This window comes from Saccostrea cucullata, unplaced genomic scaffold (genome assembly GCF_032062105.1).
Source record: "Saccostrea cucullata isolate Sc308-1 unplaced genomic scaffold, CSIRO_AGI_Scuc_v1 ctg2376, whole genome shotgun sequence".
NCBI classification, from domain to species: domain Eukaryota; kingdom Metazoa; phylum Mollusca; class Bivalvia; order Ostreida; family Ostreidae; genus Saccostrea; species Saccostrea cuccullata.
The window spans coordinates 18373-88397 of NW_026922236.1; the positions used below are offsets into that span (position 1 = coordinate 18373).

The following is a 70025-nucleotide window of genomic DNA, read 5'->3' on the forward strand; positions in this document are numbered from 1 at the left end:
ACCCAATTACTAAGCTAAATAATTGCGAAACCTCTTGTCGACAGATGATATAAAAGAAGCATTTTAACTTACAAAGAGTTAAAATGATCCTCAGATACAAAAAGGGATTAATATTGTATTACTTTTTTCGCATCTAAAAGTATATATGGCGGCGTATATTCATTTAATTAAAAGAAGAGCTTTATCATTATCCCCAGGCAAACAAAAACGTCCCAGTCTATTATGCCCATTTGTACAGGCTTTATTTTCCCCCCTTTTTTATTAATTGAAAGGGTTTATAATTATAAATGTCAAAAAGGTCCAAAAAATTTAAAATCTTGTTTATCTCAGTCAGATATTTGAATTTATAGAGTACTGTAGTTTCTCATTTAATTTTAGAGGTGATTTACAAATCTGATAAGGGAGTGTGTTTACAGTGCATGTACATGAAGTATAAAAAGAAAATCTATAGGAGTATTGACAAAGTTTCAGTAAATTCGTAAAAAAAGAAATACCATACAATTTAAAATGGAGATAGTATTTTAAATAATAATAATATATCAATAAAAATGACAATGATGTACACTATAATCCATCTCATGAACCTTCTTAACGATATGATGCAAAATCAAGGGACTTAGTAGCACTAGAGGTGGAATCGGGTGCAAAGGACGAGTATGTATCCTCTATCAAAGGTTCCACGGCTGTGTCATTAGGTGCATGGCCATTTTAGTATATGTTAAGGCCACACCAATTTAATTTCTTGTTCTTCGGATTTTCGACAGAAAAAATTGGGGCGAGCGAGCGATTTGAAAATTTTAAAATTAAAAGGCTGAAATTTAAAAACGGAGGAGCGGTATAGAATTAAATGAGGCGAGCGATAATATTTTATTTTTTAAAAACCTGTTTATTTCAATTCATAGTGATTCAAGTAGGAATCACACATCATGTAAATGTACAATTCATAACATTTTATCTTTTACACCTTTTGGGCAGAATATTTTTCCCCCAACTTCTATGGTCTCTGTGAATATTTTCACAAAGTTGAAATAAAGCTTGACTAAATGAATATTGTTCATAAAGATCAGAAATATGAGAGTCTGTATCATCCAGAAGATGTTCAGTACTTCAGCAATGGACACACACAGGTGGGAGGTAGTGCTTTAAAGTAGTTGAAAAATAACTGTGCAGTTTGTGACCTCCTTGACTACTGTTCCTGTATCCTCTATGTCCTCTGATACCAGGTATACTAATGATCCTCTTTGAAACGAATTAATAGCTCCTCCTGCAATAACTTTCCATTATGAAAAAGCAGTCTCACAATATATCAATCTAAAATAAATTTAAGCTTGTAGGTATCTGAAACTGCAATTCAAACCATAAACAGGTAATAAAACATCCCTTCTACTTACCTTTTTTTCACTAAAGTGTGGACACATCTGTGTTTTGACCACTCTCCACATACAATAATATCTCGAACTTTCTGGGTCGTCAACATTTCCCTGTTTTTCTATCATCTGTGACTTGTCCATACACCTATTAAATGTTTTACGAAAAGTTAGATTCAAATAAGTTTTTACAAAGTTATGCCCTTACAGGACAATTGTAAAAAGGAACGCAATTGACATTTCATTTGACATAATATCTCTGCTTCTTAATTTTTTAGAATATCTATTTCATTAAGCTTGTAAAAAACACTTCTGTATGGTACACATGGCAGTTTAATGCATTATTTCATATACATAAGATGTTTTAAACAAAGATACAAAGTTAATGTAAGTTTTTGAGTACTGATTAATTGCACAAACTTACATGAAAGTGTAGTAGATATTTTAGAAACATCGATATCAGCATTGACTGCAAGAATGAATTGGCCTTGTTGGTTTTCACGTAAACGCATTTAAACGATCGAATCAGTGTCTTTTAAAAAAAACAGTAAACACATTTTTCAAACAGTTCGAAGAACGTTGACTTCCCCTTGTAAAATTTGTAACAGTTTTTCATAATAACTCCTCCTTCCTGATCACTAATTTTTACCTAGCTGCAGATCTGTAGCTCTCCGAAAAAAAATTATTGATAGACCGGAGAGCTACAGTGCCACCCATTGAAAAAACTGTATATTTATTGCGCACAAAAAAGTGCGCACGATTCTTGATAAATTTTTCCAAATTCTTACCTCAATTGCAAAAAATGGAAGATTTAAAAAATTACCCTCTCCTCTATCAAGTTCTCTCGTAGTTGACATCTTAACGAAGCATATTGGACCGAATTATCTTTGAAACCAAAACATGCAAAATGGCAGTATAATTAAGCGAAATGTCCGATGATTGCAAAGTCAGAGCCACAGGAACTATTAACAACAATTATGAGGAATGTTTTGTTGTGGAAAGAGTCAAAGAATATGTTAGGAACACACGGTTAGTAATATTTTGAGATTACAGATTTGAAAACGCGGAGAAATAAATCGAGAACCGAGCGCATTTTTTTGTGCGCAATAAATATGTACAGTTTATTCAATGGGTGGCTCTGTAGCTCTCCGGTCTATCAATATATATTTTTTCGGAGAGCTACAGATCTGCAGCTAATTTTTACCACGAGCACAGGCATTCTTGATATATTTCTATGTTAAACTCCTTACTAGAATACTGACAATCCAGCGCCAAAGATTTGTGATACGGTCAGCGTAATTCAGAAAAAGACTCGTGCGTTTTTGAAAGCCTTGATTTAAAACGCAACCGGACTTGGAATGAAAAAAATAAAAGTAAAGAGTCGAAAATGATGCGGAAAACGGAACAAAAAATTCCGGATGCGGGAAATCTTTTTTAATATTATTTTTTGGAAAGTTATAAATTACGTGCGCGCGGGTCCGGCGACCAAGATATTGGATTGGTGTGGCCTAAGTTTGACATTTTAATTTGAAATAGACATAGCGGATTCTAAGGTTTTTTTAACTTACGTTTTGAAACATTAAACGAAAAACCGAAATGTTTTTAAATGTTTGTATTAAAATCCCGTCCATGGATGAAGTATTTAACATATAAATGGGTTATTCCTGCTGTAAGTAAGAGGAAAATACAGAGTTACTTTTTTATTGCGGTATTCAGTATTAGTGAAAAAAATTATAATGCAAAGGGGAGTAATAAATTCTTATTTTTAGAATAGACAAAAACAAATTTTTTGAAACAGTAAACAAACCAGAGATACTCAACATGAAAAATTAAACATCAATAACCGTTCCAAAGAAGCCAAAGATTACAAAAAGAATATGAATTGATTAAAATAGAAAGAAATTCAGTGAAATAATACTTACACATCTTATAATAAACAACATTCAAAATAATTGATCATGGAAGAAGTACAGTTACTTGAATAAAACTTTGTTAAACTTATTTTTTTCAAAACTTAATTTTGTCGTAGAATTTCTAAAAACTGTTATGTTTTGTCATTATGTGGAATGTCTCCCACGTACGTTGCTTTATAAACCTATATAATAAAGCATTCCGCGATTTCATTTACAGATTACGGTGCATATCGTCATCTTTTGATAATCAATGTCTAATGTATTTTACAGTAATATTTTTTTTAATCTAAGTGATATTGATGCGATAGTACATTTTTTTTGTATATGCATCCATTAATAAACTTTCTTCAGAATATATAAAGCCAATACCTAAAGAATTTTTACACTGAGATTAAATAGTCAGTAAATTAATCTTCTGTAAAGTGTTAATGTGCAAACATATTCAGTATGTTCATTGAGTAAAATTAAACAGTCTCTCAGATATTATTTACTCGAATTAAAATTACTTTATTTACAAAGATTTTAACGAATGAAATATGTGATATTCAATACTTAACAGATAACCGAATCTAAAATTCATTTATGTGTGATTCCATTAACATCTATAAGTTCTTTAATTGCTAACAATGTAAAGACAGTGTAAGTAGATTTATAAAATTCAATTCAGACCGGAATTTTCCTAAATTCTAAATGCAACTTTCAAAAATTAAAATGAATATTGAGTTCTTAACCTGTATGACTAGTGGCTAGTCTATATTGTATTTTTTGTTTATTTCTTTAATTTATCGATTGATATTTTCCTATACACGTATTGCAAAATCTTCAACTCAATACTACAGAACTTTGTAAAATCTGTCTATCTCTGAAATATTGTTTTAACGTTCGTACTGCTGTTCATACATAAACTTATATAATGATTATTGATTAGTATGAAAAACGGTCCGCATTTGACTTATTGATAGAATGTATTTACTGACAAGGTTACTGTATCGACCATTGAAATTACGAAAATGATTACTTTAAACAAACCTATTGATATTCTTGTTACATCAGCTTGTTGGTCAGTAACTTACCTCGTTAAGAAATTGTTCATACGTATACTGAGCATACTCTTGGCTGCGTATCCAATTAATTGGAAGAATATTCCCGTATGCAGGTGACAATAGACTATTCTTGCATAAGTAAGGGGGGTTGACGATTGAAAAGTTTGACATTCTCCACACCCTTTTTAATTTTTTTCCCCACAAAAGTGTGTCCTCGTTACAGTTTGACATAACAACAGTCAATGCTTATTTTTACATAAAACTTATTCCGAATGTTCTGTTTTCGACATTTTAATAAGAAATAATAATAATGAACACTTTTTTTGAAATTTAATTTCAAAGATACATGTAGTTAAATTAAACATATCACAATAAAACATTAATATCATTAAGATAACACAAGGAATGAGAAAAAAGTAGAGAACTTGATTGAAAATACGCAAGATTTCGTGGCACAGAGAATGTTTAGGGTGTGACATATCCTACAAAAACACATAAATACATGTATATGTCTTAAACTTTAAATTGTATGATATGATCTAATATATAATTTCAGTAAATATTCGTCTTACAATTAAGTTTGGTATATATAAAACAATAATTTGCAAAAAAAATACATCTTATGATTAAACAAGTTCTACATATGATGTAGTAATTTCTCCAAGTTGCACATTTACTGTTTTTGTTTTTAGTTCAGTAACATTGATAGTTTAACAAAATATACCCCAAATTGTGACTAAATATCAAAATTGAATAATTAAGGAGAAGGTAAAGTTAAGATTACATCATGTTTAAATGGGATATAATGAATGCACACTGTAGTACACTTCAGTGTCTGAATTTTACAATTACAGTATGGTATGTTCTGCATCTATTATGCAAACAATATAAATACTGATATATAGGTACAAATACATATTTTGGCAGTCATCAGGAACCATTTGGTTCATTTGTGGGTTCCCATAATAAATATACGCACCAATAAGCAATGTTAAATACAAGAAATGCAACCGGAAACAATATGCGTGAAATACGGTCAATATTGCGAGCCTTTTCCCGCTCTTTTGAATACAAACTTTCAAGAAGTCCAGCTTTTTTCTGTTTACTTGCATTTGGTTGATTGTGGTTTTGATTTCGCCGCGTCTGAAATATAAATGTATATTCTACAACAATGAATGTTCATATTAGGTTCCATGAATGAATGGATAACAAATGGGTAACAAAAAACAAAACAAATGGATAACAATGAATGAATGCATAACAAATCTTTCACACAATTATTTTTTGCATTCGACAGTAACTTGATAGCATATTGGGTAATGCATTAAAACATGTTTGTTACTTGGAAGATTTTCAGGAAAATTACACTCAATTTGCTTATCACTTGAGAAAGCAAGGTTAACTATAAAATATATATCATTAGATGGGGAAAATGGTTTTGTCTCTGATCTTAAATCAGCTAGAGCATTTTATTAGGCCTTTAAATTATTTGTGAAGTAATCCAAAAAAAAAAAAAAATGAAAAAAAAGAAAGAAAGAAAGAAAGAAAAAAAAAACGGGAGATGACATTGGAATTATTTTTACAACATTTCTTTACCTGGGCTGATTGATTGTGCTTGTTATAAAGAGACCGCTTATAAGGAAATCTCCCGATAGTGTTGAATGAGTCCTAAGTAAAAAGTTATTTCATTCTTAACATTCATTCAAATAAACCTTAAAGTGCTGTTAAATGTATGTTTATTAGAAGCAGTTTCCTGAAGATACAGCTTTCTTCAAAAGGATATTGATTCTAATATGGAAATAAAAATTCTTAATAGCTCTGACTGTATAAATATTATAATTTACAAGACAGATCAGTCACATATGGAGTATTTTCCATTATTGAAATATTTTTCTACGGAGAAATATCGCCTACATTGCACACTTGTAAAAAACATTTGATTAAGAGTCTTAGGCTCAAGTGTTGATTCTCACGTCACGGGTTCGAATCCCACAGTGGGATACAGAAACTGGTCTTTCGGAAAAGACAGGTTATAAACTGAAGTCGCACGCCGCAGAAGGTGCCAGCACGAAAAAGGTCACTGACTATTCAAAGCATTTATATAGTGCAAAAATAATCGTCTAAATTTTCAGCCCTTTTCCCGCAAATGAGTCTCAATATGTGTAAAAATTCTCAAAAAAAACGTAAAACAAACAATCAACCAAAACAATAAGGACTTGATAACCTAAGGAATGCTTTAAAGTGTACTTACAACGTCGTTTTCAACTCCACCTAAAGAAAACACGGAATCTGGTTTACAGTCGCCATTTGTATGCACGAACATTGGCAGATCCTGTATAGACTTCCTTCTGTTGGTTACTCGAAACGTTACATTCACATAAGCAAATTCTAATAATGCTGAAAACACAAACATCATACAAACAGCCAACCACACGTCTAAGGCCTTAATATAAGACACTTTTTGTAAATTTGAGAAAAATGACGTGCTTTGTGTTGTCATAGTGAGCACAGTTAAAAGACCGAGGGAAATTCGGGCTGGAACTGCATCCACTGTTAGCCAGAAGTTGACCCACGATAGGACCACTACTAAAGCGCTGGGGACGTAGATCTGAGTGACGTAGTACCCATGATTCCGTTTCAGGTGAATGTCAAGTGCAACACAAGAGTAATTAACTGAAATGAAACAAACATTTCTATATTGAATATTGACTACTGATAATATCTTAACTCTATATTTTTAGTATAGTCTTAAAATGGTCAAATCTATTGGGTTTTTAGAATGGTTACTCTTACGTATACAGGTATGGTATAAACAACGTTTAAAAATATTGATTCTTTATCGTTTGCAGAAATTTGTGTTTGTTCTGTGATTTATATCATTCACAGAATTTGAAATTAAAATTTCTCCTCTTGAAATATAATATATAGCTGACTATTTTAAAAGATACAAAATTTTAAAATAACTTTCTGGAATAAGATTACATTGTACTCACTTCCCATATACAACGTATCGCAAATTGAAGGGTGATTTTTTTCAATTTCAAACTGTGGAAGAAGAAGAGAGGGAGAGAACTCAACAGCTGGTGTCTTCCATCGAACAACGATAGTTTTTGCACTGTGTGCATCTGAAACAATTCGTAATTGGTACGTTATAGCAATTTATATCATATTCATGTTAGGCCATCTTAAAAAAATATTTGGTCGCCCTCTCCCGACCGACCGACTAAAAGTTACCCGACTTTTTTCATTCCAGGTCAGGATTTTGTTTCCTTTTTCTTCTTATCTCATTAATAAATGAGATTGTTTAAATTCTCTGGAAAAAAATATTTTTCTCACCTAGCTACCCAACCAATTGTTTTACTTGATTCGAGCAAGGGCAATCAAACAACGATGCAGGTCTAAAAATATTGAAAATGTCTTGAAATAATGTTTTGTACATTGAATAAATTATGAATAGTGTGCTTACAGCTTTCTAATCTAAGGCTACATATTTGTCGATCGAGAGGATATTTCTGAAGATTCATCATACAGGAAAAGACACCTGTTATTCTGTAAAAGAAAAAGAAAACAAATTGTAAAATAAAGAAAAATACAAACAAAAAAAAAATTATACAAGACAAGAATTAGAGCAGAAAATTGTTGATCCTACGAAGGTAGACATAAAAGAAATTGACATATAAATAATTAATGACAAAATTACAACTGAATTGAACAAAAACAGTTGTTAATTTCTCTTCAATAGAGATTGCAACATCACAGAGCATGGCTGTTGAAAATTTGATGCAAGCAACCCTTTTATCTTATATTTTTAGATATGAAAAAACGATTTGTATTTGCAATTGTTTGGATGGAATATATACTGCTTATGCTATAGTAATATGCATCTTAAAGGAACAGTATTAGAAATTCCATAAGGATCGACAATACTCCTGACTGTCTGTATATTTTTATGAAATGTTATTTTGTAATACATGTAGTGTTTGATTTGTTATGATTTAATATTTTATGTAATTTTGTTGATTTTGAAAAACAAGTAACATTTCTGTGGCCAAAATGGTTATGAGTAACACTTTTTAGCAGACTTAAAAAAAATGAAATCTGGCCTAGGGGCCATAAACCTTTTGATCTCGGTCTCACTTTTACATAAGGAATGTATAGTGGAAAAGTGAGATTGAGATCAAAAGTGAGCTCGTCTAAGTTTTATGGCCCCCAGGTCTTGTTCTATGTAGAAAATGAGTCGTGTCCGAAGCTTTTTTTCTCGATTGAGGAAAAATCATAAGAAACTTTCGTCCATGTTTTAGTTATAGGCCCTATCTATGACATTTGCCTTGTATATAAATGTATGAAATATACGGACAGCAAACATTAAACATGCTTATAAATTATACCTTGTACTATAGAGAACTAGTCCACTGGGATAAAGATACATCATTTTATTAGGCACAGTCACATCATGCATTGTTGCTTGTTTTTCGTTGACAAAATAAATATCAGGAACCCATATTCGCTCCATAAGCTTTGTGTCGAGCTCGATGACCTCGATTCCGTAAGAGGCGTTGTATATAAGTCGTGGGTCAATCCATCGTTGGCGAAAATAGAATGACATTGTGTAGTCCTACAAAATATTAATCAAAAATATAATAATGCAATTAAAGAGAAAGATTGAAGCTTTGAAATATGAAAAGAATTAGGTTATAACTTCAATTAAACTTTATTTTTCCATTCCATATCACATGTAAATTCTTCGTTGAATACTAATTTTCCCTACCTTTGTGCTCTGACAAATAGATTTTAAATGTCTTGAAAACATTTTTTTCCGATTAAAAATCAATCTAATGTATCTGCAACCATCTTTTAACTCCACAAAAGAATAAAAGAATGGAAAACCCCAGTAACGCTTCATATTTCGATATTGCCAAATCTGGACTTTCCACTGTATTTAAGGGCAATACATTTTAATACATCATTAGCTTATACTTGTCTTCAAATAAAATTACTCTGTACATGTATATTTCACGATAATCAATGGAATCCAGGACCAAGAACTGTCTTTATTGACAATAGAACGGATTTTTTTCTTACTTAGAAAGATGTCTTCGCTAAATATGAGAAATATTGTTGTGTGAAAACAGATGAATTATTTGGCTTGCTATTTATGAGTTGTACTGACATTTATTTCTTATCCTACTGATCATAGAGAAGGTAAAATTAATATATTTCACATTTTTTATTACTTTTATCGGCTCGAACTATCAATTGTATGACAGATCCAATAATCTTAGACAGATTAATATCGTGGTTCTGATGCTTATTTTAATATAAAGTCTTTAGTATTGACAGCAAATATCTTTTGTAAAAACAGAAAAAATATATTTTCATCATGGAAGATCATTAGTACAAAGAGTCACGAAAGAGCATTCTCACAAAGAGAAATTATTTACACGTTTCATTTTAAAGGTTTCTCTTGAACAATTCAATATCACGACAAAAAGATCAGTAATACGAACATTTATGATTGATGTCCAAATTTTTTTTTCAAACAATACAAATGTTAAAAGGGTTTATAACCCGAACTTCTGAAAATACCAGAGCTGGAATCACATGGCTAGATTAAGTAAGCCTCCCATCAACCCAATTGACCCAAATAAATCAATCATACAAAAAACAAACAAACAAAAAAAAAACAACAAAAAAACAGAGATATTATTTTCTGTAGAAACTTACACATGATATACAAGAAACATATAGTAAAATCTTTCTCACAATTGATTCGATACGCGAGAGCACGTTCCATACATGTATAAACAATACTTACAACGAGACAAGCTATTAACAGACAAGTTAATGAAACAGGAATATCAATATTATTTTTAAAATTAGCATTTTGAAATGTCTATGGTCGATACCATGACCTTGTCAGCAAATATAATATCTTATATTAAGTTAAATATTGACGTTGTCCATACTAACTGATAGAGATATTTTTCCGGTATTTCTTTATCATGTCAAGCACACATGACCGATGTGGCGGGTTGAAAGAGGATGCTCATTCTACCATGGCTCCCTAATCCCACATCTGAAGTTTTATAGCTTTGCTCCTGATTTGTATTGTTCGGACTTGGATACTGTTTTTTTCTCCATATTTACATGTACGAGCTTTACACATTTCGTGTTTGTTTTTGTTCGTTCTTGAGAGGGACGTTAAATAACATACGACAATCAATCAATCGTCCGTCAACGTTTGTTTCCTGTGGAATAAGTGTATGTGTGTAGTGTAAAATTGCAAGCCAGTTAATATGATATGTTTTTTAAAGATTTCTCCCTTTGACCTCTCGTTTATCTAGTTCTTAAAAGCATTATCGTATAAATTCAAATAACTTTTGAGAAAGTCTTACATGTAAATACATGTTATTAACAACGTTAGGTCATTTCGATTAGAGGGTGAAAATACCCAATTTCTCTATTCTTTCATTCGCCAAAAATGTCTCTTGAGATGTGCTGCAATGCAAGGCTCTAGCTTGGGAGTAATTCTTTCACTTACCATATTAGCGTCTCGTATAGAATCAATGCTAAGAACATAGAGCTGAACAATGTCAATGATAGGACGACCTATAAAACAAAAGCACTATATTTAGTTACAGATAAAAGATTAAGAATAAAAAACTACGGAAAGGTCTCAATAGATTTCATGAAATGTATCAGCTATGAATCTTTGCTTCTCAATGGGGTCTTTTTGAGGAGTTGATCGAGATCGCAAAAACAAATACGGGATTAAAAATTTGCAAACAGAAGCATTCTATTACACAGCAACAGAAAGTGGTATTTGTGATTCATCTCATGTACATGTCATGAAAAATTTGACATATGTGAATCGAAAAATCTGGTGCAGTGTTTTATTATTTCGAAATGGAAAAAAAAATCTGCTCTGCGTTAATCACTAATGAGGCACTTGAACTGTAATATAGCACGCGTGTATGCATAAGAATTTGCAAATTTTGTTTTTATACTGATAGGTAAATTCAATATTTACATTTTATTATTAGTCAGGAACAAGTCACTTCTTTAAATCGTCCCAAATTAGTTATTTGTAGTTTTATTTCTTCTAATAATCATGACAATAGCAAATCTTTCAGTCAATACGTTTGAGTAACCAATACCAAGTATTCAATAGATTCACATCATATTTAATACTCTGAATGTGAAATATAAAACTTTTCCTTTTCCCTTTCAATCGTCTTTTAATTTTTAGTTCACTGTACTGAGTTTGTGTTTGGAGGTATCCGCATAGAATTTAATTACGAAATATAAATACTTCCATCGAAACATATTTGAATGAAGTTTGACATTGTTAAGAATTTTCCCCTCTCTTTTAATGGTCTGCATTTAACTAAAAATTTAAAATAAAATTGTTAGACTATTTAATAACTTATGTAAGCATGTAAGGAGTAAGAAAAAGAACATTAAAACGACTGTGAAATAACTAATATTCGCGGGGATTTAATTTTCTTTTTTTTTTTTAGGTATGTAGAGACCTATGAATTCACGACCACCACGAAATGTAAAATTTAATAAGCATTACGATACAATACTTCTCTAACCACGAAATAAAATTCCAGAAATCAATATTTTTCCCCCCCTCAAATTTGAAAATTTGTCCCCAGGAAATATGTAATTTTACAGTATTTGATAGCACAAAGCATTTTAAGAATGCTTTCTTCTGCTTCACATGGATATCACCGAAATATAGATTACATAACCCCTATACAAAACTTTCAAACATATACAATTAACGCTTGATTGTCTAGGCAGCCTAATATTTATACATAATCAATAGATTCTGTGCTCACTACACAGGCATGACACTGGTCAAAGATACATAACATCAGAAACAACGATAGTTCAAGGCACTTTATAGTGAGCATATAAAATATACTTAGACTTAAGCATTAATCCTTTCTATATCATATCCCAAAAACAAATATTTGCTCCTGCTTTTCAAAATAACAGTATTGGTCCAGAAATGAAAATTGACAATTCCAAAAATTAAAATATTGAAATATTTTTCAGACAGGAGCATATATCAAACTTTTGTGGTTGGTCAAGGAATTGAGCAAAGAATTCCCTGCAAGTCTCGCCGTTTTGAAGATCCCTTAGGCTATTTTCCATGTTAAGTACTAGGGACGAACCTATCTTCTGATATTGTGATTTCCCATTACATAGTTATCTGATAAATATATGCTATTTATATTGTCTCCTCTTAGATGAATATGAGTTTGAAAACTTAGAGTACAAGCAAACAATCAAAGAAAATATAAAGCAATAGATGATATGAAAATAAGGACATTGATACCTGTCTGAAAGTAATTAAATAGATAGAAAAGATTGTACTGACAATATCAATGATAAAGCGGGACATAATTAGATAAATTAGCCTATTTTGGGTTTGTTGTCTGGTTTCTTTTGTTTTAAATCACTAAAAACTAATAATGCATCTTAAATTTATCTATTAAACATGCCAGTTGCTCATTAGAATTAAACTGATTTAATTGATCGTTCTTTTAATTGTCACGATTTGTAAAATAAGACGCTTAATGCATGTAATTTAGTATACCATACAATTACAAAATTTTATGAAGCCTTTGTCTAAGCATTAATAAGATTAATGTCAGGTAATGCAAGACTTTAAGTATATTTTGAAACTCTTCTTCCATTATTTAAAAAAATAATTTCCTTTGTATTTTGAATATTTATTTACATCAAATGAAAAAGCTTAAAAAACTTTGCTAATTTTGATAAGAAACCCTTATGCGTTTAACTTATAAAAATAGGACTTGAAACAAAGAGAAAGAATATATAAATAAATTAGGTATTTCTTTAGCATTGTAACAAGCCTTTGCTGATTAAATATAGCTTTCTTTTACAAAATACTTTCATTAGAGCTAAAAAGTACTATTTTTCCTTCTAGTGAAGTTTACCTGATAAAAACTCCTTTCAGTCATTCGATTGATACGCTCTGCTATACTGACACGCAAAAGAAACGCAACACCCTACTTTAGGGGGCAATAATTATGTAAAATAAAGAATTCTGTGTCTTAAAATTATGAATATCTTCAATTTGGTAAACATCGGTGATTTAATGGTTGAACGATTTCCGTACCATAACCGGAAGTCAAGTTTGAGTCTGCTTAACAGAAATCAAAAATTGCATGTTTAACAAAACATTTGGCAATATTGTGGAGTTTTAAGGGTTTTTACTGTTCATCATAAGTAATGCAGCAATATTTCATAAAATAAACTCTCCTTTCGTTTCCCGTAACGATGCTAAGGCTACTTGAAAGTGGCTTATGTACGCATTTCCATAGCTCTAGCTGGAAAATTTTGATGTAAAGGTGATGGAGAGCTGCTGATGCGAAATTTCACTACATTATGCCTCAAAAGGGTCTTACGTATCATGTGCATTAAGGACATTCCTTGTACCAGAAGTCCAAGGGTGGCTACACTGCTTTAAGTTAGAGAAAATTCGACCTAATCATCTGAAAAATGGGCATTTAAAAATGCCAAAGAATAATTCCTTCGCTCAGATCTCGATATTAATGAACCTGTTGTATCGTAGAAATTAAGCTGCAATTGTTGTTTAGTGCAGTCTTGCACGTTTTACTTGAATGGCTGGGAGGGGGGTGTTTAAACAGTCATATTTTACTTAGTAAAATAAACAGATAAACATTTTACATTTTTATCAAATCTTTGATGTTCTGAAAAATGATTTTAGCCTTACTTTATTCGCTTTTGAAAATCATAAGATATAAAAATCAACATTTGTAGATGACAGCTTGTTGCGTTTCTTTTGCGTGTCAGTATATTATAGGAAGTATATATACTTATGCAATTCAGAGTAATGAGCAGTTAGTAATATTCATAGAAACTTTCAAAAAATTTAAATTCTCTAAGCATTAGTTTCTACTTCAGGCGTTATAAGTGTTTTTTTGTGTTTGAATCTAAATGCCTGACTTCTACTTGTACCTGACTAAGTTTTACATTTTCTCTATACTAACCTGTATATCCTAGAGTTTCTGTGAAATAAAATAAAGTACGAGGGTTGTCCCAATAAATCGTAGAAAGGAAAAGAAATCTAATTTATCTATGTCAAATTAAATTTCTTTTCCTGTCAAAGTAAAAAGCAACATTTCATGATCTTCATGATTATAAAACATTTGATAAGAAGAAGTGCATAAATGAACATAACCTAAATGTGTAAGAACGTACGAAGCAAGCGTTATTTACGTTTCCCATAACGTCAAGATCATTTAAAAAAATACTGCCTCGCTAGTGCAACATGCGCCTTTTAAACATCTGCATCTTGTGCATAATTTAGGCCTTACATTGTAGGAAGCAGTTTGGTACCCCGTGAGGTACACAAAGTTTGACGTTGAATGAAACTCTTAATTTTTCTTCACCATCGAAGTCTATGTTTAGCAAAGAATTCTCTATTATAGGCCTAAAGGTATTTAAGAAACAAAAGTGAAAACTGTCCTTAAGTCTCATATTCCATTTTTGACAACTTCTCTACTGGAGTTCTAGTTTTGAATTCCCCCACCGATTTTTTCCATCGTAGAGGTGGATAAAAGGCATTGGAAACAATTTCGTTACCTCCTCATGTGCGGTCGTACAGTGAATTCTGTAATTTTTATAAATTACTTCAATTTCATTTTATTATCCATTCTTGCTCATTCATATTCATTAATTTCTGTCTTTTTTGATCCATACATTTGTAAATTTAACAACCTTCCATAGTGGAAGTTGATAATTGTAATCAGAATAAAAAAATGCAATCTCTATGGTCATACTACCCTATTTACCCATTAATTGAAAGTGAACGTTTTCTTAAAGAGTAACATTTCTTCCGTATTGGTGTTGCATGTCTTGAACTTGCTTTACAGCAATGTGGTTCTTTGATCTCCGTTCATAAATTGTAATAACAAAGGTCATAAATTTTTAACCATTGCATTTATTTTGTCAATTACAAGAATCTGAATGGATGATTTGTGAAGATTTTTACAATTTATATTCATCCGTGGTCTTGTAATCTTTTGCAGCTGATCAAAAGAAAATTTAGACCAAGTTTGAAAGAAGCAACTCAATGACATATTAATTTTTGTTTTGTTTTAGCAATGTCCTACAGAACGGTGAACCCATATAAATAACTCGCCATTATTATTTTTTATATGACACGTGCAAAATTAATGCATAAAAACAAAATATATATGAAGACAATAAATACAGAAAAAAAATCCAAAACTGTATTTTCCTCTTTGATAAAAAAAATGATAGTGTACCATTAACCATTGCATTTACTTATTTTGTCAATAGCAGGTACATGTAGTTGAATGAATGATGCAATTTTTTTTTATATATAATTTTTATTCATTGGTGGTTTTGTAATCTGTTGTAGCAGATGAAAAGAAAATTCAGATTGAGTTAAAAGAAACAACTCATATTAATTTTTGTTTTGCAAAACGTCCTACAGTGAGATTAACCGCATATACATTGCTTTCCATTGATTTTCGTAATATGCATGTGCATAATTAATGTTTAAAAACAGATAAAATTAAACAAAGAAAAAATCCAAAATTGTATTTTTCTCTCTGATAACAAATAGATAGTGTACAGATTTAAAGAAATTACAAAAAAATATAAGAAGAATAACCTGCAGTCATAAAAAACACCATGCTTAAAAGTACATTTTCTGCCTTTGGAATAAAATGTAGTCCTTTTAAGTTCAAAGACTGCACTTACACAACTGCCAAAAAATTTGCAATTTCCTTAGAGGAGTATTAAACTAATAGATTAAGAAAACAAGCAGATCATGATCAATACGTAAAGCTTAACTCCTAAGAGAAAAGTATCTTATTAAATAGACTCCTTAATCCCCTTAACTGAACTAAACTTAATTAGGATAACTATATTAAATCTCTTTAAATCTCAGTCATATAATCACAAATTAATGACTTTTAATTAAACGTGTGGTATATATTCACGTGTAAGATTACAATATGAAGATTTAAGGATCATAATATATTGGTCATTACTGGACGTTTTTCAGAGCATTATCTCTCTCTAGAACTATTAAACACTGCCCTCGTGATGATTGATAAAGTACAGAAAGTAACCTTTAAGATTTTTGTTAGTTGTTTATCGACCTTTAAACAGTATTTCAGCATTAATGTTTTTTTTCATTTGACCAAAACATTCATTTACTTTTTTTGGAAATTTTTATCTATGTTTCTCTGGTACAGTGTATAGCGCTTGCTCGGTAATCGGAAGGCAGTGAGTTGGAAACCCAACTGCGACTGTCTTTAATAAAGACCGGTATAGCAACCGTCCCTTCCCCAAACGCTTGAAACTGCAAAAAAGAAAAGTTGCGATCCTTCGAGAGAGACCTTAAAACCGAGATCCCGTGTCAAGGAAGGCAACAGCACGATAAAGAAACTTCACTGCTTCATGGCCATGCATGAGTGCCAGAGTAGAGGTATAAATTTCAAGCCCTTCACCGGGATTTGGTGATGTCTCTTGATGAGTGAAAAAATTCTCGTAAAGAACGTAAACAATATGCAATCAATCAATTCTTTTATTGTAACTTCGAATTTATGTATAACGAAACGAGAAACTATGTATCATTAAAGTTTTCATATATATATTGTCATTCGTACAAATAAGACTTTCATTCTGATTTTCTTCATTTATTTTGCTTTTTACAAATCAATGTGACATCTCCCTCACAAGATCCCATTTCCTACACAACTGAGATTATTGCCGAAGATTTGTAATGACAGTTTCTGTTTACTAAAATTACAAACCTAAACAAAAACGATAAATTAGGTTGATTTTTAAATGGTTGAAACAGGTTGATATATTAAATTCAGTGTCAGAGAGACTGTTGTTGATTTCGTTTGAATTGTTTTGCATAGGCTAAAACCTTAACACAGGGTGGGGGTGCAAACTGAAGTACAACTTCTATTATGCCTTCAATGATATTAATATTATTTTACCTTTTTCTTTATGTAAAAGCTAACTAACCTATCAGATATCAAGATAACACACAATGCAACCTCGGATTCTTCAAGAGTACCAGGTTTTTAAATGAAAGCTTGCTTTTTGTTCTACAGTGAGGTTGCCAATAACGAATTGCACCCGTTAACGAATCACTTTCAAATGAAGATTCTGTATTTTTCTTATCAAAGTCCAATACTTAGCTTAACCTACCCTGTCATGCTGAATAATTCTTGCTTTTATCATATATCATGAAATTATTAAATTCAACTCGTTTAATGTCCTAATTTCTAAATAAACATGAACAAGCTTTTTTGTGACGCTGACCAGAAGCGTACATGCAAGCAGACTACTTTCACTTTTCGGTACCGCTCCAATGTGAATCGTACAGTCTAGGTAAACAAATTTGGTGCAGATGTTTAATAAAATTATATGTCTAAAAGCACTGAAAGTGTCATACAATTTCTAAATCAGAAATTAATAGTATTGGCTTTAAAGTTGGGGGTATTTAGGTTTCCAATAACGAATCAGTATGAGATGCAGGGATCCTGTCCAAATTATAATTTTTCGTATGCGGTTTTTTGCACACCAGTTACAGTAAAAAAACAACAACAGAATATATATACCAAAAGCGTACAATAAAGGTGGTTAAAATACACATAAACAAAATCAGCAGTCAAAATCAGTAAGAAGTCAGAGCATGCATGTGGATTCGAGAATGTCTCCCGGTGGTATAGGCTATGTGCATGTAAGCTAATGTGAAGACATCGACGATAGCCAAATAAAAATCGTCATGATTACCAAACAAAATTAAGATTTAGAAATTTATTTATTTATCCCTTTGCAATTTAAACTTCCCTACTAAATCATTATTTCCAACAATACCCCGTTTGCAGTTTTCCTATTCCCTAAAAAATTATTTCCAATAATAAATTTTTATTTCTTGTCATGATCAAGATCAAGCTCGTATAATATAAAATGCATATTGCTAACAATACTTTTTCAATTCAACATCAAGCTAAATAAATTATAAACAGAGTATTATGATACCCCCCTTTTTTTCAACATATACTAGTTAGTAAACATATGATTTAAATTACATATTGAGAAAATGATATGCAGACTGCAGCCTTTTGCCTATATGGAATATATGTTATCACTGTCTTCACGTAAAAGGGAGAAAGAGCACTATGAAAGCAGCTAGAGGAGAATGAGCTGTCTTAGTCATTTCTATAGAGACGATGGACAGTTGAAGTAGACCCATATAAAGTGAAAGGACAACCTCCAGTATTTAATAAATCGGAATACTGGTATTTAGTCAACTGTGGATATTGGAATGGAGAAATCCAGCAAATGAATCCCAACATCATTATTTGTAAAGTTGTCTCTGCTCATTAAAGGAAATTTAGTTGTTGGGTCTCGACATTTTGAAAATATAATTGTTCCTCTCAGCTTTAGGTATCTCTGAAGCCAGGCTCGTAGGAAGCAATTTCAGTTGGTAGGTAGGGGGGGGGGGTGCAGAGCCATACATTTTCAGTTGAGGAGGCACTATCAACCACCAAAATTCCTTGACAATTAATTAATCAAGCATAAAAAGGTCATCTGACGTTGTTTTTTTTTTGAGGGGGCACAATCATATATCTAGCGATATATTTTCTATCTAAATAGCGACAAAATTATGGGGAGGGGGTGTGGTAGCTCAATGAGTACAATTTTTGAATCAAAAATTAATTCTTCGGCTGTTTGCAGTTCATCATGCACATATAAGTTTTTACGTCCTCTTATATCAACTAGGCTAGTCATTTGTTTTCCGTATGATTTTATTGCTGTTGTTTTTACATTAATTGTCGGATGCAAACAACTCAAAAAATTCCTAGCTTTTCTACTTTTTTGGGGAGTGGGTGGGGATTGAAATATTTTAAGGCATAGTAAAACGTTACGTAGTAAGGGTATTCTTAAATTTACACGGTCCCGAACATTTATGTTACGTGATTCGGTAATGGAGAAAATGATCCGGTAAAGGAGAAAACATCATTAGTACAAGTACAGCGATAATTTTTTATTTAATCAGTGGCTATTGGGGAAATATATATGATGTTATAAGTAAAACATAGTACCACCAAACAATGTTGTAAAATGAATTTAACTCAAACTCAGGTACGAAATATCCAAGCAAATTTACTAAGTGATTCGATAACGGCAACCTCACTGTATATGTCTTTTAGCTCACCATTTGGAGAGATTCATTCTTTGTGTTTTGTTTTCATTTAACAATCATATAGATCTATAATCGTCTAGTTTACTTTAAACTTCGTAAATTTTATCAATTGTAGAAAACGTAGAGCCTTTCTGCATTTAAATTCATTCATGTGTTTCTAGTCCTATATTTTGAACTCTATATTATTTAATACTATATATATTAGCTTTCTTTAATAAAAACTAATAATTTTAGAAAGATTTATTTCACTTACAACAGCTTTATTAATTATATTTGCATTTATTATTTTATGTTTAGAAGTTCTTTTCTTTTTAAGTAATTAAATAAGTAGATTTTGTAATCTTATAGGAAGGAAAAAAGTACCAAAAACTGTGAATTACCCGACATGATTGTAAGTCGAATTTTGACAAACTGGTGTAAAACGCATAAAATTATTTGTCAAATGGAATGAAAATCAAAGTCGAAATTTACGGTGAAATAAATTGAACAAGTCTCGGTTTAGACAGGATTTTTCTTCACTTAATGTAGAGAATATATGTTGCATACAAATATATTATAAATTATTTTTTCTTATGCTCAATTTTTGTTTAATTTTCATATGGACAATATTTTTTTTAGGGCACCTCGATTGCACTCTCGTTTTGAGAGGGAAGATGCAAGTTCATTTCCAGATAATGGAATTTTATTGATTTGGTGAACTTCATTTTAAAGAATTGCGTTTATGAGTTATTAAAGGGACATCTGTTATATTTACTTTACATCTAATTTTTTTTAATGTACAAGTATACATATATATATATTCTTCTACTGGACTTTGAACTCTCTGGGACATAAGTCATGACTAAAAGACATAAATGTACTTTCCCTCTAATATTTGATTAAAGGATTTTTTAATCCTCTTAGTTTTAATGAGAAGTTTGAGAGTAATCTTAAAGGTATTATCTTCCTATATGGAAAAGTACATAACACAAGCAACATTTAAAAGTTAAATCGGATATTTTCAAATCATTGAAAACAAATTTTATCGATGAAAATATAAAAAAAATCCTGGGTACCATTTCAATGTATTGCCTAGTTTTAAAAGACAATTAAACATATTGATATGAATGCTTTCATAACTTGAATGGCCAGCGAATTAAAATCGTAATACCGATTTTTTGCCACGAAGCTCTTATTGAGTTTCTGGAAACATTTCTGAAAAAGGTAAATATCCTTACCTTTATCATAGTTAGGGGAAATCCAGGCCTCGTAACCATCCAAAATCGAATTTAGAATTTCTTTCCTACAAAGAAGATACAAGTGTCTTTAAATTCACAAATGAACTAAATTTTTATGAAGAATACTTGCCTACAGTTCTTTAAATATCATTTTTAAAAAATGAAAAAAATATATTTATGAAATACATGCTTGACACCAATTAGTATTTTTCGCATAACAACGGTAAAGTTTAAAAAAAATCATACAAGGCTGTTTTTAACTGCCGAACTGTTTTGTTATAAGAAAGTATATTATTGTACCAAAAATAACAGGGTCGCTCGAAAATGATAGCTAAACTGTTAACATACCTAGTGATGTTGACATTCGAAGAATTAAGTGATTTACATCCACAAGTTAGGAAGCAGTTTAAAATCATAATATAGCACAGTTTATCTCCAGTTGATAGATACGGCATCCGAAAATCCATAATTCATAGGTCACTCTTTTTCTGACATATCCTTAATAACGTTTACTTTAGTCTAGCTAATTGGTTGCACTTCAGTTGCAAGTATGCTACATTGTGTTAATCCCACTGTTTGCTCCGAAGTAGCAAACTGTTTACACAGGTAAACTTTATTATCAAATTCATTTTTAAGGACACAGAATTTAAATTCCCATCTTTAAAGTTTAGTGTACATTCGTTTCTAAATTTACTTTTGAGTTATTTAAATAATCTCTCATTGCACTCAGTTAATACGTGTATACCTGATTTCGTCAGAGTGAGGAGATCATGTGATTTTCCATTTCCGTTTTTTGTATGATATATAATCGCTGAATAAAACAAGGGAGTGATGAAACTATTGTACATTCTGTTAGTACCTAAACGAAACAATGCTAGAGAAACAGAAATTGATTTCTTACTCTCAGTAATTTGACGCCACGCTATCACTCTTTTGTAACAGAGACTTACTTGATATACTTGTTGTTCTTAATGAAATAAGATTGATATATTACCAGAACTTACTATAAAAGAAAACAAGAAGCAATTAAAACAAGAGGCCTATGGGCCACATCGCTCACCTGAAAAGCTTTGACCATTCTGTTCTTTAACAGATTCACCCCTTGTAATACATATTGTGACCCCATCCTACCCAACTGATCATAATTTAAACAATTTGAAATCTACACTACCATAGGATGCTTTGATTCAACATTGTAAAACTTTGATTCCCTATTGTGGCCCCGCCCTACCCACGGGGGTCATGATTTGAAGAATTTAGAATCTACACTACCCCAGGATGTTTTCACATAAGTTTCAGCTTTTCTGGCCCAGTGGTTCTTGAGTAGAAGATTTTCAAAGATTTTTCCCATATATTTCTATGTAAAACTTTGATTCCCCATTGTGGCCCCACCCAACCCCCGGGGGTCATGATTTGAACAATTTAGAATCTACACTACCCCAGGATGCTTCCACATAAGTTTCAGTTTTTCTGGCACAGCGGTTCTTGAGTAGAAATTTTCAAAGATTTTTCCCATATATTTCTATGTAAAACTTTGATTCCCCATTGTGGCCCTGCCCTATCCCCGGGGGTCATGATTTAGCAATTTAGAATCTACACTACCCCAGGATGCTTCCACATAAGTTTCAGCTTTGCCGGCCTAGTGGTTCTTGAGTAGAAGATTTTCAGAGATTTTTCCCATATATTTCTATGTAAAACTTTGATTCCCCATTGTGGCCCCGCCCTATCCCCGGGAGTCATGATTTGAACAATTTAGAATGCACACTACCCCAGGGTGCATCCACATAAGTTTCAGTTCCAGTGGTTCTTGAGAAGAAGATTTTCAAAGATTTTTCCTATATATTTCTATGTAAAACTTTGATTCCCCACTGTGGCCCCGCCCTATCCCCGGGGGTCATGAATTTAACAATTTAAAATCTACACTACCCTAAGATGCTTCAACATAAGTTTCAGCTTTTCTAGCCCAGTGGTTCTTGAGAAGAAGCTTTTTTAATAACCCCACCCTATTTTTGTCTTTTCTTGATTATATCCCCTTGTGAGGGACTTGGCCCTTCATTTTAACAATTTAAATTTCCCTTCACCCAAGGATGTTTTGTACTAAGTTTGGTCAAATTGGCCCAGTGGTTCTTGAGAAGAAGTCGAAAATGTGAAAAGTTTACAGACGGACGGACGGACAGACAGACGGACGGACGGACGACGGTCAAAATGTGATCAGAAAAGCTCACTTGAGCCTCCGGCTCAGGTGAGCTAAAAAAAAGGAATGGTAAAACTATAAAAATAAGTTCTTCCCAAGAATATGAACAGATAGTGTAGACTTTTAATTTAAAGTAAATATTCAGAATAGTCGTTAAAAAGTCCTTATTGCAGCCCGGAGGACCGGGCTGCTCTATACATATAAGTTTAAGTGTTGGTGTATGGGGATGGGGATGGGAGTAGTTATTTAGAATTGAAGGTTTTCTCAACATTGAAAAGATTGTTAATCAAATGTTCTTTACGTTTAAAAATTACGAGATATATAATTTATTTACTTCCATAAAGTGAATCTGTAAATATATATGTTTTTCATATTTAATATATCAAGTTGCTTATCATTTACTATCGAAAAAATGACAGGTCCCTTTTTTTAGAACATCGAGTTTTACTTCTCGGATAAAAACGTACTCTGCACAGTTCGTATTCTATATTCTAAAATTGAAAATTAATACATTTTTAAATATAGGTGATGCGTGTGTTTAACTTTAATTTATATTTTATACAGCCAACATTTACTTGAGGAATTGATCAAGTTTAAAATGGTATCTTTTTAAATTTACTTTTATCTGACTACAAGTTTTCAAAATATTCGAGACTATCGTCTCCATCAATTAGACGCATGCCTTTTCACACACATCGAAGCGGTTTGATGATCAAGACTCATTTTCCTTTTTTACTTTATATATTTCCCGGGCGACAATTGATGGTAACGTCAATGTTTTCTTGTTCATTTACATATATAATATTCCATCTCAGAAACAAACAAAACCTGACATAATTTAAGACAGATATGTGACAACTGATTTCATTTGAGGAAGAAAATGTTTTAAAATTAGATTAAAATTAAATATCGACTAATTTTCATTTAGAATATGACTAAAAATTTTAAAGTATATTTAAAAAGTCTACAAAATACAACATATAAACAAAATTGTCTTTTATATCTAACATACCTATCTAGCATACCTTTAAAAGATTATTTTTTGGCTTTGATTTGACTTCGTCGCTCATAACTTCTTGAGGGTACAAAAAGATATTCTGTGTTATTCATTTTAAAAAATATATGCAATAAGTAATTAAGTTTTAGATTCGATAAAAAAGGTCTTGAATACGGAAACAAATTAAATTCTAATGAATCATACATGTATTAATACAACACCTTCCCTAGTGTCAGGGATATTAAGATGAATATCAATAGTACGTGTTGATACAGTATCTTAGAGCTAAGATCTGACAAGTTGATATTTTTGCACGAAGTGTTTCAGATATTCTTAATTTCAGCGAGGAAAAGCAAAATCGGGATAAATCAATTGTAGTGTTCGATATAACATGACAAACACTAATTTAACACATATGTTTACTAAGTAGCACATAAACAAACTGAGAGCAATCGGGACAGCTACATGTATATTTGCAACACTGGGGACCATCAAATAATAAAGAGAAAAGAAATTATCGTGAAAAAATAATTTATTAACTCCGATAAATAACTAAATGTACTCCCGTTGGTGTATTTATAAAAGAAAGTGTTTAAGTGCCTTGTCGATAAACCCATATTTTTGCCATATTTAGGATTTAAAAAAAAAGAAGTGAATAAGTATATCACGTTGAGTACTAATCTAACACAGCTTGACAGTATATCAATTTAAAATATTATTCTTACAGTGTATATGAAGAAATAATTTTACCAAGAAAACATTGCTGAGTTAAGATCAGGTGCTATGGAGGAGTGAGAATCCCCTCACGACCGGTCACACCTGCCGTGTGCTCCTTGACATGATCGGAAAATAACGGAAAACCGTCGACAATTCCGTGTGTATAATGGACTGAAACGCTGGATAGGATTCTATTTTCATACGAAAATGATAGTGTTTAGTACAATCAGCCATGGGAATAATTTAAAATAATAAATCGGACTGCTTATCATTGCCTGCTTATCATTGAGTAGTAAAGTAACGCCTAAATGCCATTCCAAAATCAAAAATTTCGGATATTACCATTTGAGTTGGGTTGTTCTTTCGTTATTTCATTCCAAGGAAGAATCTTCATCTATTGTTATCGATTCTAAATGGTGTCCAAAACAACTGATTAAATGATCAGGTTTGAATTTTGCAGATCGGGTCGACCTTACACAAAACAAAAGATGCAATTAAAGTTATTTTGTATTTGGTTGTAGTGTGTAAATACTAATCTCATTGCATTTTAATGGATCGCCATGAGAAATGGGTCATCTAAGAAATTATCTGGCTCATATTGATTACACTGTACATCCCTTTAATTGTTTCCTTCAACGTGACAAACTTGTGGCAGAAAATTCCATTGATTGATACTTCTATTCTCTGTGAAGTTTAAAGTGCTGAGAGTTCAGGAGAAAATTAATAAAAATGTACAAATTGAAATCAAAGCATTTATTTTCGATGCCAGATAAGAGCTATGAAATTTAGGACAATATGAAACAGAGAAATTCTATACCACACGAAACAATATAGGATTCAAGCAGTGACATTCATTTTTTATGCTCTTAAAAGAACCATTTATTATTAACTTCAAAAATAGTTTCTGCAATAAAAGGTAAACCTGAAAAAAGCCTATCCTGAAATATCATCAATATTTAAAACATGAAGTCTATTTCGTTTTTGTCTCTCGATATGATATTGTACGTACCAGAAATATCCTATGCACAGGTAAATTTGCAGATATTCGAAATATGTTGAACATACGTTTAACTTATATGTTCCAAAACATATTTGTTCGCCATAAAAAAAACGAGCAACATATGATCAACATATGTTTCTAAATATATATTGATTATATGTTTAACATACGTTATTCATATATTTTGTATGATTATATGATCAACATATGTTTATGTTCATATGTTTTTCATATGCTTTATACATGTTAATTTTATTTCTTTACATTTCTACAGTGGCTGGAACGTTATTGTTGACAACTTACACGCACGATCACGTTACACGAACGATTCCGCACGATTAACGCACGATTAAACCTGTTACACGAACGATCTTTCACGTTCACGATTCTACACGTTACACGATCTTACACGATTGTTAACGCAAACGCACGATTCTTCACTCAAAATAGTTCAAAATATTTAGGAATCAATATTTTCAAAACGAAATACAGCTTAATACTTATTTAAAATTTCAAAGAATTATCAATATTATTTCATAGACTTTGAAGAAAAAAATGGAAAATGATATTTCTGTAACTAAATATATGCAAGACTTAACATTTTAGATTTAAAATAATTATTTCTAAGCTAATTCTCCGATCAAACAAACGGATTTTGTTCGTTCTATTAGACGATGTACATGTATGTGGGTCGTATAATTTGATTGAATTGAATATCATGATATGCAGAAAGGGGGATACGATTGAACAAAAATGACAGCATAGAATGACTTAAATTATAATTACAATTTTTTCCTCTTGTTTCCAATGATTAAGTGTATGAAAAACTTGCCAATTATTCAACTTTTTTATTTGCAGAAATTTAAAATTAATTAATTACAAATAGGCTAAAGAGATAAACACAGATAATCAAAACTCCCGAAAATCATGCCGTGTCCATGTATATTTGTCGACTAACTAGTTATGTAAGCATTGAGAAATGTTTATTTCTTTGTAAAAAAAAATATTTATTTTCAATGAATTGATTTCAAGATTATTTTCACCACAATAAGAAGTAAATAATAATTATAATCAGATTTTTAAACAGGCGTTTGATATTTAAGTACGGTTTATCACAATATTGATCGCGCTATTTGACGAGAACTTAATATTGTACGACTTACTATATTGCTTGTTTACGTGCGATAATTAGTTCGTTCTGCATTCTATTATGTAAATTGCGCTTTTTCATTTTATTTGGATTTTAATTAATAAATTAAGAAAAACAAACAAGGGTAATGCTTATTTTACAAATAACATTCCGATAAAAACTTACAAAACGAAATTTACACGATTCTAAACGCACGATCTCGCACGATTAAAAACGCACACGATTGAGTCTGATACACGAACGATCTTGCACGTTAAACGAACGATCACTCACGATACACGAACGATTCTACACGATTGGTTTGTCAACAATAACGTTCCAGCCACTGTATATATATTATTAATTTCCTTGGAAATGTGAACTAAATATGAAACTTGGCTTTAAATAGCTTGTCCTTTAAACACTTTACAATAAGAATTTAGACGAAAAAAATTCTAAGCACAAATCCTGCATTTATTTGTTAACATATTACACAATTCTGGCTTCATTTCCCTGACTGCGTTGCTTCTGAAATGATGCAGAAAAAAATGGGGAAAAACTTGTTAATGAAAATCATGATTTCTTTTGTAGATACGCACCTTTGTTCAACATAATTTTCAACTGAGTTTTTTGCTAAGGACAGAGAAGAAAATTTTCAAAGAAAAATTGGATATTGGTATGTGAATTTAATATGTCCTGTGTACATTTTTTTCTTGTTACGTTTGGAACTTTGGATAATAGGTAAATTAAGTAACTGGACATTTTATGATGCGGAGGAATACATCTTCAAATATTATGAAATCTCTGGTCATGGATCAAGGCTTCATGATGACCCTTTTCCAAGAATATCTGACCCAGGGGCCATAGAGTTCTCAATTTCGGTACAGTGCTTAATAAATATTACAAACGTATAAACACATTGACTGCTTTAGAATTAAAGAAGATGAAAAATTACATTTATTTTACTAGTTGTCAGTTTCATCTTTCCTTCCAATCTTGGTTCAGTTCAGTTCTTGGACAGTTAAGCATAGCACACTTAGTGCAAAATGGGTTTACTAGAACCATAAAAATGAATTTTGAAATCAGTATGAATAGGTCAAGACTCCATTTTTCGTTAACGCTTAAATGACGAAAACATAAACCTGAAATCTATTTCATTTGTCAAAAAAAAAAAAAAAAAGGATTCTGAACCCATTCTATATGAAATTCCAGGATTTCTGAAAAACGTGCGCTTCAACAAACCCATATAATTAAATCACACTGACAGACATGCATCGATTACAAAAATACCACTATATTCATAGTTTAGTGGTTAACGCTTTCGGTCTTGCGCCAAACCCTGCTCTATGGAGTGAGTTCATATCATACGTGAGGCTTTCTTTCATTTTTTGCAAATATCTTACAAACATTAGTAGACAATAGATTAAAAATAAATTAATAAAACAATAAAATAGAGAATTTAATGTTTACGAAGATGATATGATTCTGAAAAATATAACTTTTCATGAACTTTCACGATTGATAAATGCCTTTTCTCAGAGCGGGGAATTGTTCTCGCCTTGTACGCCTCCATTTTTTATAAAGAAATGATAATATTAAGTTTTTGACATGCAGTTAATGAGATTCAATTTTTTTTTATTTTTAAATCTGAACTTTAGTACATTTCAGATCATAGTACAAGTGTACCAATGAATGATCTACATGTGATAATGAAAGTTTATGCGTGATATAGAATAATACCTTTTAGAAAAGAGGATTTAAGCTTTTTCGGAAACAAACATCAAATACATATATGAACATCTAATTATCGAATACTTGTTAATACATTAAAGGTACAGTCAAATGACAGTATGCAATGCACATACTTCTAAAAACACAATATTATTCGTGTAGTTAATGGTTAATACATTATACTCCACCTTTTGGCATTTTGAAGGCATTGTACCTCATAAAATTGTTGATTTAAATAAACTACAAATATTAGCACAGATTTGCAATCCAAAAAAAAATAATTCATCGGCGATTTGTGGGCATGTGTTCATTCCTTATAAAGGGGCTTGGACACAGATTGCAACAATTATTCTCCAAACTGTTCGCTCTTCTTCTATAATGGTCAGTTCTAAACAATAGGCATCTAATATACAAATGTCTTTTATTTGATTTTTTTAAAACCAAGAATTTAAGCTAGCCTGTGATTGGCATATACCCTTGCACTTTTAAGAAACATGCATTATTCTTAATTTTTAAGGGGGTCGACTGCAAACTCCATACAGTGTCAATTCTCCGGGTCTACTTTCGTGCCCTACGATATAGAGTTGTAGCGTAACGTAATACTGAGCTGTCTGGCGCTTGGGTCGACTGTGGTTTCCATTGCGCAATATTTCGTGCATCATAGTAAAATGAAGCGTATTTACTGTTTTAAAGCTTAATTATTTGAATTAAACAAAATTAAGAAATTAAAGGTATAAAATTGTAATTACAATTTTATATAACTGATTTTTAACCGATTTTGCAATTCATAGATAGGTTGACATCGTTGCAGTGTGTTTTTGACGTTATGATAAACTCTTTAAGAAAGGGGTAATAAAATGTTATTAAAGAATAAGTAATAAACATACGCTCTTGAAATTTAAGATATAGAAATTTGAGACTATGTCCATTATTTTTATTATGTTTTCATATGAATCCCCTTTGCCCGTCATATTTTATAGAACTCTATAAAAACAGGAATATTCGTTAATGTTTGGCATTTTGATTCTAGTAACAAGGTAACATTCTGGTAACATTCTGGTAACAGGACGGTAGAATTTTGTGTTTCTTACATATATTGTATAATATAGTATTATTCATAAAATATAATAGTTTGAACAAAAAGTCTATTGTAGTATTTGTATAATTTGCTTTAAAGTGCCATAAATTGGCACTTTCCTATATAATCCTATAGTAAATGTACCTGTATTTTGAGACGGTCCCTCAAAAATACCTGGACGGTAGATTTCCCCCAAACTTTGCATGTACACTAAAGTTAAAGTAAGTCATATATGGTATAAAAATGAAGATCTAGAGTTTCGCTATTGTAGTTTTCACACAATAAAACCCCAGTTGGCCCCCTTAAATAGGAAAGAGGGTTCATATGTGTATGTTAAAAAGATAATATTCGAATTTTAGGAATGTTCAAGCAATATTGATGCATTAAATTGAAGATATTTCTACTTTTTAACTGCTACAGTTTTTACAGACGAAGGAAAAATAAATCCTACAATGTATAACACTTCTGAGAATATTTTTGGAAAGGGTTGGGTTGGGACAGAACTATTAATATAGTATTTGTAAAGATTCTTCTTACAGAGATAAATGTAACAATAACATTATTGATGACTTTACATGTAAATTAAATCCATTTTCTAATCTACAATCTACATCTATTATGAGTTCTTCCTTAAACTGTAAGCAAAATATTGAGAATATACCAGTATTTCGACATTAAATTATGCATAATTTGAAAGTACAATACACTAGCTACTATACATGTTGCTTCAGTCCATGTCTGATTACTTCTCAGAAAATTTAATATATATTCTCATTGGAACTCATTTTCAATACAGTTTATCATCTCACAGTTCAAGGTCGAGTTAATGAATATATAGCAGACGATCACATGTAATTCTACCCACTATCCCCACTGCGGCCCGTTTCACACAAAAAATGTCGTAATTATTTACAAAACAATCCCAATGTCAATAACAAGTATATTGTAGAAAATTAACTGTATGCTTTATGGATGTAGGAGCAAGTTATCGATTTCATTATGTGAGAGTTTTACATTCCAAAGATGTACGTAAATGGCGCTAATTGACCACTAATCCATGTCAATTTACAGGTCTTTGTTTCCTCCACTGAACCCGATTTTCATAAAAAGCTGCTGCATAATTCATTCAATAATTACAGAAAAATTCTTTTACAACTTTAACATCTTTGATTCTTTAGTTCGTGTGTGAATACTCAAAACAATAAGTATTCTTACATTTATTTTTAAAAAGCTTAACTATATAAATTCTAATACAATGTACATGTATATGACATCAACACTCTCGTCTAACTTAGAGTCAGACAAGTGTCATCTTGTAAATTTAGAATATACAGCCAACCGGTAAACTCAAAATTTACAACAATTCATGACTCAAGAGTGTGAATATACATGTATGAGAAGTATGATTTCATCAGTAAACCCCCATCATCTTTATTTTGAAATTTTCCACCTTGAGCAATGGAAATACGTACTAAAGTCATTTGCAGGAAGCTTTTGCATCCCTATGGGAAACGAAATGAGAATCTATTTTTCGTAATATTGCTGCTTTGCTTATGATGAAGTTACAAACCCTTGAACCTCCATAATATTTCCAAATGTTTTGTTAAGGTGTAATATCCCTTAACAAATAGATAGATAACTCTCTGAAGACATTTTTGCCGTGAAATTCAATGGATTGACTTGTCAGAAGGTGCAGAGTTCTTTAGTGAGGAACATTTTTGTAGTCAACTCAAATAAATCTAATCTATGGAACAGATGTTGATTTCTAGCTTTTACGGCCAATATTTTCATTAATTATCTATAATATTTTACCTTAAACATTTATAATACTAAATTCCTTTAAGCTGTGAAAATTGAAATCTTTCTATAGATCTTTAAACGTATGTGTTTTAATTGTGTCAGAAATTTCAGATGCAGAATTGTTCAGTAACATTTAATTAATATTTTGTTTCATTAATATATTTTCAAAGGCGAAAATGGAAAGATAATTCTTGTTGATGAATGCATAAATTATTTTACAACCACAGAAAACAATTTGATCTTCTGATTTAAAAGGCAACGCTTCAATACTTTTTCTGATCAGAATTAGATAGGTATGACATTAAACATTTTTTCTAAATATACCTCATACTTTTGATTTTATTGCCAGATAAAAAATTATTGCTTTTTCTAATTACCATATCAATTTTTCTTCACAGCATGATTAGACATAATACCGGTATTCATTTATGAAAAAGTAAGCAACGCTTCTTACTTCGAACTATTTTCCGTCTGAATCTAATGCTATTGTTCTTGATGAAAATCAATGTTCGGAGTTTAAAAATAGGTGAAATTTGGAGCAGAGGCATTTAAGACATGCAATTTTTGTTAAGCAGTCTCCAACTTAACTTCTGGAATGGTATGAAACCATTTAATAACCGATATTTACAAAACGGAAAACACACATACTTTTTAGATACTTTTTTTTAACTATATATAATCATTTCCCCCCTAAAATAAGATGTTGCGTTTCTTTTGCGTTTCAGTGGATAATGAATGGCGAGCGTACAGATCTACAGAATTTTGTTAATACAATGTATATTTAGATCCATTAACTTCGAATTCAAATCAGCAAACTTTAGATATACAAGGGTAACACCATTATTCAATATTTTACTTCAATATTCATCACTATCAATTTCGTGGCTTGAAATTCGCCCGTGATAAACAGTTATATAGCTAGATTAACTTTTCTCACATTAATAAATGATAACGATAATATTTTGTACTTTTATAGTTAATGTGAGCGTTTTTCTTATTATAGCATCCTTATTTGACATTAATATCACATAATGTAATAATCTGCATCATTAGAGTGCCTGTAGTAATATCATCGGTGATTGAAAATTTGACGATTAACACCAAATTTATCGTTAATAGATTTTAATGGGTAGTAAACATCACACAACATCCATCACTTTACCACATACAATGAGCTATATTTTCCTTCAAAGCCATGTTTTGTATTTAGTTACAGAATTCGAAGATGAACTGAGAATGATATATACGTTTTAATACGTTGGTGATATTCTTTACTTCTTTTATCCCGACAGCAGGTGCGGTCGCATGCGGTACAGAAACGTAGTATTTTTATTTTAATTAGGGAGATAACGAACAGTGTGCAAGATTAAGGTCCGTTTAAACAATATAAATCAAAAGCAAACCTTCAAAAGCACAGAAGTGGGATCAGGTGTAGTGGATAAGTAAGCATCCCCTGCTGATCAGTCACACCTGTCGTATTCTCCTTGTAATGATCGATAGTAAAATTCTTAGACAATTTAGTTTGTAAATATTGGTCTAACATTTAGTATGAAAAACGTCAGTCAGTATTTGACTAAAGTGTAGCTGACTGTACTTGCTGACGAGGTCATTGTATCAACCATAAAACTTGCCAATTGATTTGCAACTCATATCAAACAAGACTGTGAATATCCCTGTTTAATCAAACTTATTTGTCACTAGCTTACGTTATTTTAGAATTTATTGTGCTACAAGAATTCTTACTATCTTGGGATAATGTATTAATTCTTTAGCGCGATTATTTTAGAACATTTGTAAAAAGCGCTAGTCCTTGATATAAATCTATGCAGAGACAAAACGTGGCTGTTATATATAGGCACCACGCTGGGATTCAGCAATAAATGTGATAACCAGGTGCTTTCCTTTAGAAATGAGGACACTTCTTTCTCAAATGCAAAAGACATCTGACTATAAGGCCACAATCACTGACGATTTTCTATGTTGGTGGCCCCGAAGCCTGATCATTAGTAAGTTTATTATAAGTAAGGGTATAACTTTTTCTTTTTACTGTGTACGGGTTGAAATGTCTGTATTCTTTTGGCCCTACAATATCCAAGCTTGTCTCAGAGAAAAAAAAATTGACTATAAAAATTCATTCAAGAGCTTTCTCTAAGATTGGTCAAAGATAAAAAACTATTAATATAAGTCTATGATATATATTCATTTATTAAATTTCATTTACAAATACAATAGATATTGATTTTGAAAAAAATTCTAAAAATACAAGGACATGGAGAGCTCAGAAAATTAATATTTCTCAAACTGTATTGACTATTTTAAACTTAGATTTCAAAGTTAATAAATCTTTCAAAGTTTCAAAGTATAAAAAATGTTTTTGTGAATATGTTTAAATGAAACATTATCTTTCAGCCTTGTACAAAAAAAAATCTTAGAAAAATTTCAAAGTATAAAAAATGTTTTTGTGAATATGTTTAAATGAAACATTATCTTTCAGCCTTGTACAAAATTATAACAAAATACAAGAATGACATTCAACGAAAACATTGTGTAAAAACAAGTTGTGAATATCAAGTGAAAATATTGTATCTGAAAATGATCATCATGAAGCATTAATCTATGATCGTACATACTGCACCTTCAACTTGCTTGAAATTTGAAGTCTCTACGTAAAGAAAAAAAATGCTGCCAGAGGAAATATTTACACGTACATGTAGGAAGAGTGTGAACCTCTGTCAATGTAACACAATCTGAATATATTGTATTCATGGAGAATTTGGCACTGTAAATTTTTCAACCTTATATAGAGAGAATATCATGTCTGTTGGTTTTCTGTTTCTTCCTCAGATGAAGAATCTTCTTGCTGCTGTTGTCTCTGTTTTTTAAAAAAAAAAAACAAGAAAGTTTAAATTATGAACATTTTTGTTTATAATACTATGGAGGAAAGGAAGCATAGCGACATCTGTTTGACTACTTTGTTCACAAATCGTGTTTATATAATTAAGGTGCACTTCTACGTTTCATGTAATACTCATTTAAACCAACATTAATGTATTTAAGCTCTGATCCTGTACATTGCAACTACATTTAGTTTGGCATGGGTGGTGTTAACAAGGATCAACTCATTTTGCGATTCATATCAAATTTTTTTTTTCGTAGGTTAACTCACAAGTTTCAGGAGGTCTACAAGTTTGCTGGCATCTGTTCCTGTGGCCAAGTCTAGAATGTCTCTGGGGACCCCGAATGTTGAAAGAGGGTTAGGCTGAATACCCCCGGAGTTTTTGTACCTGAACACTGGATGCTAGAAATTAAAAGGAATTTCAGGGTTGTTAGCATGTTGACACCAATTCTCTGTAAGGAGCAAAAATGCTTGGTCACCCAGTACATGTGTACCATGGAATTTTATTTGATCACTATAATATCAAACAGTGTTCTGTATAGAGACTATTGGTTTGTAAATTTTAGACGGCATTCCCTTGGTTTCCATAGCAATGATTTTGAAATAATTTTCTATGATCGAAATGACCCGATTGTCATCACCATGCAAAATAATCCCATGCTTTCTAAATAAACGAGAGTTAAGAAAATAACATGGGTTAAAAGAGTACAGTTTTTCTTGTTTTCACATTGGTAGATGAATTTAAGACGAAAATCCATTATGGTAGGAAAAAAAATTATGAAAAAGTAAAACAAATTCATCAGAATTTTTTAAAGAGTGAAGATAAATCCCAAACGCAGATATCCTCATATTTTGTTTAAGCGATCTCTAGAACATTGGTACAAATGCCAAAATTAAATCCTCGCTAACGTTAGAATATATGCTTATATAACGATACTTAAAACATTCGGATATGAAAAATTTAGAGTGCATGATTATGATTATTAATTTTGTATTTTGTTTTACTTCCTTTTCTAGTCTTTTTTACTCACATAGCTACGTCACATATAACGTCGATGTATTTTTTCTCTAGCAATGAAACATATGAAGATAAAGAACAGTATACAAGATCAAAAGTCCATAAAACAATACAAAATAGGAGCTTGAAAATAAGTGTCGATCCATTGCAATTGCTAACAATAGAAAAGACTCATGAATTTTAAGACGATAATAATTATGTACAATAACAAGGGAGTGATGCTTCCTAATATGGGAAGTAACGTCGTGTGAATTTATTTGTTAAATGCACAAATTCACGACATTCTTTGTAAAATGATATATATAGAATAAAATCTATAGAAATTTCTTTATTTTCTTTTTTATTTCATAATTTCATTAAATCTAGCTTTTTAAATTATTCATTAGTTATTTATTTTTGCTCATTTTAGACAATTATTAATCTTTTTTTTTTTTTACTTTGAAATGATTCTATTTATTTTTTAATTTATGTAGTCTTTTTCTTTCTTTCTTTCTCTCTTTATGAATTAATTTTATACATGTATATTCTTTTATTTATTGTAAAATAGAAATTTAAAATGAATTGAATTGCCATCCCTTTAAACTATTTTTTTTAAATGTGTGTTTTTTTAAAAGATATATAATAATCAAATGTTAAAAAGAGATGTTAAAAAAAACACGTGCAATTCTTTATCAAATGAAGTATATTAATGACAATATAAACAGATAATTTTCAATTTTCTTAGAAATTTTGTTATAATAATGAATTCTAATAATGAATTTTAATAAGTGTCATGGTGTCTCCAGAACGTCACGTAATGACAACTTTTAAGCACTAAAGTTTCACATTTACTTAGAAAAGATAATTAATATCTTTTGGGGTCATCATTTGTAAAAGGTGTGGGTTTTTTTTCTTAAGGAACATTTCCTTAAATTCATGTCATCTTATTCATTGGTGGTGGTGGAAAATTGCTATAAAAACAGAATCATTTTATTAAAAAATCACAAATTGAAGAAATTGTCTTCACGAGTAAGTACCTATGCTTTTTTTCCCCATCATTAAATAATATTTAAACCAATTTTTTTTATTATCTATATAAATGCTTATATTATATACGAGTAATTGAAAAAGTCAATCACCCTATCAAATCTTTCATTACGAGAAGAAAATATTTCAGAAATCAGTCTTTTTCTTTGCTTTATTTGATAAATTCATTACTGAAATTATGGTTTTTACCAGCAGTGACAGAGAGCTTTTAAAAGAAATAATTTTTTAATTAAAATCTATTTAATGGGACATGGACATAGTTTCAACTGAAGTTTTTAATGCTTACTATTCCTAACCAAGGCATCATCTAATGATCAGCAAAAATTTGAACATCATTTATTGATTAACTAACAAGATACAGAACTTAAAGTTCTTCAAAATGTAAATAAGTCTCGTGCCTTGTTTTTTGTTTACATATAGAAAATATCATATTTATAACAAAACGACATTTGGCTAAAAACTAAAAACTATCTAACTGTATTAATAATGAACTTCTTTATTGATATTATCTGCTTTGAACGAACATACAGCTCAACGCACGTTTTAAACTCACATGGTTTTTCGCACAAATTAAGGTCACATTTTTGATGCAAAATTGTGTAACGTGAAAACAATATATGTTTTAAAAGTAATTAAGACTTCATTTTGATCTTATTCTTATGCTTTTAACATAATTCACACATAATATCGGTAGGATTTTTATATGTTCTTGGATGATAGATTGTGACAGTTCCCAGATGATTTTTTCATAGTTTCTCGTCAAATGCAGCCGTCTTTGCATCCGTTCATTTTAAAGCATACCCTTGCCTTGCATAGACACAGAAACACTGCAGTTCATGTTACTTCTGCATTTTCCGTACCTTTATATGACACTAAGGCGCAAGATGATATAATTATTTTTCATCTGTTCGACTGCTTTCCATGTTAAAAAGACGGCATTTTTCTTATTAACTTTCTGAAATCTAGCATCATCAAAGATACCTTTCAACGAAAACTTTCAAAGTTTCAGACCATAAATGTAAAAGAATTTTCTTTTCAATAGTTACAATTTACTATGTTGAAAGACAAACAATACTTTATTATTCTATCCTTTGACATGATTTCTTTATGCAGTTTTGTCATTTTTTAGAGATGCATTTCGACAAAACCAAAACAAATATGGAAAATGTGCATTGATTTAGTAAAATACTAATCTGTAAGACGTCAATTTGAGCATTTCAACTAAATAGTATCAAGAAAAGCCCGAATGATTAATTTGTGAATACCTATGGTAGAAACATACACATGTAACATCATGCATGTGTACAAACAAATTCCCTTTAAAATCATCGAGTTTTAACGCTTAAGATAATGATTTTAGAGAATATGCACCAGTATCATGAAATAATTATTAATATGAGTGTTATGTCTAGTAGTGAAGCTCGATAATCTTACGTTTTATTGCAAGAAAAATGTGACCTTAATTTGTGCAAAAAACCCATGTGAGTTTAAAAAGTACGTTGAGCTGTATATTAGTATATTAATCCATGTAAACAAAATATGACACGGACCCTGTTTACAAAAACAAAGGTTTAGAGCTCTAAATCTGTCTTGTATCTCGACAGCTGAAGTTCAAATTTTTGATGATCATTACAAAGACCTCAAATAAATATTTGTAAAAATGGGGGAAAAAAATGAAAAGGTTTAGCTGAAACTGTGTCTATGCCCCTTTAAAGCTTCATCGTGATCATTTTGTCATTACCATTTTGTAAATACAGTGTATAAATTCGAATTATACATGTAACAGAACTATCCAGTGTGTAACAAAAGACATTCAGTATTTATATAAAAAAAAACATCAATGCCGAATGGGGAAAAAATTTCAAAAGAAAAAACGAATCTCACAACTTTATCTTAAGTTCTAATAAATTCATAAAATTAATTTTAAAAATCATTTACTTTAATTTCTTTCTCCTCTCTATTTCCAAGGTATCCGATATAATGGCAGCCATGTTGAACGCCCTACTGCTAGTTATTGTTCTGATACTTAGTATTTCACTTGCTACAGCAGATGACGAAATCGAAGTTCTTCCAGTGTGAGTAGAGTTCAAACATGTTTATATTTTGGTTCTCTTTGTAAATTAATTAAAGAGAAATTTAAAATCCTATTTTCCACCAAAGAAGCAGTATTTTCTTAATTTCTTTCTTCAAACTGAGTTTTTCTTTGATTACTCAAATTGTTTTGAGAGCGTGGATGTCCTCTCATATATAGAAAGGTCACCTGCATCGGAGAAAATGTTCTTTCATGAAAGTTCATAATTACTGAAATAAAAGGAAAAGCTTAAATATCGGAGTACTAATAGGTTACCCTAACAAAAAATAAAGTGCCACGCCACAGCATGATACGCCCGTCAAAATATTACACAATTATCTTTAACAGTTTAGACTGCAAGAAAATCACTTCGACCTTGATTCTAAGATTTCCATGATTTTTCCATTTTTAAGAAAAATATTTCTTTATCCATCCCCTGTGCTGTAGGCATAATTATAACAAATATTACATAACTGACAGATTTCTATACAACTGTTTGTGTTAGACTTTGTCAAATGCCGGCCATCATAATAAACAATATCAAATTAGTCTTAACAACTTAATCTATGCCAAATTAATTTTGAAAAGAAAGGCTGGCCATCAAATGACATATTCTATAGACTGACCAGCAGTTCTTCTGTCTAATCCCCAAAGGATACAGATAAGGCAGAGCTTGATCAGATAGCCTTCGTACATTGAACTCATTAATTAATCTTTGACTGGATGCTTGTCTACTCATTACTCCCTAAATATTAATGGATCTGCACTTTTTATCCTAAAACACTTTTAAAACATATAAAATACTCCATGATTTCTTTTTAGATTTAATGCCAGACAGGTTTTATATTTAGTTCATATGGTCAAGTAGGCATGCTGATTCAACCCCACCCCATAAAATTAGTTTTTAATTAATTAATATTATATAATATCAGATTATTAGTTTATTATGCAATATCAAATAAGTTTTAATTACTATTCATCAAATTCATTTTAAAACTTAGCTAGCCAACAAGAGCTATTTTTAATCTAACAGCTAGGCTGGCTGTCCATTTGCCCAATACCCAAGGGATAACACCAATGCTCTACTAGTTACCTCCTCACACTAAACTCATTAATTTCTCTCTAATTTGACATGCAACTCTTTTTGCTATCAAAATTCTTCCTGACCAGTGCTTGATAATTATGCCCATGGGACAAACTGAATTCCTCTCATTAACATTGAAATTTGTTTAAGATTGCTGTAAAGTATATGATGAAAAAATAAGTTAACTTTTTACTTGATTTAATACTTTTTAATAAGGATACAACTCTATTTTTTACATTTTTAGGATTATGAAATTTAAAATTTAAAAAACTTAGTTTTTTAAAAAATTTCACTAAAATTAAAGGTCACAGTGACCTTGAAATAGGTCGCGACACACCTTCTACCTAAGATGTATACTTTTGCCAAGTTTGATAGCTCTAGGTCTAATAGTTTTCTAGTTATGAGCCGGACAGGATTTTTCCATATTTGGCCATAGCATCTTTATTAAAGGTCAGAGCGACCTACTTTTGGTGCGCGACACACCGTCTACCCAAGAAGTATCAGTTGACAAAGTTTGATAATCCTAGGCCTAATAGTATTGAAGTTATGAGCCGGACACGAATGGACAGCTAGACGGACGGACGGACATGAAGCCTATAACATAATACGTCCCGTCTTAAGACGGGCGTATAAAAAGAACTACAATAAATTATATATTTAATAATTAATACACCTCAAATGTTCCTCTATAAAAATTAATATATGCCATAAAACTATTTCCCTGAGAAGGTACTATTATAGGCAATGACGTCTAAACATTTTGACTTGGGATGTCGAAATCAATTTGGAGTTATAGCAAAAAGAAGATTATGATAAATCTTTTAAAAATCTGTGATTTTTGAAAATTATTTTTGAAACTTGTTGTTATTGATTATTAAGTTTTATCTATAGTAGATCAAAAGTTTTTTTATTTAGTATATCAACGTCAATTTAGTATGAAATTGTTGGCAAATACAATTTATCATTAAGTCAAATGCTAAAATAAATGACGTTTTTTATTCTAAATTGTTAGAGCTTAATTTACACATTTAATTGTTGATGAGTTTTTCTGTTAATTCCCGATCAAGACAAGTGGTGTATAATGGATTTGACCAGTTGTCAAAAATATATATCAGTAGGTTTGTTATTTTAAAAAAAAACCTCTAATTCTTCAGGAAGGTTCTATACCAAACTTCCATAGTCCTTAAATTGTCAAAGTACATGTATTTACTATAGTTTACCATTGTAACTTTTTGGAGGGGTGGCAATCATAATGCACACATTGTCAAGTATACTACACTAAGAAGCATACATTTGTATATCGTTTTTTTATTTTATTTCAATGACCGGTGTTGCCACGGTTAATAAAAATAGAAATTTCTATGAAATATTTTCAAAATACATGTACATGTACTACTCTTTCTACAGTTTTCGTCTGATTTCAATGTAACTTGGCACACAAGTAGAATTCACTATTACAGATACATAATTCTGTATATCAATTTTTTTATTGGATAAATGGTGTTGCCATGTTTTCTAAAGCTAGGAATTTCTTTGAAATATTTTCAAAATGCTACTCAGACAGTTTTGGTCTGATTTCAATAAATTATGCCAAGAAAATGGCTAAAACCAATCACCATTTTTTTTCATTTATTGCTGTTGCAAAGTTTCAAGTTCAAATGCTACTCTTCTCCTTCGTTATAAGTAGACACCAGTAGAGCTACAGTCTCATCAGAGACTTCTGGTTTATGATCTTAATGTTCTTACTGTCGGGAAGAAAACAGATTCCAAAACGATAAAAATTGCTCATTTATATTTTTAAAAAATAAATTTTTGTCAATGTATTTTGAAAAGAAATGCTACATTATCTCAATTTTTCTGTTCATATTAAGGCATTTCTTTTGCAAAGAACTATGAGTCTTCATGGTAGGGTGCTTTACAGCTCGTAAAATGAATTTTAGGAACTTAAAAAAGTAATAAAAAATTCTTACAATGAAATCAATTTAAAAGAACTCTTTTTGTACCGTACTATCAATTTTTCCCAGAAGGTTTCTTTTACTTTGTACAATGATGTTAGATTTGCATCAAAACAAAATATACAAGAATTTGAAAACAACTTGGTAAAATGTATGCAGAAAACTCTGGTCGAGAAGCAAAGACCATATGTAATTATACATGTATGTAATTTGTGATCTATTGGAGAAAATGTGGATTAATCATGTCTACCGGTTTTATTGTCTTCTTTTTTTTCACTGGAGACAAGCAGCTGTGCCCTTATGTGCCCTTATGCCTCTGATGTTCTAGACAAGTCCACATAATACAAATATCAGTACATGTACATTGTATATAAACAACGATTGTTTAATGAACATGACATTATGCACATGTATAGCATTGACAGTTCTCCTGGCATATTTTCCATTATGCCAGCAGTAGAATTGCTATTTATAACACCATGTTCATTGAATAATGCTGCTTATTTCTGAATAATTCACCTTAAAAGGATAAATATATCTATATATTACAGCGATGAAGGCAACTGGGTCCTGAACACAAGTCTTTGGAACATTTTAAGAGGTTCAGTGGTGGATTAACACTCAGTGGAGGATATACTGATTTGTCCAGGTAACAATTCACACGAGCCACAATACCATTTCCATTCTATTTACTTGCAGTGAAAATTATAGCTATTATAATAATTATTATATGCATTTAATTTTTTTATATTTCAGATTCATCCATGAGGACTTATTTTGATCGACATATCTAAATTATTTTTGTTATCGAATGTTTAAATAAATGGGCAAATCTTAACTTTTTATTTCTATTTCTTTTGTAATGTGTAAGGACATGTTGTGTATTTGAATGTCTGAATAGCATCAAGATAATTTCCTATTCAAAGAGCCATAGCTGCGTTACCGACGATACGGCTGACTCAAGTATTTAAAAGGAAATCACCTGTTTCTATTTATAGATACATGTACCTTTTCAATTCAAGATCAACCTACGTGTATGCAATCATATTAGGACCAGTGTTATATTTTCATAGTTACAACTTTGTTATATGACAATCATTTTACTTGTTCAATACTCTTATTCGAAACAAGATTTTTAGAAAATTTTAAAAATAAAACAAGATAGCAGCTATGACTTCGGGTCATTAAAATAGTTTTGGACTGTTTTTTCCCAAGATAGTTTCAAGGTGTAATGTTGTATTATATATCTCTTACATTATTTTTAAATGTATTATAAAATAATAAAAGAAAACATAGGAAAAATGCATAGAGGAAAAAAAAATAGCATAGATAAAAAATACACACCGTGAGACTCGTACTCACGATCATTATGTCTACAATCCAGCGATCATACCACTACGCCACAAAGTCATTATAATCAAATGGGCAAATTTAAGACAGATTGTTGAATCTTAAAATAATTTTGAGAAGAAAAATTAGGCCATATAAAATTGAAATCTTGGTTCTCAGGCCCGCGCGCATCCGTTTTGAGGTAGCCGCATTGCCGATTTTATTGTATTTTTGATAAAATAAAAAGTTGGTATTGCGGAGACCAATCCGGGAAAAAAAAATTCCGACCTCATTTGTTTCGTAGTTTAGTATTCAAATCTCACTTCCGGTAGCCATTTACAATGAGATTTCGGCTACTTCGTTTGAAAATACATTCGAGGACATTACCTACGATGTTTACACGCTGTTAAGCAATGGATAAAGCAGAAATTTTGACCAGAAATGGAAAGTATATCTGTGATTAAAAAAATTATCTTTATGTTAAAGAAAATTCGGAAATTAAAATTAAAAAAAATACCTCCCTCATTTACTTTATTGCCAATAAAATGATAAATAAAATGCCACCCTCCCGCATCTGTTTTGGAGAAAATTGGCCTGAGAACCAGGGAATTAAATTTAGATAGCCTTAAATACATATTTTCATCATTTTCAATATGAAGACCAACTTTAACCAAAATTATCTAAATGTAATGAAGTGCAGTCATAACCATATAAAATTATTCAGAAGTTGTTTTTCTGGTTAAGGGTGGTCTTTTGCTACAGTTCCTCATTGTTTAGGGGGATACCTCAGTATTTACTATATTCTCCATATAAACTGACCGATTCTTATATGTATCATATGAGGGAACTATTAATATTTGAATATTATATTTGTGTGATTTGCTTGAGGGAATGTATAAACTTATGTTGTATGACAAAATTTTGGTTAAACAATATATTTCAAAAATCACTACTTGAGTAGGCGAAAGTGACTATCAAATGCGCTATGGCTCTTTCTCGGACTCTATACCTGTATACATTAATTATTACCTGTGTATCGTTGTCTGTGCCTTTGAGTTCTGAGTCACTATCCGTCAGCTCATCCCATGTAAACATTAATCCATCTGTCACTTCTCCAAAGGGATTGAAGTCTAACAAGAGTAGCTTCCCCTATAAACACAGTCTAGGGATAAAAATCTATAATACAAACTCCCCAACCACCAACTTATATCAATGGTGAATTAAATTAAGTGGATATTTATTAATTTAATAAGGAATATTTATGATTTTGTTTTCTTCAGCTATTCAATAAATCAATGATTGTTCTAAATACTGCAAGTTTAAATATTTTCTAGTGATTTGATCTCTCTAAAAATTTTGGGAGTAGAAAAGTATGTTGCAGAACTGCTACACACATATAATGTATCATACCATAGGTATATATTCTTTCAGTTTGTTTATTCATACATGATTTAATTATGATTATTATACTTTCATGTTAAATACTAAAATCTGATTGGTTTAGACGCAGTTAACAATCCGTTCTATTACTCTCAGCCTTAGCAACACACGTGACAACGGGTAACACAACGGTAATGTCACATGCGTGGAAATTATGCGCGTACGGTTCACCGTAGAATTCTCAAAACGTCAGTTGTGTGTTTGAAAAAAACGGAATAAACTTGACGTCAGTAAAAGCGTGCGTCCGATGTAGCTTACTTGAAAACAACAAACGACAGACGAAACATGCTTGCGAGTGCAGAAATAACGAAACTTTAAATGATAAAGGACTCTTAGAGTATCAAATAAACAATAAAGAGGTCAGTAAATCTTTTTCGAAGTAGCATGGAGTTTGAAAGCTTTCTAAACATGAACGTTAAGACGATCGACGATTTTTTTTCTGACATCCTAAATCAAGAAGATATTCAGTATAATAAAATAAATGGTGCCTGTTTTGGAGGGTAACAGTTGAAATTGACACCCCAAGGAAAACCATTGTCAACCTCCGCTGACGCGTCGGTTGACAATGGTTTTCCTTGGGGTGTCAATTTCAACTATTACCCTCCAAAACATGCACCATTTATATATTGTTATACACACCTGATCTCTTCTGTACACATCAAATACATCTGCAAAGAAAATCAACACAAAACATGTGTTATATCTGTTCTATGTACATTCATATTTCTGTTTCTGTAATTGTGTTGCATTAAAGCAGATCATGTGTTGCTTTAAAGCAGTTAATGCTTTTACAGTAGTTGCAAACAATTAGGAAAATGTATTTCTATTATTTTTTAAAATTATATATGCATTTCTAAAAAATGTTGTAAATACTTACAATTTTCATTAGGAAATTTCAAACTGACCAAGTGATAAAAGAATGACTGTATGTCTGATAATATATCCTCTTTTTCCTGTCTGATGAACTCATAGTATGCTGTGTGGTTTCTCTGGCAAATTGCTGAAAATGTATATGCAAAGTATTTACAGCAAAATCATAAATTTCAAGTCACTTTACAGGAAAAATGAATAAATACAATAACTTTTTTGTTTTATTACCATATTTCAGTTCGTCCATAATTTTTTCGGAGATTTTAAAATACTTTTGAAATTAAATTAACATTTCTTACTATCAATCTTTATGTTTTAGGACAAAAGAAATTAAAGAAAAAAATCACGTAAAATTCTTACCTATTAGCTTGTTATTCCGTACAAAACACCTGAATTCATATCCTGGGTTTAGGTCCTGCCATTTCCTCAATATTAAGCTGTATCCTACATTGGCTTGATCACCACTCTCATCAAAGTCTTCACAATGTATGAACCTTGAAAGAAATTCAAACTATGCATAAAATTTTATATCATATTTATACATGTACAATGCATTGTAGCTATCAAATAGCCCCCCCCCCCATTTTTTTTTTAGATATCAGATTAAAAATTTGATGAGGGCTACAATTCATATTATTGCAGCAAGCTACATGTAATAAAATATCTAAAGTTTTAGCAAATCAATGTCCAAAAACATAAGTACAATTTCGTCAGCTACTTAATGCAATTTCTAACATATGTGATCACTGGGAAATAACTCTGTTATCAAAATTTGCCAAAAAAGTGCCACTAAGAAGCACACATTCAGAGCTTGCATTGCCTGCTATATTATTAAGTTCATAAATCTAGGACACCAAATAATTATTCTCATATTTGCTGTACTTGAAAAAACGCAGCTATGAAGAATTAAAAAGAAAACCTTTCACAGTGAGTGTTGCCTCTACTACCTCCTTACAGACTGATACATGTAATTTGTACATCAAGAGCATGTAACTTACGGTTGAGTGAGGTCATGGGTTATGAACTCTGAACTTTTCAGAAGTAAATACACATCACTAGGACATGTGCATTTAAGACTTTTGTCAAAGGCTATCCAAGTGGCATCCTAAAAAAATTCAGCAAAATGCCCTTCAACAGAGATCGTTAATTCAAGTGAAAAATATCTAAAAAATTTATCCTAAATTCTGAAGCTTTTATCACTCTTGTTTACAATATATTGTTAGGATAATCCACAGTCTAAATCAACTAAAAAAAATTCTTGCAGCTAATTATTTTGTCAATACGTTTTATTTCCATTAGTGAACTCTTCAGAATTAGAGGCGTGTTTGGTTGTCTGACTGGGACAGCATGGTGTTGCGGATAGTACAAAATATACTAAACTCAGTTCAAATTTTAAATGTTAAATGTATATCTGTCATTCTAGTTAAAGAATAGAGGGACTGAAAAGACATGTAAGACAGCGAGAAACTTCAATTTATAATCCATTGATAAAAATACGACATTTCAGAGGCATGTGTATTGTATTTAGATGATACCATAAGATAAATAGATAAATACGATCAACAATAAATATAAATTGATATCCATGTCATCCTGCTATTGATGTATAGAAAATCCACAGCAATAAAATATTTCGTTTTCATTTTGTTAGGATTTGTGTAACGAAAGTCAACATATTGTTTACAGGTTTATGTTACGTTTCCCAGTAATCCTGCGAGATTTGTACATTTTCCGACTTCTTCACAAAAGAGCGCACTAAGAGGTATAACTCTTCTATAGTGGAAATAGAACGTATTGTGAACATACTCAATGTTAACATGGTTAACAAGAAGTACAATATTATATACAGTTGAATGAATCACCAGAATTGACATGAAAATAACTAGTGCTAATTGTAACGGGAACCGTTACAGATGTTCCCCAAACGCTCCCCAACTCCCTTCTCGTGCCATATTCGCTGTAAGTTTCATTAAAGAAGGCAAAATCTATGCATTTAAGAAGTAAATAACGTTTTTCCAAAAGTATACCAAGTATTTCAAATTTAAGCAATGCAGGCATGCGCATGTGATTGCATGAGCGTAATGACCATATCATCTTGTCTACACTATTTTACTCATTTGCACGTGCACGCACGTGCATGATGACCATACCTTCTTGTAGGAGTCCATTATGTCTGTCTATGTTCTTAATCCCATCCTGTTTGGTTGAAAAACAAGGGAGTTATAGCCATTTAAAGTTTAAGCCAATCAGATTGCAGCGCACATACATGCGCGTATTTTAATGACAATTATTATATATCATATTGTAGGACATCTTAAAGTATGCTTATGTTTTAAATTTCAAAGCATTTTATAAAAAAACAGAAAAGATATTGAGATTTTTGTGCCAGCCAATCAGAGCAAAGCGCACGTGCACGCACATGCATGCATGTGAATGGTGACCATACCATCCTGTAGGAGTCCTTTATGTCTATCTATGTTGTAAATCCCATGTTGTTTGGTTGAAAACCAAGGGAGTTATACTCATTTAAAGTTTCAGCCAATCAGATTGCAGCGCACGCGCATGCGCGTGATTTCATGAAAAATTTTATATATCATATTGTAGTACATCCTAATGCATGTCTATGTTAGAAATTTCAAAGCATTTCATCATAAAACAAAAAAGATATTGAGATTTCTGTTTCAGCCAATCAGAGCAAAGCGCACGTGCATGCGCGTGAGTTCATGAAAATTTGACCATGTCATCTTATCTACACAACTTATATATCTTTATATAATGAGTTTCAAAACATTTTATCAAAAAATATAAAAGTTACAACCATATTAAATATATCAGTCATTTTACTCATTGCACGCGCCCGCACGTGCATGCGAATGCGCGCAAAATGACCTTCGTTCGGCACATCTACACAACATGCCTACTAACCCTAAAAAGGTTTTAACTTAGTTTGGTGAACAGTTTCTGAGAACACTTCCGGACAAAAAAGTACCGGAGAAGAAATAAGAAGAAAAAAGAATAACTAGTGCTAATTGTAACGGGGACCGTTACAGATGTTCCCCAAACGCTCCCCAACTTTCTTTTGGTGCCACATTCCCTGTAAGCTTCATTAAATAAGACAAACTCTATGCATTTGAGGCTTTAACAACATTTACCCAGAAAGTACCAAGTTAATTCAAATTTTAGAATTCCACGCGTGCGCATGTGAATGCATGTGCGTAAAGACCATATCATCTTGTCTATACAATCTATATATTTTAATATACTAAATATTAAAGTATTTAATCCAAAAGTATAAAAAAAAAAAATACGCTCATTAAACTGTATTTTTGATTTTACTCATTTCACGTAGAAGCACGTGCATATATGAGCATGATGGCATACCTTCTTGTAGAGGTCCACTACATCTATCTATGTTCTAATTCCCACCCCGTTTGGTTGAAAACCAAGGGAGTTATAGCTGTTTAAAGTTTCAGCCAATCAGATTGCAGTGCACGTACACGCACGTGTATGCATGTGCATGATGACTATACCATCTTGTAGAAGTCCATTATATCTATCTATGTTCCAAATCCCATCCTGTTTGGTTGAAAACCTAGGGAGTTAAAGCTATTTAAAGCATAAGCCAATCAGATTGCAGCGCATGTGCATGCACGCGTTTTCATGATAATTGCTATACATCTTATTGTAGGATATCCTAATACATGCCTATGTTTAAAATTTCAAAGGATTTCGTCAAAAAACAAGAAAGATATTGAGACTTTAGTTTCAGCCAATCAGAGCGAAGCGCACGTGCATGCGCGTGAGATCTTACTTTTTTGACCATGTCATTTTGTTTATGCTTCTAATATATACTTATAATATGAGTTTCAAAGCATTTCATCAATAATTTAAATAGTTACGTCTGTATCAATTATATTGGACATTTCTCGTGTTGCACGTGCGAGCTCTTGCAAGCACATGTGCATGCACATGCTTTCATGATAAATCTTATAATACAGGCTGTAGATCTCCCTAATATATGACTATGTTCAAAATTTCAAATGATTTTATCAAAAAACAAAAAAGATATTGAGACTTTAGTTTCAGCCAATCAGAGCGAAGCGCACGTGCATGCGCGTGCGATCTTGCTATTTTGACCATGTCATCTTATGCTTACTACTAATTTATCCTTACATTATAAGTTTCAAAACATTTCGTCATAAAATAGAAAAGTTACGGTTATATTCATATTATATTGGTCATTTTAAGTTTTGCACGTGCGCGCTCTTGCAAGCACGTGCGCGCAAAATGACCTTGATTCCGCAAATCTACATAACATGCCTACTTACCCTAAAAAGGTTTCACCTAAGTCGGATGTGTAGTTTACAAGATCACTCGCGGACAAAATTTTCCCAGGAAGAAAAATAATAAGAATAAGAATAATAATAATAAGAAACAGAGTAAAAACAATATGTTCCCCAACTTCGTTTGGGGAACATAATTACCTTGGGTGAACTCCAGTTAAGTTTTGGGAACACTTTACCACCCAGCATTTTAATGGCTTTCTTAATGGCTGCATCAAAAGCTGGAAAGCTTGGTGCCTGCACAAAAAGGAGAAAACTGTAAGTGAATGAATTCTAAATGGAAATTGGGAAAGATAAAGAATATCTCACTGATGCGTTCATGTTCATTCATAAATAGAATGACTTAAAAGCTTCTTTAATCAGAATTCCAAATTTTTATATCAAATAATTTTAATTTTCTTAATTTATTTAGCAAATTAGATTTACATTTACAATGCTTTTCTCTTTACTAACTATAGAGCTATATATTTATTCACAAGGTTAATCATAGAATAATTAGTTATATTAACAATTATTATTATAACAATAATATAACAACAATAATCTGTAATGTATTTCTTGTAAGAATAAAAAAATTTTTTTTTTGAGCTGGACAAAAATATCGATATTTCGGTATACTGCAATACAACAAAAAACAATATCGTATCGCAAACATGTTTGTGTAATATCGTTATTCCAGTAAAATGCTTTGACTAAGGAATTTTATCATTAAATATAAGAACAAATGTAAGAAAGGTTTGTTATTAAGCCAAACAGTAAGACAGGAACTGTTTCTGTTTTATGGATGTATTTCAAAGCAGAAATTTAATAAAACCAACAATATTTTTTTCTTTTACTTACTTATCAAAGTTATGTACATTCTGTGTGTAAATTAAAGTTAATATGATAAGAAAATCCAATTTTAATAACATTAAAAATATTGAAATACATATCGCAATACAGTTAAAGATATCGCAATATATCGTAATACAAATTCTTTGGCCAATACCCAGCCCTAATTTTTTCTCTATATACTTACAGTTGCCTCCACTGAATCATCATCCCAGTTCACATCTAACTGTAATGTAAACATGTAACGTACATGTTATCTTCATCATAATTACATTACACATATTTTGAATATATGCAGTTAAAACTTGTGAATATTGACATTTTTGTTTACACGCAAAGCCTCATAATTTATTAATAATCATGGTTTCTGTTCTAAAAAATGATAAAAAGAGAATATGGCTTTTATGCTGGATAAAAATAACAGGTGGTTTTGTTTCTGATCAAATATAAAAAATGCAGATTTACCAATAAAGCTAAAGAAATTTTGTTTGGATTGTAGGCATAAAAATATGTTGTAAGGGAGATAACTCTTATTTTATATTTGCATTTACCCCCTAGATACATAAACATTATAAACAAGCTGTTGTTTTCAATTGTTTAAAATTCAGGTTGTACCTCTTCTCCAACCCTGTCTTCATCTGAGTCCCTGTCTCCTGAAGTTACCAGACTCCTTAACATAGAAAAAAAGCAACTCTGAATTCAATATGTACATGCATTATAAATTAAACCATGGTAACTGACAATCAAGTTCCAGAACTTAGCCAGTGTTTTACATTTATTTCAAAGTAAAGGGTTAGAGATCAGTTGTAACAGCTAGGTTGGGGACTTAAATCTCTGTGGACCTTACCATGTACAACAATTAAATTTTGATTTTTTTTATTCTAAAGCGGCATTTTTGTTTATCATATTAATTGAAGAGATTAATTAACCCAGTAGCCAGTTCTTAGGGAAAACACTGCAGTTAGAGTATTCTCTCCTTTAAAACTGTAGAATTCAAAATTCTTATGAAAAAATAGTTATCTGCTCCACATGGGTAAGTTTTAATAATTCTTAGTACAGTAAAACTTGTTTAGTACAAACACGGACATTGGGAATTCACTGATATAGCAAAGTTTTCTTGGATCCTAAGCTAAATAAATTTAAAGAATTCCTTACATGGATTTAACAAATATTTAAACAATAAAATGCTTTCTTTGTTTGTTATTACTGGAATGAACGGAAGCAGCTGTTGCGGAAAAAATACATAACCCACGTAAGCGGGTTATGTAAATTTTTCTGCAATAGCTGCGACCGTTCATTCCAGTAATAACAAACAAAGAAAGACATTTTATTGTTTATATTTATATCTGTTTAAATAATCAATTAAGGTAGGATTAAAAAGATTAATCATTGTATTAATGATGCGAATGTCTTTATACGTTTCATTGATGGAACAGCCACTGATTAAGAAATCTGTACAGGCGACATGCCTACTGTAGTTTATGCAGTGATGAACGCAATGGGGTTTCTTAAGAAATAAAGGAGAAAATATTCAGTGGATGTAAATATAGTGAAGTAATTTCATAGGTCCCAGTGACCTCCTTATGACCAAGTTTTACTGTTAATTACACAGTTAAATGTATATAAGACCTTACAGACTGTCTTCATAATAACAAGTATTTACCCTTCTGGCAACACAACTCCATCAGTGTGTAAGTATTCTAGAAACTCTGCAGGTAGTGGTATCACAATGCTGTAAGTAAAGCAAAATGTCTTCAATTTTATTCCTCAAAAGTGAAAGTTTATCCACTGACTACACTGCTGTATGCTTCAACATTATACATTTAATATGTATTTTAAATCATAATAGATTAATCATTTTCAAGAGAGGAACACGCATTATTTATAAAGAATTCTGAAAAATCTTGACATATGAGAAATGTTGCCAATCATTATCAATTTGCCCTGCAGAAAAAAGAAGTTTGACAGTTATGAATAAAGGGCTAATTAATTAATTCTTACCTCTTGACTGAAATATGCTTAAATTTTGGATACCACACCGGGAAGCTACAGTACATCACTTCTGACACCTTCATTGCTGACCTGAACAGATGTCTGATATTTCAAGGTATTCAGCAAACTCTCTTCCTGTAGTATTGATCATATGTTAATTTTCGTGAAAAAGTTATAGTTGCAGTACACTGACGATTTTACATTTTACATAAGGCTTAGCCTTTATCAGTTTATAAGTAGCACAGCTGCACTTCACTTTTTTTTTTTAGTTTTCAACTTTTTAAGCCCTTAATTACAGTTACCAACATTGAACAATAGATATGAAATATATCTCTCATAAAAATGATAATTTTTAAACATGATAGAGGGCGAGGCTTGCCGAGCAAAGAATGGCATATCAAAGTTAAAACAGCTAATACTTTAAAAACTGTACACCATTCCACATGAAGTCTGATGCAATACCTCGAGGTGATAAAGTTTCATGGAAAACAGATCAGACTGGTTAATCTTCATATATTATCGGCCTCCAAGTAAAATTTTCAACAGCAGTGCGTCCAATCAACACTAAAATCTGTTGACACTGCTGACAGTTTAGAAAAACAAGGAACAGATGAGTTTTTCACTTGTCAATCGGGTGACAGTCGGCGTCGAACAACAACATAAACACATGGACACACCATTTGTAACTTCAGCATTAAAGAGTTCCTGTAGACTGGCCTTTGTATACGATCGTCAGTCTTCTTTCTTTCTTTCTTTCAGCTTTCATTAAATGTCAAAAATTCAAACATTTCAAAAAAGTGCTTTTTGATGGCATGGAACACTTATGGGGCATAATTTGGGAAGATCTTTACTTTTTATAGCAATTAAAAGATATGAACGTCTGTGAATGACCCATTTCTATGTAAAACAGAATCTGCTGTCATGGCGAATTCATTATAATTATTGCTTTTTGTAAAACAAAATTAAATCTAGATCTAGTTAAAAAGTGTTTAAAGAAAAAAAAAAATTATATGATAGCATTGAATGATAAAAAATCTTTCCGACATTATTGATAGTAGGGGATACATGAGGTAGGGTGTGCAATGTATTAAAGTATTCAGTCTAGGGGTGTGCTTTACAACTATTTATTCAACAACATATATACAAACACAGTGGGTTCTGGCCCGGGTCGACTTCCCGCTCTGCTGCTGTCCCAGACACGTCCGGTCTGCTCGGCATCCAGGTGTAGAGAGAGGGAGTGCGACTATCCCGCCATCTGACGTAATACAGACAGTAAGTCGTACCACGGGACAGTCGCACTGATACTACACTCCCCCTGTTTTCTCTGAAAGGCTGGAGTCTACCATAGGAAAGAGGGTCCGGAACCATCTCCAACGTCGGGGCGCTGTAAACGCCCTCCAGGGCAAACTGCCCTAAAATAACAAGTGCCGGAGCAAGCTCCAGGCAAAACCACCACAAGGGTATACACAAATTTACCAGGTGGTAAGTACGGGATGATTCCCAGATTACCTCCTACAACTCCTATATAACATTCACCGAGTGGGCCATGGTCACCAGGCCCACTAACAACTCAGAAACTGACACCACTTACACCATCAGGCTATGGAGGGCAAACTTGCCCTCCGGCGTCGCCCACGCCTCCGCGTAGGTCTGTACAAGCGAGAAGTACTTTTCTCCTCTGGTGTCGAATCATCGGACGACCTGGGACTGCCTGAGTCATACAGGGCTGTCCCCATTTCTGCCACATGGTCCTTGGTGTCCTCTACCTCTAGGGTTGGGCCCCTGCCCACACAAGTCGGCAATCCCCAAGAAACATGACCATAGGCCGCCTCATTTAAAGAAGGTTGGGCTGGTCCTGAGGGTAGTGGTTCAACACCGATATCCTCTATGGCAGAATCCAAGAGGGACTCTCCAAACATCTCTACTACCGGGTCTGGTATACCCAGTGTACTTCCAGGATGGGTCAGAGGCGCCACAATACCAAAATCTCTCACTATACGGGGAACAGACTTACTTCTGTCTGCCTCAACTAGTGGGCCTCCTGTCAAGGTCACTCCTTCCTCTGGAATACCACGAGACCTCCTGAACTCCACCTTTATGGCCTCATCCCCCAGAGTAAGGGTCCCTTGCCCCAAGTCCAGCTGGGCTTTCCGGGCACGGAGAAAATCCAATCCTAGCAGCATTGAGTCCTGCAATGGGGCGACATAGAGTTCCATCTCATGCTCCTGCTGGCCAATACACACAGTGACAGGCCCCGCAATAAACCCTTCTAACTCGGCATTTTCTCCGGCCTGTCTCATGGTCACATAATCCAGGATTGGGGGTTTGGGCTCCAGCTGGTCATACACCCTGGTTGACAACACGCTGACCTCAGCCCCTGTATCCACTACTGCTGTAACCTCCATGCCTTCCACGCACAGGCCAACCATAAAACCTTTAGATCCGCCTAACCGCTCAGTGGGTATAGAGGGCTCCTTCAATCCCACTGCCACGGGTGACCAGGGATTACCCATCCCTGCAGGTGACATTAGATCAACACCACATGGGTCCATCCTCCCCAGGTCTTGGGGTTCATCACTAACCATGGCTGGTCCAAACGGCTCCAGAGTGGAGTGGGGAGTCCCCACTTCCTCTTCCATGGTGACCACTTCCTCCTCAGCCAAGCAAAGCTCCGGTGATGGTGGCATCCCAAATTGATCTTTCAGCCTGCGGCGCTTCCCCAACTCCTTGGAATCCGACCTAGGGAATGTCTCCACAGGGAATCCTTCAATACTGGTCCCGCCCCTGTGCCCGTCAGTAGCCACTATCTTCCCTGCAGCTCCGGTGGGGCAATCTCTACGGAAGTGCCCCACCTCTCCACACCTGAAACATACAGCAGGCTTCCGGTCCCGCTCCGTCCATCTCACCGACGGGGTTCCACTCCTCTGACGTTTCTGAAGGGGGGCAGCTTCCCTCTGCCTTATCAACTCCTCTAAATTTTCTATTCTGCTCCGGAGGGCTGCGAGCTCCTCCACAGCAACAACATTTACTCTCCCGGGATCAGTCTGCTTCATGTCATGAGCAGAATCCAGCTTTCTCACTTCCCTTGATGGCTTAGGCCTGTGACGCCGGGAGTGCTGATAGTATTGCATACGCTCCACGGCTTCCTCCACTGTCCGGGGATGCCCATCAAGTGCGTAAATACCAGCATCTCTGTCCTCAGCTCCATAGCACAGCCGAGGTATAGCGTGGGTGTGCACATCAGGCACACTGGTGAAGGCTCCTGTCGCCAAAGTCAGGACTCTGTCGGCCCACTGATGAAGTGACGCTCCAGGGTTCTGGCTGGCAGACTAAAAGTTAAGTTGATGAGTGAGATCTGGGGCAGAGGAACCAAAACACTTCTCAAATCTCTGCAAGATTTCACCTAGGCGGAGCTGGCTACTGGTTTCTAACAGCAGAGTATAATACTCGCTTGCTGCCCCTTCAAGGGAAAAACAGAACTGGTCAAGCTGCTACCCTTAGTCCACAGCTGACTGTGAGACAACCTCACAAACTTGTGCAAAAATGCCTTCCAGCTGGTTTTACCATCATACCTAAGGTCCTTGTACTTAGACTTACTCCCAGCAGCTGCCCTACTGGTTTTCTGTGCAGGTGTATTAAAGCTGCTATCCTGATGGGCCGGGACAGGCTGACTAGCATAGTGTCCCAGCTTGGCTATCCTCTCCCCCTCCCTTCCAAAATGGCAGAAAGGGGTATCCTGATAGGCAGGACTACCAGTCGATGACATGGGGACACTATGATGCTGTGATGCACTGGGCATAGTCCTACGTAGGTGTGAGGTCTGAACATCCTCACCTCTGTACCATTGGGATTGGGTGTGATCAGGCAGTAGGGGTTGGGCATGTCCACCCCCAGTTTTTACCAAGTCTCGGACAAAGGTAGTGTGTGGCATTGAGGTCCGGGGTTGAAAATCATCCCCAGGAAGAGAGGACACACTAAAGTCCGCGGGTCTAGGCTGGGTTTGTACAGACAAAGGGTTCCAGGTGAGCCTTGAAGGGTCAACAGGCCTCTGATCATACTCAGAAGTGAGCTGTGCAGGCCTCACAGGCTGTTGATTGGCAAACAGTGTATGTTTTGGAGGGGCAGGGTCAAGCGAGTGGGGTATACCCTCACCAAAGCTTGGTCTAACTCTTATATCCCCCAGGTTAGCTGTGTCTCCCACAAGGACAGTTTGGCTACCAGCTGAGAGCACATGACCTACAGAATACCGATGTTCTAAACCTAAACTCAAGGGAACCTCACTGTATTCATACCTAGGTGGGCTACAACCCACAGTGCTGCCAGGTGAGCCACACCAACACAGGCTACATGAAGAGGACTCCAGGGAATCACTGGTCATCATCCCTGGTGAGCTACATTGGGGCTGGGCAAACCTTACTTCTCTCCTTGACACACCATGTAACACACTACCCTCCCCATAGGGGATGCCCGAATGTAGGCCGGGCGTGGATGTAGAGGGACCCCCCAGGGGCAACCCCCCTCCCATGTGACCTGACATTGACTGAGCAAAAGGTGTGTGACGGGATGCAATATGTTCGCTCCCGTTATAAACATATGGTGAAAAACCCCCTGCCACGGGATAACCATACACACTGCACGGAACAGGAGGGTTAAATCTGTCTGACTGCATGACACTATTGATAGCCGGGCGCATGTCCAGGCCTAAAGCCGACACGGCCTCCTCAACAGACATATCCATAATAAAATGTCACAGATAATCAAATAAATCACTGCCAATATTAACAAATTGATTCAGAAAGTCGATTCAAGAAAAATACATGAAAAATCAACATGTGCTCTCACGTAACTAGCAGCACCAAAAATGGCGGCTAAAACCGATGCCTACAAATACCTGACAGCAGTACGGGAATCCCGGGCCCCGCGAATTGGGCGCCAGTAAAGTATTCAGTCTAGGGGTGTGCTTTACAACTATTTATTCAACAACATATATACAAACACAGTGGGTTCTGGCCCGGGTCGACTTCCCGCTCTGCTGCTGTCCCAGACACGTCCGGTCTGCTCGGCATCCAGGTGTAGAGAGAGGGAGTGCGACTATCCCGCCATCTGACGTAATACAGACAGTAAGTCGTACCACGGGACAGTCGCACAGATACTACAGTATGTTTTGGAGGTCGGGTGGGGGCTCATGAGTATGACACATTCTTCTCACAGTATATACATGTATATTCATTTCATTTATTGACAACACCATCATACATTGGCATATAGTCACGAATACAACAATTAACATACATAAAATAAAATATCAAAGAAAGCATATTAGGTTTGTTGAAGGTTTTCCTTCCTAATATCAAAACACTTTTTCATGCAAAATTAAAGTTAAATACTTGTAGGGTTGATAATGTCAATAATAGGGGTTTCCTTCATGTAACATTGAACATTAAATATATCGTAATACTGTAATCTACATTGATCATAACTAGGACAATAAAGTACAAAAATGATTTTCATTTTCATTTTCAATAAAAAATTACAAAATTAATTGACATACGCGTTAGGTGGCTTTGAGTATCTCCCCATTTCATTATGTAGACTATGAGCACTAATTCTTAGTTTTGTTAGGATTGTTCTTTTAGATATCTTCAATAGTAATTCTAGATAGTTTTGTTAAATCAATTATTTATTTACCAAAAAAAAGTTAATTTCCCAGAATTTGATTTAGAAATGTTGTTTACATTTATTGTATGCGTTGACAAAGATGGGAAAGAATTACACTTGTCAATTTTTATAAGAAATTAAAATAGAATAATCTCACAGAACAATAATTATTTTAATTTTTTATAAGTATAAAAACAATACATGGACTAAATCTGAAACCGATGTGTCAGACTGTGGTATCTTTTATTTCAAGCTGACAGGCATACATGTACGTCGTTTAGAAAACAGGAGTTCGCGTACCTATCATTTTTATCGAAACCTTCTTTAGATAAAAAAAAAACAACTTATTATTCTATGTATTATTATACACTTTTTTTAATTCACTGACACTTTCGGTAAAATTGATAGGTACGCGAATCGACAATATATACGTCGTCGATAAATCTAAAAGTTGACCGAATTGTTGAGCTGAAGACCAATTTGAAAGCAAGTGTTTTTTTTCTTCTCAAGTATAAGCTTGTGAACATGCATGAATAAAAAAGTAGGTCTGCTAACAATGGGGCGTAATTGGTACCCATGGGAATTCTAAAAATAGATGGAAGACCTGGCCTCCAAAAAACACTATATTGATGTATTTTGTACCTGTGTGTATAAATAGGACGAGTTTAACAATTCAAAATAATTTTGTTGATGTTCAATAAAAAAAAGTAAGTTAATTTACGAGTTCAATCTTTATTGCAAAAGCAGCAGTCAATGATGCAAAAAAAAAGCCTAGATTTAATTTATCGTGGGGAATGATTGTATATAAAGTTGAAAACTCTTAAGTTTTCATGCTGTTGATTTTGGTAAAAATTGTCTAAATGTTCTTGGGAATTTTTAAGAATCCACATCTGATTTACACCACTTCTCTAATCATATTTTTGCACACTACTCAGCTTATATAGAGATTCTGAAGATAATAAGTATATGACCAAGAGGAAACAGTACCTTTAAAATTAAACCTTTACAATTAATTATAATCCAGTTCTGAAGAATACAACTTTATGAACCTTTGACCAAGAACACCACAGGTTGACTTTATGAGACGGACGAAATTATCTCTGCATATTATCATGCATATATAAAAAGTACAATGATTAGAACATAACCTTAAGTTTATTGTCTATAATTTTAAATAGCTTCCATACTAGTAAAATTAAGTATAGTTAAAATTTTCATAAAACAAGAAAAAATTATTTTTCACAAATAAAAGCAAGTTCTTCCCCACAAGGGTTCTCAAAAAGACCTCCATTTTGCTCTATCCCAACACAATTTTCAAAACCGCCGCCATTGGGCTCATATACACTCCAAAAACTGCTGCTTGCCGATAGAACATCCTGGTCACTGACCCATTTCCATTGACCAATTATTTCTTTCTCCTGAAGACCAGTCCAATACTCAAGGTGGGTCAAATCTATAGATAAAATCAAATATATAGAGAATAATCTCAAATACATGTAACTCCATAGGCATGAGTTTGCTATTGTTCCAGCAATAAAAGTTTGATTTTTAATTGATTTTTATTTTCACAAAATAAATTTTTGATAATGTTCAAGTTGCATACGTGACTCTTCCAAAAGTCTAAGAGAAAATCTAACCAACTATAATTGAGAACTTTGAAGTCACACACCTTGTGTGGACTTCTGCACAACGTAAATTCGTTTCTACAGGACAAGCCTTTTCTTTTGGGAAAAAATCGCACGGTTTGTTTGTATGTATGTTGTTTAACATCCGTCATATGGAGACACCAACATTTGCCTATGGAGAGCTGCAACTTTTGTCATTTACTCTGCACCCAAGGTCATTGAGCAGCGAGGAATATTTTCCATGTCAGCATCTACTGCGACACGGGACCTCGGTTCATATACGGTCTCATCCGAAGGACCGAACTCCACGATCAAACCAGCGACGTAAGGATCAACTCCGCGACTCTAGCATGTCTAGAGCAGACACTCGTACCATGCACTGCGCTTACCGTTTGTATAGGTCTAAAGTAACGCACTTACTTTGCAGAAGAGCCTTTATGCTGTTTAGTTTATCAACATTGTGCAGTTTGGCTAGAAATCCACCGTCCGAGTTACAGGTTCTCTCACTTTCTGTCCAGTTCATCTTGTCTTCATAGATTTTATAACATGAGTTACCCGAGCTAAGTTGAAAGTATCCATTTTCAAGACAGTCTAAACGATACGACAATATATCTTAGCACATTTATGTTCTGTAGGCAAAAGCATCATTTTGGATAGTTAAACAATGAAGAAAATAACATTGGATAATAGTTTTGTTAATAAATGTAAGTCATGTTGACGATTAAACATGGTGGCAAAAATAAACACAAAAATTGTTTTTATCTTTTTATAAGTAAAACACCTGATTTTATAAGTTATTTTTTCTTTGGAGGAGGCTCTGACTTACCTCCACTTTTTCTGAAATGTCTTGCTCCAGATTCTAAATTCGAACTCTCCAAATAATCGAATATTCTCCTATATCCACTACAGGTGTTATTGAAGACAGTGAACGAAAAGCAAGCATCTCTCTGACAATATACGGCACATTCAGTATCAATTTTTATTGAAGTGGTAAAGAAGGGGTCTCTAAAAGTTGTTCCGTCATGATAGTAATCTCTTTTCCATATTTCATCTGTGCTAACATAATCTGAAAAACAACTGAAGGTTAGTATGACACAGTATAATATATTATTATATTTTTGTTATATTTATGATATTTTCGTGGGAAATATCCAATAACAAGTGTCATGAAGATTGATTAATTAAGTTACGATACATGTAAGGATGATTAAAAAAAGAGAACAATTTAAACCCCTTCCCCACAGTCACGCATTTCAACGCATATACCATTTCCTATTTTTAACGCAAAATCACGCATATGCCGTTTCACCGAAATCATGCATTTTCACACACTTTAAAAAGTTCATTTAATCTTCAATTTATCGTCAAAATCCTTCTATTTTATTCTTGCTAAACTCAGGAAATATGAAAAAAATTTTCTTAATTAAAATATTAAGTCAAAACATTATTTACGCTAAACGTTAGAGATACTGGTACCGCGGTATAAAGTGCTTGTGGGGAAACGGTAACGTCATATTTCTATGACATGACATTTAGTGTATGTTGCATAACAATTCATTAGGTTGTAAAGAGTTAAATCTTGAAAAGAATTGCTTAAATGTTTGTAGAGAATAATCATTCACTACTTACCAATATCTTTTATTGCAAAGAAGAAGAAAATCACCACAAGCATCGTTACCTTTCTCTAGTCCCCTTATTTAAAGATCATACAAACTTTGATTCTTTCACATATAGGATTTCAAAGTTAAATCATTTATTGATTTTGTGTGAATGGTTAATTTGACCATTCACACAACTTCCGTTTTCTTACACCATGTTTTATTTACCATTCTCTTAAACTTGTTAATTTAACGGTAAACATTCTTCTTTCATTCTGATATAAAATCATTAGTATCAGATAATTCGCAATTGACCATCGCATGTCAGAGAATTTTGATTAATATTTTGAAGGCAGTATAGGTACCACTTAAGGTATGTCACTCGTCAGCTTTTTAGAAAAGTTTACGCAGAAGCTTCTACTTTAAAACTACTTATCAAAATTCGATTTTTATAACATATTTAAATTCAACATCAAATTTGTTTAACAATCAACGAAAAAACTTCTCAAAAATCTACAAAGAAGCAAGATTTATGAGGGACTATTTCTTTTGGTGGAAGGATATCTAGCAGAAAATTCTGCAAATCTGCACATTCATAAAATTTAATGTAATGGAAATTTAGCCTCACATAATTTTACTCGGAGAATATTTTCCGTTTTAATATTGCGTAAAATATTTAATATAGGTCTTAATCTATATTTTTAGACAAAGTTTTACACCTTCCCTCAACAAACTTTTCCAAAAAATGAAAAAATATTAAAGAAGTCAAGATCAAATTTACACCATTTTTTGCCTGAAAATCACATATTTTGACAAATATTTTAAAATTAACATCACTGACCCCACCTTTTTCCTTCATTATTTTAAACTACTCGATACTTGTGACTGATCAGCACTTAAGTCGTAAAAAGTTTGATATAAGAAAATTTTTTTATTGCCTTTTAAGTTTTTTAATACCCCAAATATGTAATTTTTTGTGCAAAAAGGTCACACAATAATTTACGCGCATTAATTTGCAAAATTTGTTTAATGATAAATATTATTCAAACTCTTTTACGTAAAATAAAATTATATTTATTGCCATGCTTACATCTGATAAAATATAATGAGGGTTAAAGTAATTAACCAAAGAGATGAAATTTAAGTGCAAGAAGGTCAACTTAAATGTACCGTAGATCAGTAGGATGCACACTGACCCCCTATTTTCTCGGCGATTTTGAGTTGCACTTTATGAGTACTTATCCAAAATATACTTCTCAAAAAATCCTTAATTTAACAAATGTCAGGAGTGACTTACCTTAAAAGATTTAAAGTTGGACCATCTTTGAAATAATGTTTGCTTGACCTTTCCTTATTCAGGATAAAATGATTTGGTCAGTAGGTTGTTGGTGAATTTTGTTTTTGTTCTACGAGTGTTGTTCAATAAATAATATCCTCGGTGCTCAAAAAGGAGCAAAAGACGCTTTTCAATGATTTAGTCTTAATGATTTAACTTAATATTCTCTTTTAATTAAATCACATGTTCGTATCATTTCTTATCCAATTTCCGATTGTTTTTAGAACTCATTTTTGGGTATGACCTTTAGAATACTGGAAAATGGCAGTATCTATGATTTCCTTGACTTGTTTCTTCCTTCTGAAAGGTGTTTTTTTTCAAGTTTGGAAATAGAAGCAAGTCAAAAGGTCAAGGATCTAGCGAATATTGTTAATGTGAAAAAAAATTAACGATCTGTTTATCCCCAAAACTCCTTTTCTCTTCAGGGCGTGCCGGTTTGGATGCCGTTGTAAAGACGAATAATGACCCCCATCGAATAATGACCGGGGGTCATTTTTCGACAGCGAAAAATGACCCCCGGTCATTATTCGACGTAGAAAAATGACCCTTTTGCCCGTAGAAAAAGTGTCACTTCCCTAAAAATTTGCAGAACCCACGTGAAGAAAAATGACCCCCGTAGAAAAATGACCCCCCCCCCCCCCCTGTAGATTAAAGCTAAAATTTTTAGGGGGCAAAAAAAATTGGATAAAGAAGCATATTGGCCAAAATGTTCACCTGAGCTTATTGGGAATAAACTGATGATATGTTGATCTCATAACATTATACAATTATAGCTTTATTTTAAGGTAAATGCAATGATTCAGAATCTAAAGGAGTGAAAGATTTATCAAGCCTTAAGGGTTAGGTAAACATTGTTTTTTGATGGTGGAAATCATCGAACTGACAGAAAAAATCAGCACTATTATATATTATTATATCCTCCGCTTGAAAAGCGGGAGGGTATATAGTGATTGGGATGTCCGTCCGTCCGTCTGTTACGCTTTGAGGTATCCATCTCTTATCCGCAAATCCTCATATATAAAAAGATGTGTTTGTGAAACAGCTATGCCCCTGTATGGCAACATAGCGAAGATTAAACTTTTCTTAAATGCAATTTAAATATATTGTTACCCAAAGTAGGGTCTTCTCACAAGAAATACAACTGCAAAATAGGAAAGCCCTAGCACCACTTGTTCAAAAGTAATGGCTAAGGATAAGTTTTTGAAAGGTAGGTCAAACTCAAAGGTCAAAGTTGATTATTTCTTAAGAAAATGTTTAATGTAACAAGGATTACATATTATGTGAAGTATGAATACCCTAGCCCTTACCGTTCAAAAGTTATGGCCAAGGTAAAAAAAAAAATCATAAGTACGGAAAACTCCAAGGTCAAGGTCAAAAGGTCAAGGTTTTTAGTATCCAATGAAAGGTAATGCCAAAAAACTACATATTTGAAGTATGAGAGTACTAGTATCTACCGTTTAAAAGTTATGGCCAAAGTAAAAAATTGGCATTTTTGTGTAAAATGGGACAAACTCCAAGGTAAAGGTTAAAAGGTCAAATTTGGTGGTACCCAAAGTAAGGTCTTGTCACAAGGAATATACATTTTAATATGAAAGTCATAGCTCCAGTAAATGAAAAGTTATGGTAAAGGTTAAGGTTTTTGCGGACAAACAAACTGCCAGATAGACAGACGGACATACAGACGAACACGAAAAAACTATATACCCCCGAATCTTCGATTACGGGGACATAAAAAGAAATGGTCTTCAATCAACTTTTTATATTAATATACATTATAAAGAAGACGTTACAACAATGAAAATGTTTCTTCTGATTTTCATATTAAATTTTCTGAAAAATATACTCAGAACCGAGTAAAAGGGTGGAGTAAAACAAGGATTAAAGTAGAACCTATGTCGGAAAAGTCTTTGTCACAAGATTTTCAAACTTTTCAAAATGATAAATTAGTACTTGCTTATCAATCAGTTAAGATATTATGATATGTTTCCTTGTTTTTTAATCAAGAACAGACTGTGAAACTTGGTATGGTATTTACATTTTTATATTTTTTATATTTTGTGACTTCACATTTTCAAATATTTTTAGGGGTACTTGTCATAAAGGGAATATGCAAAATCACAAAAATACTTCTTCAAACATCGTCGTTTATAAACTTTTTTAACTGAATAATATTAAACAATATTTTATCAAGAATAATTTCTTTTTTATTCAATTACTCTAACTAATGAAAGATAGGCTATTTACCGATACTCATATTCTTGACCTTTATGCACTTACACGGGATTTAATAATTAAATGACTGTTTGGGGTTACTTTCAGATTAAATATTTATCAGAAATTGTACTTTTTCTTTAAAAAAAGATCATATTTAATAGAAAAATTGTAATCAAACACCAAGAATATGAATAGGTAACAAATAATTGTTAAAAGGAATGCACATCATTTCATTATAGATATCACAAAAATGTACACACGATCAAACGATCTACAACACGTACATCTTTGACTTAGACACATTTCATCAAGATATTACACTATATAGCTGGCAACTAAAGATTTCTTACGATTTATGCATTCCTTCAAAATGGTTACATACCATTCAAATTATTACGAAAGTTGTATGTACATTGTAATTTCATTACACTAGATAGTCTTGGGTTGTCTAGAAAAGGTGCCTACATATTTTCTCTTATTCCAGAAATATATTGCCATTTAGCATTATAAACCAAAAAATATATGATTTGAATCAAGATTATGTTGGCATGATTGAATTCTGTGAATTTCAAAATGCAGTATTTACTACCATTTTTACTGAAGCTGTCAAGTACGTGAAAAAGTGGCATTGAATTAATTATGACGTCTTAATGGGTTAGCACAGGTTTAACACATTTACAAGTTATGATGTCATACGAAATAGGTTCTACGTTAAAAGAAATTTAATGAATACTGTGTGCTAAATCAAAAGTTTATGTCTACATGTATAGTTTTGGCATTAGAATGACTGTGTATTTTACACTAGCCCATAGCTTTACAGAGCATATTTTTAGGTCTTATACTTACCCCACCCCTTTCTTATTTAGGAGGAAGTCGATATTGAACAAAAGCAAAAAAAAAAAAAAAACCACCCTACCTTTATTTTTCTATAAGAAGGAATTCAAAATAAGCTAAAAATAATCTACTATTCTACTAATTTTTAACTGTTACTTTGCCACAATACTTTCAAGTATACCTCCACCAACATTTAAAGTATGCTTTAATCATGGCGAAGTAAATTATGATATGATAGTACTTGTATGAAGGCTTAACTTAATTTCAATATTTTATCTAGAGCCTCTTTCAGAATTATTGAAAGGTATAGAGTTTTATTTATATTTTTGCTTTTCATTTATTATTATTATTTTTTTTGTTTTGATTTAACGTAATGTTCTTTTTTTTGGGGGGGGGGGGGTTAAAAAATTCCTTCCTCTTTCATTGTCAAATAGGATTTGCCAAACTTAAACAAACTAAAAGTTGAAATGACGGAAAATTTAATTTTTCCAATTAAAGAGTATTTAAACCTGATTTTTGCATGGTTTGATTTCTAAAAACAAGTGGAATATCATTCTTTAAGCAAACATTATAAGGAGGAAAATTAAAAAGAAATTTTATTTACTTGACAATTAAAGAATCTCTTTTCAAACACAATTTTAGCATTGAAAGACTACGTGAATCTCCTAATTATTTCATACGACTTTTTGTATTTTTCTGGTTACAGAAAATGTTAAAATTAGTTTCGCTGTAAAAAAAGATATCAAAGAGTGTATATTTTGTATCACTTTAAAGGGGGTCATTTTTCAATGGGGGTCATTATTTTATAGGACTAACATATAAAATAATGACCCCCTAGGACCCTTTTTCTACAAAAAGTGATTTTTTTCTACGGGTGGGGGTCATTTTTTGTCGTTGAAAAATGACTCCCCGGTCATTATTCGATGGGGGTCATTATTCGTCTTTACACCGTCATGAAGAAATTAATGTAGTGGATTCCTGATTCTGGGTCCTTCCTCTGATACAGGTAAACCTTTCGATCTTTTTGCTTTCAAGACTTCTCCAGAAATTAATCTGTATCCCGAAATACGAATTTGAACAATAATACCACTAATATTTAAGAAAATTGCATAAAAATCTGTCTTTGTGCTCTTGCAATTGTTTTCTCTTTTCAGACCTTCGCTGTTTTTGTCAAATACATGTTATGGTAAATTTTGTTTTGGGGGTTTTAGTCAATAGATTCAAGTTTCATTATCTGTTTGAATTTCAAACAAACGTGGAAAACTACAATTACTGATATTTTAAAATAATTGTTAAGACAATTGTACACACTGTCGTTTTCACTTATTTTTCAAAATATAGGGTGACCTTTGAGTACTAAGCTTTTTTTTTTTTTACCGTCAAACCTTTCTTAGAAACAGTGTAAATCCCGAAATGATGTCTATCAAATTCTCTATGTGTCTTAAAGTCAATCAAACATCAATCAAATATTATTTGTTGAAATTTGGCAATCGGTACATAAGTTGTTATAATTTTTGTTGGCAAGGACGGTACCCATTTTTTGATGCCCATTTTTTTATTGATATATACCTGCTCATTTGTTTGCTATAAATTTCACATATTCCGGTGAATACTTCTTTAGGATTTTTAACAAGTTTTACAGCAGCTCTAATGAAGCTTTTATTTTCACTCTAGTTTACTGATTCCTTACCATTCATTTATAATGCAGTGTCTCGAATAACCCTTGTTTTCAAGCCGCTCAAAATAAAACTATGTGATAAAAAATGGTCGCAAAAAATTATTCATTAAAGATTCAATAATCAGATAATGAGAGAAAGTGAAGCTTAATGTCATATGATATCTGTATCGTACGTCATACAGTTCATGACATTATTTATTGAACAGCTCTCGTATATACAAAGAATTATCCTTGCCTTCATTGCAAAATTTACAAAGACATCACTGTGCCGTATAAGTTCTGCTTATGTCTTTTTTTAACAGAAAACCGTTACAGTGTCTCATTTGGTAGAGCGTAGAGCACTCACCCCTTGTTCAGAAGGTCGGGTGTATGAGCCCCGGGCCTGTTGCGACTGACGTAAGTTGATAAAAAAATTGGTAGCAACTGTTCCTTCGCACAGCACTCGGAACTTTGAAAAGGAAGTTGAAGGTCCTGCAGAGGAGACCTTAAATATTGAAGTCAAGACAGGCGAACGATCCTTTACTGCTCAATGGCCATGAGTGTCGTGAAACATTAAAATTACATGGTGACGAGTGCACAATTTTCCATCAGGACATAAAACATTGTACATATACATCCAATCAATACCGTATAGCGGGTGCTAATTTTAGCTTATTTTGGCGTTTTGCTGGTACTCTAAAATTTTAATTGCTAAAATAGTCAGTACTCCTCTTAGTGTTCAAAGAACTGAAACTCTATGTCCCCTAAAATTAATTACGCCAAAATATTGGCATACATTCAAGCATACAAAACGCAAATTTTACACCCACCAAGAATACCCGCTATGCGGTATTAATGAATATTAATAGATTATTCAAAAAGGAAAGGAAATCTATATCAATAAAGCATACTACAAGTATTATGTATGTATGTACTGTGAAACTTTCATTTCTTTTTGAATGCAATAGGAAACTATAAAATAGACACGGCATTTATAATAATGGCAATGTCGACTGTGTTGGGATTCCACAGCGTACAAATAGTGCTCAATATAAATGTAAGGAAAATATAAAGTCTTTAATAGGCTATTCTTCTTCATCCTACAACAAAAGTCCTGCTTGACACGCCATTATTGGTGATAAAAGTAATGATAAAGGTATAAAACACTTACTTGAAAAGGACCAAAGTTGAGAGAAACCTGGACTTTCAAACGCGCGGTGTCCATCTTCGATAGCCAAGTGTGTCTAATACTCTACTCTCCTCATTAGCTTATGAGGAGGGAAGTGTATGAGAAACCCTTAGGTAGCGAAAATGGATGGCGTCATGAATAGTAAATATTTTGTTGACGATTGTTACAAGTAATGGGAAGGAACTTCAAGACATTTTATTTTGTCAGACTACATGCATGGATTAAATATTTCAGATGAAATCTACCTGCAAGCAATTGAGGGGGAAAACCAACATTTGTTTTATTAAGAAGAAGATAGAAGAGCTAGATTGATAGATGATCAATTCAGTATGCATCGGTTCCAACTGGTAGAGCAGGTAACAAAACTATCATTTCTTGTATGGCTCATTGTTTTAATTCATGTACGGCGACAAACTTTAAGATATGTACAGTGAGTTAGCATTTTATAATTAATTCTTTGGTCGATAGAATGAACTTTTCAACAAAATTTGCATAAAGTCGAATATGCATGCTGACGATTTTTCTTTATATTTACAAACTAAACTTTCTACGAATGGCTGACAGATATTGTAAAACCAATGGCGACCCAACAAATCTAAAAAAATATCGCCCAGTTACAATTTTAAGTTGCCATGGTAAGCTTTTTATCTCCATTTTATATAAAAATTTAGAATACTATGTATAGAGAATTTTAATCTTATAAGTAAAAGTCAAACTGGCTTTAGGTAAGGATATTCTACCTTAGATAATATACCGACTTTACATGTACATTTTCTTACAAACATTTGTCTTTCAAAAAGAAACTTTTTGTGCTTTTGACACATGTGGAGAAATGGGCTCCAGTACAAATTGTTGAATAATGACATTAGTGGCAATGTTTCACATTTATAATAAATATGTTTTATGAAGTTAAATCCTATGCATGGACTTATCACATTTTGCGTTATTGCATTTCGCGTTGTAAAACAATATTGCTGCTATTTATGAAAATGTATGTAGAAACTAATGATATGAAAATTCAGTCTGAAAGTATTTAAAGGTATTTATAGAAGGAGAAAAATCTCCCAGAACCTAAATCCCATCATGTTTGAGCACCTCAAAGATATAACTGAAATGTCATTACTTTCTATCTGTTTTCCCCCCTGAAGAATTACACCAACCTAAAGATTTGGTCTTTTCCTCATTTCAACAATTATTTTCAAAGAATTCTTTTTATTTGGACAGATTTTTGTAGCAAGATATGAAATGAGAAATTTCTGTCAATTAAACAAAGACCAACAAGCTTAAGAATACCAATGGTAAGACTAAAAATCTCTAAATTGAGATCAGAGGGCATTATTAGAACCATCCTTTAGCCTTTGGTCATTAAACATTGTACAATTATGTACTTGTGAAAAAGAAAGATGGATTTTGCATCAAACTTTCGCCAGTTAAATAACGTCACCTTACGCATATTCTACCTGGAATTGACTAAACCTAAGATGCACTATCAGGATCAAAACACAACAATACAATGACTTAATTTAAAATAAACGTTATTGGCAAGTAGGTACAGCAGAGAGAGAGAGAGAGAGAGAGAGAGAGAGGCAATCGTGTAAGGTGATGCGA

At 32.6% G+C, this 70025-nt stretch overlaps 2 protein-coding genes across 3 annotated transcripts; both read right to left on the reverse strand.

Annotated features, from left to right (window-relative positions):
* Window positions 1-4894: 4894 nt before the first annotated feature.
* On the reverse strand, window positions 4895-21623 carry LOC134261437 (glycine receptor subunit alpha-2-like). 2 transcript variants are annotated; one of them, XM_062743879.1, is made up of 9 exons: window positions 21154-21623; window positions 20806-20870; window positions 14376-14393; window positions 10865-10932; window positions 8712-8938; window positions 7790-7872; window positions 7317-7448; window positions 6575-6996; window positions 4895-5466 (listed from the first exon to the last, which is right to left on the reverse strand). In XM_062743879.1, the coding sequence occupies exons 1-9, from the start codon at window positions 21270-21272 to the stop codon at window positions 5254-5256; spliced, it is 1347 nt and encodes a 448-aa protein (XP_062599863.1). In that variant the 5' UTR covers window positions 21273-21623; the 3' UTR covers window positions 4895-5253. The 2 variants fall into 2 exon arrangements, with proteins under 2 accessions (XP_062599863.1, XP_062599864.1); XM_062743880.1 differs by lacking the exon at window positions 14376-14393.
* A 12307-nt stretch (window positions 21624-33930) lies between these two features.
* On the reverse strand, window positions 33931-52999 carry LOC134261441 (cell division cycle protein 123 homolog). Its single transcript, XM_062743883.1, has 13 exons — window positions 52769-52999; window positions 52316-52441; window positions 51978-52046; window positions 50930-50984; window positions 50502-50540; window positions 49625-49720; window positions 46139-46245; window positions 45501-45634; window positions 45148-45270; window positions 44910-44938; window positions 43860-43979; window positions 34618-34749; window positions 33931-34323 (listed from the first exon to the last, which is right to left on the reverse strand). The coding sequence occupies exons 2-13, from the start codon at window positions 52387-52389 to the stop codon at window positions 34264-34266; spliced, it is 1038 nt and encodes a 345-aa protein (XP_062599867.1). The 5' UTR covers window positions 52390-52441; window positions 52769-52999; the 3' UTR covers window positions 33931-34263.
* Window positions 53000-70025: the final 17026 nt, after the last annotated feature.

What these genes read in the sequence shown, in the direction of transcription:
- LOC134261437 (XM_062743879.1), bottom strand. Translation starts at nt 21,272, where the DNA reads ATGGATTTTCGGATGCCGTATCTATCAACTGGAGATAAACTGTGCTAT. An exon ending in TCGAATGTCAACATCACTAG is followed by an intron (nt 20,871 to 21,153) that starts GTATGTTAACAG and finishes TCTTCTTTGTAG; the next exon opens with GAAAGAAATTCTAAATTCGA. An exon ending in CTATACGAGACGCTAATATG is followed by an intron (nt 8,939 to 10,864) that starts GTAAGTGAAAGA and finishes AATATTTTGTAG; the next exon opens with GACTACACAATGTCATTCTA.
- LOC134261441 (XM_062743883.1), bottom strand. Translation starts at nt 52,389, where the DNA reads ATGAAGGTGTCAGAAGTGATGTACTGTAGCTTCCCGGTGTGGTATCCA. An exon ending in AAGACAGGGTTGGAGAAGAG is followed by an intron (nt 50,541 to 50,929) that starts GTACAACCTGAA and finishes TTTACATTACAG; the next exon opens with TTAGATGTGAACTGGGATGA. An exon ending in ACGGAATAACAAGCTAATAG is followed by an intron (nt 45,271 to 45,500) that starts GTAAGAATTTTA and finishes ATACATTTTCAG; the next exon opens with CAATTTGCCAGAGAAACCAC.